This window comes from Petromyzon marinus, unplaced genomic scaffold (genome assembly GCF_048934315.1).
Source record: "Petromyzon marinus isolate PM22_M1 ecotype Great Lakes invasive population unplaced genomic scaffold, UKy_Petmar_22M1.pri1.0 PM_Scaffold_41, whole genome shotgun sequence".
In the NCBI taxonomy this organism is placed as follows: Eukaryota; Metazoa; Chordata; class Hyperoartia; order Petromyzontiformes; family Petromyzontidae; genus Petromyzon; species Petromyzon marinus.
The window spans coordinates 628,588-695,872 of NW_027423402.1; the positions used below are offsets into that span (position 1 = coordinate 628,588).

The 67,285-nt window shown below is 56.1% G+C and overlaps 1 protein-coding gene across 2 annotated transcripts; it reads right to left on the reverse strand.

Annotated features, from left to right (window-relative positions):
* Positions 1–24,364: 24,364 nt before the first annotated feature.
* Positions 24,365–29,837, reverse strand: LOC142923312 (uncharacterized). 2 transcript variants are annotated; one of them, XR_012940679.1, is made up of 3 exons: positions 28,606–28,766; positions 27,966–28,061; positions 24,365–24,649 (listed from the first exon to the last, which is right to left on the reverse strand). XR_012940679.1 is itself a non-coding variant. In XM_076064374.1 (3 exons), the coding sequence occupies exons 1-3, from the start codon at positions 29,742–29,744 to the stop codon at positions 24,470–24,472; spliced, it is 915 nt and encodes a 304-aa protein (XP_075920489.1). In that variant the 5' UTR covers positions 29,745–29,837; the 3' UTR covers positions 24,365–24,469. The 2 variants fall into 2 exon arrangements, 1 of the variants encoding a protein (XP_075920489.1); XM_076064374.1 differs by lacking the exon at positions 28,606–28,766 and adding an exon at positions 29,106–29,837.
* Between the last annotated feature and the right edge of the window lie 37,448 nt (positions 29,838–67,285).

Here is a 67,285-nt window from a genome sequence, read left to right on the forward strand (position 1 = left end):
TGAGGTGAGCGGTGAAGTGAGCGGTGAGCGGTGAGGTGAGCGGTGAGGTGAGCGGTGAGGTGAGCGGTGAGCGGTGAGGTGAGCGGTGAGGTGAGCGGTGAGGTGAGAGGTGAGTGGTGAGGTGAGGTGAGAGGTGAGCGGTGAGGTGAGCAGTGAGGTGAGCGGTGAGGTGAGAGGTGAGCGGTGAGGTGAGCGGTGAGGTGAGCGGTGAGGTGAGGTGAGCGGTGAGGTGAGCGGTGAGGTGATGTGAGCGGTGAGGTGAGCGGTGAGGTGAGGTGAGCGGTGAGGTGAGCGGTGAGGTGAGGTGAGCGGTGAGATGAGGTGAGCGGTGAGGTGAGCGGTGAGGTGAGGTGAGCGGTGAGGTGAGCGGTGAGGAGAGGTGAGCGGTGAGGTGAGCGGTGAGGTGAGGTGGGCGGTGAGGTGAGCGGTGAGGTGAGGTGGGCGGTGAGGTGAGCGGTGAGGTGAGGTGGGCGGTGAGGTGAGCGGTGAGGTGAGGTGGGCGGTGAGGTGAGGTGGGCGGTGAGGTGAGCGGTGAGGTGATGTGGGCGGTGAGGTGAGCGGTGAGGTGAGGTGGGCGGTGAGGTGAGCGGTGAGGTGAGGTGGGCGGTGAGGTGAGCGGTGAGGTGAGGTGGGCGGTGAGGTGAGCGGTGAGGTGAGGTGGGCGGTGAGGTGAGCGGTGAGGTGAGGTGGACGGTGAGGTGAGCGGTGAGGTGAGGTGGGCGGTGAGGTGAGCGGTGAGGTGAGGTGGGCGGTGAGGTGAGCGGTGAGGTGAGGTGGGCGGTGAGGTGAGCGGTGAGGTGAGGTGGGCGGTGAGGTGAGCGGTGAGGTGAGGTGGGCGGTGAGGTGAGCGGTGAGGTGAGGTGGGCGGTGAGGTGAGCGGTGAGGTGAGGTGGGCGGTGAGGTGAGCGGTGAGGTGAGGTGGGCGGTGAGGTGAGCGGTGAGGTGAGGTGGGCGGTGAGGTGAGCGGTGAGGTGAGGTGGGCGGTGAGGTGAGCGGTGAGGTGAGGTGGGCGGTGAGGTGAGCGGTGAGGTGAGGTGGGCGGTGAGATGAGCGGTGAGGTGAGGTGGCGGTGAGGTGAGCGGTGAGGTGAGGTGGGCGGTGAGTTGAGCGGTGAGGTGAGGTGGGCGGTGAGGTGAGCGGTGAGGTGAGGTGGGCGGTGAGGTGAGCGGTGAGGTGAGGTGGGCGGTGAGGTGAGCGGTGAGGTGAGGTGGGCGGTGAGGTGAGCGGTGAGATGAGGTGGGCGGTGAGGTGAGCGGTGAGGTGAGGTGGGCGGTGAGGTGAGCGGTGAGGTGAGGTGGGCGGTGAGGTGAGCGGTGAGGTGAGGTGGGCGGTGAGGTGAGCGGTGAGGTGAGGTGGGCGGTGAGGTGAGCGGTGAGGTGAGGTGGGCGGTGAGGTGAGCGGTGAGGTGAGGTGGGCGGTGAGGTGAGCGGTGAGGTTAGGTGGGCGGTGAGGTGAGCGGTGAGGTCCGGTGAGGTGAGGTGGGGCGGTGAGGTGAGCGGTGAGGTGAGGTGGGCGGTGAGGTGAGCGGTGAGGTGAGGTGAGGGGTGAGGTGAGGTGAGGTGAGCGGTGAGGTGAGGTGAGCGTTGAGGTGAGGTGAGCGGTGAGGTGTCTGTGAGCGGTGAGGTGAGCGGTGAGGTGAGCGGTGAGCGGTGAGGTGAGCGGTAAGGTGAGCGGAGAGGTGAGCGGTGAGGTCAGCGGTGAGCGTTGAGGTGAGCGGTGAGGTGAGGTGGGCGGTGAGGTGAGCGGTGAGGTGAGGTGGGCGGTGAGGTGAGCGGTGAGGTGAGGTGGGCGGTGAGGTGAGCGGTGAGGTGAGGTGGGCGGTGAGGTGAGCGGTGAGGTGAGGTGAGCGGTGAGGTGAGCGGTGAGGTGAGCGGTGAGGTGAGGTGAGCGGTGAGGTGAGCGGGGAGGTGAGGTGAGCGGTGAGGTGAGCGGTGAGCGGTGAGGTGAGCGGTGAGGTGAGCGGTGAGCGGTGAGGTGAGCGGTGAGGTGAGCGGTGAGGTCAGCGGTGAGCGGTGAGGTGAGCGTTGAGGTGAGCGGTGAGCAGTGAGGTGAGCGGTTAGGTGAGCGGTGAGCGGTGAGGTGAGCGGTGAGCGGTGAGGTGAGCGGTGAGGTGAGCGGTGAGGTGAGAGGTGAGCGGTGAGGTGAGGTGAGAGGTGAGCGGTGTGGTGAGCGGTGTGGTGAGCGGTGAGGTGAGCGGTGAGGTGAGCGGTGAGGTGAGGTGAGCGGTGAGGTGAGCGGTGAGGTGATGTGAGCGGTGAGGTGAGCGGTGAGGTGAGGTGAGCGGTGAGGTGAGCGGTGAGATGAGGTGAGCGGTGAGGTGAGCGGTGAGGTGAGGTGAGGTGAGCGGTGAGGTGAGGTGAGCGGTGAGGTGAGCGGTGAGGAGAGGTGAGCGGTGAGGTGAGCGGTGAGGTGAGGTGGGCGGTGAGGTGAGCGGTGAGGTGAGGTGGGCGGTGAGGTGAGCGGTGAGGTGAGGTGGGCGGTGAGGTGAGCGGTGAGGTGAGGTGGGCGGTGAGGTGAGCGGTGAGGTGAGGTGGGCGGTGAGGTGAGCGGTGAGGTGAGGTGGGCGGTGAGGTGAGCGGTGAGGTCAGGTGGGCGGTGAGGTGAGCGGTGAGGTGAGGTGGGCGGTGAGGTGAGCGGTGAGGTGAGGTGGGCGGTGAGGTGAGCGGTGAGGTGAGGTGGGCGGTGAGGTGAGCGGTGAGGTGAGGTGGGCGGTGAGGTGAGCGGTGAGGTGAGGTGGGCGGTGAGGTGAGCGGTGAGGTGAGGTGGGCGGTGAGGCGAGCGGTGAGGTGAGGTGGGCGGTGAGGCGAGCGGTGAGGTGAGGTGGGCGGTGAGGTGAGCGGTGAGGTGAGGTGGGCGGTGAGGTGAGCGGTGAGGTGAGGTGGGCGGTGAGGTGAGCGGTGAGGTGAGGTGGGCGGTGAGGTGAGCGGTGAGGTGAGGTGGGCGGTGAGGTGAGCGGTGAGGTGAGGTGGGCGGTGAGGTGAGCGGTGAGGTGAGGTGGGCGGTGAGGTGAGCGGTGACCGGTGAGGTGAGCGGTGAGGTGAGGTGAGCGGTGAGGTGAGCGGTGAGGTGAGGTGAGCGGTGAGGTGAGCGGTGAGGTGAGCGGTGAGCGGTGAGGTGAGCGGTGAGCGGTGAGGTGAGCGGTGAGGTGAGGTGAGCGGTGAGGTGAGCGGTGAGGTGAGGTGAGCGGTGAGGTGGGCGGTGAGGTGAGGTGAGCGGTGAGGTGAGCGGTGAGGAGAGGTGAGCGGTGAGGTGAGGTGGGCGGTGAGGTGAGCGGTGAGGTGAGGTGGGCGGTGAGGCGTGCGGTGAGGTGAGGTGGGCGGTGAGGCGAGCGGTGAGGTGAGGTGGGCGGTGAGGCGAGCGGTGAGGTGGGCGGTGAGGTGAGCGGTGAGGTGAGGTGGACGGTGAGGTGAGCGGTGAGGTGAGGTGGGCGGTGAGGTGAGCGGTGAGGTGAGGTGGGCGGTGAGGTGAGCGGTGAGGTGAGGTGAGCGGTGAGGTGAGCGGTGAGGTGAGGTGAGCGGTGCGGTGAGGTGAGGTGAGGTGAGTGGTGAGGTGAGCGGTGAGCGGTGAGGTGAGCGGTGAGGTGAGCGGTGAGGTGAGGTGAGGTGAGCGGTGAGGTGAGCGGTGAGGTGAGGTCAGCGGTGAGGTGAGCGGTGAGGTGAGGTGGGCGGTGAGGTGAGCGGTGAGGTGAGGTGGGCGGTGAGGTGAGCGGTGAGGTGAGGTGAGCGGCATGTGGGGCTCATAGCGATAGCGTGGGGAGTGTGGTGAGTTGAGTGTGGTGAGCTTTGGAGTCTGGGGAGCTGTGGAGTGTGGTGAGCTGTGGAGTGTGGTGTGTTGAGTGTGGTGAGTTGTGTGGTGAGCGGTGGGGTGTGGTGAGCTGTGGAGTGTTGAGTTGTGAAGTGTGGTGAGTTGTGTGGTGAGCTGTGAAGTGTGGTGAGTTGTGTGGTGAGCTGTGGAGTGTGGTGAGCTAAGAGTGGTGAGCTGTGGAGTGTGGTGAGTTGTGGAGTGTTGTGAGCTGTGGAGTGTGGTGAGCTGAGTGTGGTAAGTTGTTGTGAACTTTGGAGTGTGGTGAGCTGTGGAGTGTGGTGAGCTGTGGAGTGTGGTGAGCTGTAAAGTGTGGCGAGCTATAGAGTGTGGTATCTGTGCTTCTGTATCGCTGTGTATCTCCGTGTCTGTAACGTGGTAGTATCTCTGTGTCTGCGTGTATCTGCACAGACCAATTGCTCGTGGTTGCCAGGGCTCCTCTTTACTGATAGTCCAACTTCGAGAGCGCTTGATTGAATATTTATGCAGTCGTGTCCAGGTTATAGCGGACCTGAAATTCACAACTCACGTGATGACCGCGGCTTCTGTGACAACCCCATAGCCTTAATTATGAGTTTTATTTTTAAAAACATTGTAAACCATAGGATTTTAACACAGGTGTGTAAATAAAGCAGTGAACCAACCAAGAAGAAATATCACAAGTGATTTTCTTCGGAAATAAATATTTATTGTAGTAGATAATAAATGAACATGTTTTTGTTATTATTATTTTTTTTCCCCCAGTTTTATAACAGTTCTATCCCGATTTCGCTATTGCCGCCGAATCCAGCTTGGCAGGCTGGGAAGACTCCAAGGGCTCGTTGTCTTCGCTGGGCCACCGCCGTCTTGGACACGTCTTCTTCCGGTCATCACGCTGCCAGCGAAGTCTTTCATCTTGCGGGGCCTCCCAGCGTCCTCCTTGCTGACGAGAAGCGTGCGGATAACCATCACCTGGGTTTGCACGCGGGACAAAGTCGCGTTCTATTTCAGCTGCTGCAATCGTACGGAGTTACGCACAGACCTGTGTATATTTATACTACAGAACTGTGATCAGAATCACCGTCAGCTTCACAATGACAACTGTAACAATAGGCTCACGTGAATGCAGAACCATTTATGGATAGGGGAGGAATCCAGGGATGGAATGGACAGATATGTACACAGCTCAATTTCCAATCCAACCCAAAATGTATACGCATGGCATATCGTCAAGAATGTGTGATGTATAATGTATGATGCAGGAATGTACAATGCAATACCCAGTCAAACAATATTTGTTTCAATCTTGATTTGAAGCTTTCGTGACTGCAGGAATCCATTTTCTTTGGTTCTTTCGGTAAAAGTCACGTAGGTAGAAAAACAATAGATCACGAAGTTTCGATCGCAACACAAGCAATCGTCATCAGGTGGTCTTGCTGTGGTTGTCCCACCTGATGACGATTGCTTGTGTTGCGATCGAAACGTCGTGATCTATTATTTTTCTACCTACGTGACTTTACCGAAAGAACCAAAGAGTATAATAAATATTCTTAGCTCTTTCGGTAAAGTCACGTTGAAGGGAAACAAGAAAATAATAAAATATATATAAATATATTGTTCTTCTTTGGTTCTTTCGATAAAGTCACGTAGAATGAGAATAAAATAATAAATTGATAAAATAAAATAACACAATAATATTTTCACGACGTTTCGGCCACAACACAAGCGGCCTTCATCAGGTGAAGGGACGAGACTGTCTGGTAGGACAGCGCTGGAGTGAAAGAGCCACGTTCAGATTACGGCTTTTAAGCTGTGTGAGAGGAACAAAGCGCCTTGACAAAGGAATTAGCATATAATTTAGCATTGAAATGGCTGAATGATTAGCTTGTGACTGGTCACAGAAATAGTTATGTTAAAAGTTAAAGCATACACATCTGCAGAGGCACCCCTTGACAATGGAATTAGCATAGAATTTAGCAATTGAAATAGCTAAGTTAAAGCATACACATCCGCAGAGGCACCCCTTGACAATGGAATTAGCATAGAATTTAGCATTGAAATAGCTGAGTGATTAGCTTGTAACTGCTCACAGAAATAGCTACGTTAAAGTCAGACCATACACATTCACCGAGGCACTTAGTACAAATCAAACAGGAGAATTTAGCATTGAAATAACTAGGCGAATTTAGCATTGAAATAACTGAGTGATTAGCTAGTGACTGGTCACAGAAATGACTATGTTGAAGTCAAGGCCTACACATCTGAGCTATTCACAGTACTATATAGTGAACCAATAAAAACTAAAATATAAATTACCTTAATGTTATCAATAAACTCTATATTCTCCAATCAGCTAAGCTACCAACAATAAGTCGTTATATATCACAATGCTATATGGCGAAAAAATGGGTGGATTCTTACCCTCAACTTTAGCAATTTATTATTGTATTCTCATTCTACGTGACTTTACCGAAAGAACCAAAGAAGATGAATCATTGCAGTCACGAAAGCGTTAAATCGAAAAATATATTGTTGTTTATATATTATATATTTTATTGTTTCCCTTCAACGTGACTTTATAAAATAATAAAATATATATTATTGTTTATATATTATATATTTTATTGTTTCCCTTCAACGTGACTTTATAAAATAATAAAATATATAGAAATATATTATTGTTTATATATAGGTGAGGTGAGGTGGGCGGTGAGGTGAGCGGTGCGGTGAGGTGAGGTGGGCGGTGAGGTGAGCGGTGAGGTGAGGTGGGCGGTGAGGTGAGCGGTGAGGTGAGGTGGGCGGTGAGGTGAGCGGTGAGGTGAGGTGGGCGGTGAGGTGAGCGGTGAGGTGAGGTGGGCGGTGAGGTGAGCGGTGAGGTGAGGTGGGCGGTGAGGTGAGCGGTGAGGTGAGGTGGGCGGTGAGGTGAGCGGTGAGGTGAGGTGGGCGGTGAGGTGAGCGGTGAGGTGAGGTGGGCGGTGAGGTGAGCGGTGAGGTGGGCGGTGAGGTGAGCGGTGAGGTGAGGTGGACGGTGAGGTGAGCGGTGAGCGGTGAGGTGAGCGGTGAGGTGAGGTGAGCGGTGAGGTGAGCGGTGAGGTGAGGTGAGCGGTGAGGTGAGCGGTGAGGTGAGGTGAGCGGTGAGGTGAGCGGTGAGGTGAGGTGAGCGGTGATGTGAGCGGTGAGGAGAGGTGAGCGGTGAGGTGAGGTGGGCGGTGAGGTGAGCGGTGAGGTGAGGTGGGCGGTGAGGCGAGCGGTGAGGTGAGGTGGGCGGTGAGGCGAGCGGTGAGGTGAGGTGGGCGGTGAGGCGAGCGGTGAGGTGAGGTGAGGTGGGCGGTGAGGTGAGCGGTGAGGTGAGGTGGGCGGTGAGGTGAGCGGTGAGGTGAGGTGGGCGGTGAGGTGAGCGGTGAGGTGAGGTGGGCGGTGAGGTGAGCGGTGCGGTGAGGTGAGCGGTGAGGTGAGGTGGGCGGTGAGGTGAGCGGTGAGGTGAGGTGGGCTGTGAGGTGAGCGGTGAGGTGAGATGGGCGGTGAGGTGAGCGGTGAGGTGAGGTGAGGTGAGCGGTGAGGTGAGGTGAGCGTTGAGGTGAGGTGAGTGGTGAGGTGAGCGGTGAGGTGAGCAGTGAGGTGAGGTGAGCGGTGAGGTGAGCGGTGAGGTGAGGTGAGCGGTGAGGTGAGCGGTGAGGTGAGCGGTGAGGTGAGGTGAGCGGTGAGGTGAGCGGTGAGGTGAGGTGAGCGGTGAGGTGAGCGGTGAGGTGAGGTGGGCGGTGAGGTGAGCGGTGAGGTGAGGTGAGCGGTGAGGTGAGCGGTGAGGTGAGGTGTGAGGTGAGTGGTGAGGTGAGCGGTTAGGTGAGGTGAGGTGAGCGGTGAGGTGAGTGGTGAGGTGAGGTGAGCGGTGAGGTGAGGTGAGCGGTGAGGTGAGCGGTGAGGTGAGGTGAGCGGTGAGGTGAGCGGTGAGGTGAGGTGAGCGGTGAGGTGAGCGGTGAGCGGTGAGGTGAGCGGTGAGGTGAGCGGTGAGGTGAGCGGTGAGGTGAGCGGTGAGGTGAGGTGAGGTGAGCGGTGAGGTGAGGTGAGCGGTGAGGTGAGCGGTGAGGTGAGGTGAGCGGTGAGGTGAGGTGAGGTGTGAGGTGAGGTGAGCGGTGAGGTGAGGAGCGGTGAGGTGAGCGGTGAGGTGAGGTGAGCGGTGAGGTGAGGTGAGGTGAGCGGTGAGGTGAGGTGAGGTGAGCGGTGAGGTGAGGTGAGGTGAGCGGTGAGATGAGTTGAGGTGAGCGGTGAGGTGAGGTGAGCGGTGAGGTGAGCGGTGAGGTGAGGTGAGCGGTGAGGTGTGAGGTGAGGTGAGCGGTGAGATGAGGTGAGCGGTGAGGTGGGGTGAGGTGAGCGGTGAGGTGAGGTGAGCGGTGAGGTGAGGTGAGCGGTGAGGTGAGGTGAGCGATGAGGTGAGGTGAGCGGTGAGGTGAGGTGAGCGGTGAGGTGAGATGAGGTGAGCGGTGAGGTGAGGTGAGCGGTGAGGTGAGCGGTGAGGTGAGGTGAGCGGTGAGGTGTGAGGTGAGGTGAGTGGTGAGATGAGGTGAGCGGTGAGGTGGGGTGAGGTAAGCGGTGAGGTGAGGTGAGCGGTGAGGTGAGGTGAGCGGTGAGGTGAGGTGAGCGATGAGGTGAGGTGAGCGGTGAGGTGAGGTGAGGTGAGCGGTGAGGCGAGGTGAGCGGTGAGGCGAGGTGAGGTGAGGTGAGGTGAGCGGTGAGGTGAGGTGAGCGGTGAGGTGAGCGGTGAGGCGAGGTGAGGTGAGGTGAGCGGTGAGGTGAGGTGAGCGGTGAGGTGAGCGGTGAGGTGAGCAGTGAGGCGAGGTGAGCGGTGAGGCGAGGTGAGGTGAGGTGAGGTGGGCGGTGAGGTGAGGTGGGCGGTGAGGTGAGCGGTGAGGTGATGTGGGCGGTGAGGTGAGCGGTGAGGTGAGGTGGGCGGTGAGGTGAGCGGTGAGGTGAGGTGGGCGGTGAGGTGAGCGGTGAGGTGAGGTGGGCGGTGAGGTGAGCGGTGAGGTGAGGTGGGCGGTGAGGTGAGCGGTGAGGTGAGGTGGGCGGTGAGGTGAGCGGTGAGGTGAGGTGGGCGGTGAGGTGAGCGGTGAGGTGAGGTGGGCGGTGAGGTGAGCGGTGAGGTGAGGTGGGCGGTGAGGTGAGCGGTGAGGTGAGGTGGGCGGTGAGGTGAGCGGTGAGCGGTGAGGTGAGCGGTGAGGTGAGGTGAGCGGTGAGGTGAGCGGTGAGGTGAGGTGAGCGGTGAGGTGAGCGGTGAGGTGAGCGGTGAGCGGTGAGGTGAGCGGTGAGCGGTGAGGTGAGCGGTGAGGTGAGGTGAGCGGTGAGGTGAGCGGTGAGGTGAGGTGAGCGGTGAGGTGAGCGGTGAGGTGAGGTGAGCGGTGAGGTGAGCGGTGAGGAGAGGTGAGCGGTGAGGTGAGGTGGGCGGTGAGGTGAGCGGTGAGGTGAGGTGGGCGGTGAGGCGAGCGGTGAGGTGAGGTGGGCGGTGAGGCGAGCGGTGAGGTGAGGTGGGCGGTGAGGCGAGCGGTGAGGTGAGGTGAGGTGGGCGGTGAGGTGAGCGGTGAGGTGAGGTGGGCGGTGAGGTGAGGTGGGCGGTGAGGTGAGCGGTAAGGTGAGGTGGGCGGTGAGGTGAGCGGTGCGGTGAGGTGAGCGGTGAGGTGAGGTGGGCGGTGAGGTGAGCGGTGAGGTGAGGTGGGCGGTGAGGTGAGCGGTGAGGTGAGATGGGCGGTGAGGTGAGCGGTGAGGTGAGGTGAGGTGAGCGGTGAGGTGAGGTGAGCGTTGAGGTGAGGTGAGTGGTGAGGTGAGCGGTGAGGTGAGCAGTGAGGTGAGGTGAGCGGTGAGGTGAGCGGTGAGGTGAGGTGAGCGGTGAGGTGAGCGGTGAGGTGAGCGGTGAGGTGAGGTGAGCGGTGAGGTGAGCGGTGAGGTGAGGTGAGCGGTGAGGTGAGCGGTGAGGTGAGGTGGGCGGTGAGGTGAGAGGTGAGGTGAGCGGTGAGGTGAGCGGTGAGGTGAGGTGTGAGGTGAGTGGTGAGGTGAGCGGTTATGTGAGGTGAGGTGAGCGGTGAGGTGAGTGGTGAGGTGAGGTGAGCGGTGAGGTGAGGTGAGCGGTGAGGTGAGCGGTGAGGTGAGGTGAGCGGTGAGGTGAGCGGTGAGGTGAGGTGAGCGGTGAGGTGAGCGGTGAGCGGTGAGGTGAGCGGTGAGCGGTGAGGTGAGCGGTGAGGTGAGCGGTGAGCGGTGAGGTGAGCGGTGAGGTGAGCGGTGAGGTGAGCGGTGAGGTGAGCGGTGAGCGGTGAGGTGAGCGGTGAGGTGAGCGGTGAGGTCAGCGGTGAGCGGTGAGGTGAGCGTTGAGGTGAGCGGCGAGCGGTGAGGTGAGCGGTGAGGTGAGCGGTGAGGTGAGCGGTGAGGTGAGCGGTGAGGTGAGCGGTGAGCGGTGAGGTGAGCGGTGAGGTGAGCGGTGAGGTGAGCGGTGAGGTGAGCGGTGAGGTGAGAGGTGAGTGGTGAGGTGAGGTGAGAGGTGAGCGGTGAGGTGAGCAGTGAGGTGAGCGGTGAGGTGAGAGGTGAGCGGTGAGGTGAGCGGTGAGGTGAGCGGTGAGGTGAGCGGTGAGGTGAGGTGAGCGGTGAGGTGAGCGGTGAGGTGATGTGAGCGGTGAGGTGAGCGGTGAGGTGAGGTGAGCGGTGAGGTGAGCGGTGAGGTGAGGTGAGCGGTGAGATGAGGTGAGCGGTGAGGTGAGCGGTGAGGTGAGGTGAGCGGTGAGGTGAGCGGTGAGGAGAGGTGAGCGGTGAGGTGAGCAGTGAGGTGAGGTGGGCGGTGAGGTGAGCAGTGAGGTGAGGTGGGCGGTGAGGTGAGCGGTGAGGTGAGGTGGGCGGTGAGGTGAGCGGTGAGGTGAGGTGGGCGGTGAGGTGAGCGGTGAGGTGAGGTGGGCGGTGAGGTGAGCGGTGAGGTGAGGTGGGCGGTGAGGTGAGCGGTGAGGTGAGGTGGGCGGTGAGGTGAGCGGTGAGGTGAGGTGGGCGGTGAGGTGAGCGGTGAGGTGAGGTGGGCGGTGAGGTGAGCGGTGAGGTGAGGTGGGCGGTGAGGTGAGCGGTGAGGTGAGGTGGGCGGTGAGGTGAGCGGTGAGGTGAGGTGGGCGGTGAGGTGAGCGGTGAGGTGAGGTGGGCGGTGAGGTGAGCGGTGAGCGGTGAGGTGAGCGGTGAGGTGAGGTGAGCGGTGAGGTGAGCGGTGAGGTGAGGTGAGCGGTGAGGTGAGCGGTGAGGTGAGCGGTGAGCGGTGAGGTGAGCGGTGAGCGGTGAGGTGAGCGGTGAGGTGAGGTGAGCGGTGAGGTGAGCGGTGAGGTGAGGTGAGCGGTGAGGTGAGCGGTGAGGTGAGGTGAGCGGTGAGGTGAGCGGTGAGGAGAGGTGAGCGGTGAGGTGAGGTGGGCGGTGAGGTGAGCGGTGAGGTGAGGTGGGCGGTGAGGCGAGCGGTGAGGTGAGGTGGGCGGTGAGGCGAGCGGTGAGGTGAGGTGGGCGGTGAGGCGAGCGGTGAGGTGAGGTGAGGTGGGCGGTGAGGTGAGCGGTGAGGTGAGGTGGGCGGTGAGGTGAGCGGTGAGGTGAGGTGGGCGGTGAGGTGAGCGGTGAGGTGAGGTGGGCGGTGAGGTGAGCGGTGCGGTGAGGTGAGCGGTGAGGTGAGGTGGGCGGTGAGGTGAGCGGTGAGGTGAGGTGGGCGGTGAGGTGAGCGGTGAGGTGAGATGGGCGGTGAGGTGAGCGGTGAGGTGAGGTGAGGTGAGCGGTGAGGTGAGGTGAGCGTTGAGGTGAGGTGAGTGGTGAGGTGAGCGGTGAGGTGAGCAGTGAGGTGAGGTGAGCGGTGAGGTGAGCGGTGAGGTGAGGTGAGCGGTGAGGTGAGCGGTGAGGTGAGGTGAGCGGTGAGGTGAGCGGTGAGGTGAGGTGAGCGGTGAGGTGAGCGGTGAGGTGAGGTGGGCGGTGAGGTGAGCGGTGAGGTGAGGTGAGCGGTGAGGTGAGCGGTGAGGTGAGGTGTGAGGTGAGTGGTGAGGTGAGCGGTTAGGTGAGGTGAGGTGAGCGGTGAGGTGAGTGGTGAGGTGAGGTGAGCGGTGAGGTGAGGTGAGCGGTGAGGTGAGCGGTGAGGTGAGGTGAGCGGTGAGGTGAGCGGTGAGGTGAGGTGAGCGGTGAGGTGAGCGGTGAGCGGTGAGGTGAGCGGTGAGCGGTGAGGTGAGCGGTGAGGTGAGCGGTGAGCGGTGAGGTGAGCGGTGAGGTGAGCGGTGAGGTGAGCGGTGAGGTGAGCGGTGAGCGGTGAGGTGAGCGGTGAGGTGAGCGGTGAGGTCAGCGGTGAGCGGTGAGGTGAGCGTTGAGGTGAGCGGCGAGCGGTGAGGTGAGCGGTGAGGTGAGCGGTGAGCGGTGAGGTGAGCGGTGAGGTGAGCGGTGAGGTGAGCGGTGAGCGGTGAGGTGAGCGGTGAGGTGAGCGGTGAGGTGAGAGGTGAGTGGTGAGGTGAGGTGAGAGGTGAGCGGTGAGGTGAGCAGTGAGGTGAGCGGTGAGGTGAGAGGTGAGCGGTGAGGTGAGCGGTGAGGTGAGCGGTGAGGTGAGGTGAGCGGTGAGGTGAGCGGTGAGGTGATGTGAGCGGTGAGGTGAGCGGTGAGGTGAGGTGAGCGGTGAGGTGAGCGGTGAGGTGAGGTGAGCGGTGAGATGAGGTGAGCGGTGAGGTGAGCGGTGAGGTGAGGTGAGCGGTGAGGTGAGCGGTGAGGAGAGGTGAGCGGTGAGGTGAGCAGTGAGGTGAGGTGGGCGGTGAGGTGAGCGGTGAGGTGAGGTGGGCGGTGAGATGAGCGGTGAGGTGAGGTGGGCGGTGAGGTGAGCGGTGAGGTGAGGTGGGCGGTGAGGTGAGGTGGGCGGTGAGGTGAGCGGTGAGGTGATGTGGGCGGTGAGGTGAGCGGTGAGGTGAGGTGGGCGGTGAGGTGAGCGGTGAGGTGAGGTGGGCGGTGAGGTGAGCGGTGAGGTGAGGTGGGCGGTGAGGTGAGCGGTGAGGTGAGGTGGGCGGTGAGGTGAGCGGTGAGGTGAGGTGGACGGTGAGGTGAGCGGTGAGGTGAGGTGGGCGGTGAGGTGAGCGGTGAGGTGAGGTGGGCGGTGAGGTGAGCGGTGAGGTGAGGTGGGCGGTGAGGTGAGCGGTGAGGTGAGGTGGGCGGTGAGGTGAGCGGTGAGGTGAGGTGGGCGGTGAGGTGAGCGGTGAGGTGAGGTGGGCGGTGAGGTGAGCGGTGAGGTGAGGTGGGCGGTGAGGTGAGCGGTGAGGTGAGGTGGGCGGTGAGGTGAGCGGTGAGGTGAGGTGGGCGGTGAGGTGAGCGGTGAGGTGAGGTGGGCGGTGAGGTGAGCGGTGAGGTGAGGTGGGCGGTGAGGTGAGCGGTGAGGTGAGGTGGGCGGTGAGATGAGCGGTGAGGTGAGGTGGCGGTGAGGTGAGCGGTGAGGTGAGGTGGGCGGTGAGGTGAGCGGTGAGGTGAGGTGGGCGGTGAGGTGAGCGGTGAGGTGAGGTGGGCGGTGAGGTGAGCGGTGAGGTGAGGTGGGCGGTGAGGTGAGCGGTGAGGTGAGGTGGGCGGTGAGGTGAGCGGTGAGATGAGGTGGGCGGTGAGGTGAGCGGTGAGGTGAGGTGGGCGGTGAGGTGAGCGGTGAGGTGAGGTGGGCGGTGAGGTGAGCGGTGAGGTGAGGTGGGCGGTGAGGTGAGCGGTGAGGTGAGGTGGGCGGTGAGGTGAGCGGTGAGGTGAGGTGGGCGGTGAGGTGAGCGGTGAGGTGAGGTGGGCGGTGAGGTGAGCGGTGAGGTTAGGTGGGCGGTGAGGTGAGCGGTGAGGTGCGGTGAGGTGAGGTGGGCGGTGAGGTGAGCGGTGAGGTGAGGTGGGCGGTGAGGTGAGCGGTGAGGTGAGGTGAGGGGTGAGGTGAGGTGAGGTGAGCGGTGAGGTGAGGTGAGCGTTGAGGTGAGGTGAGCGGTGAGGTGTCTGTGAGCGGTGAGGTGAGCGGTGAGGTGAGCGGTGAGCGGTGAGGTGAGCGGTAAGGTGAGCGGAGAGGTGAGCGGTGAGCTCAGCGGTGAGCGTTGAGGTGAGCGGTGAGGTGAGGTGGGCGGTGAGGTGAGCGGTGAGGTGAGGTGGGCGGTGAGGTGAGCGGTGAGGTGAGGTGGGCGGTGAGGTGAGCGGTGAGGTGAGGTGGGCGGTGAGGTGAGCGGTGAGGTGAGGTGAGCGGTGAGGTGAGCGGTGAGGTGAGGTGAGCGGTGAGGTGAGCGGTGAGGTGAGGTGAGCGGTGAGGTGAGCGGTGAGCGGTGAGGTGAGCGGTGAGCGGTGAGGTGAGCGGTGAGGTGAGCGGTGAGCGGTGAGGTGAGCGGTGAGGTGAGCGGTGAGGTGAGCGGTGAGGTCAGCGGTGAGCGGTGAGGTGAGCGTTGAGGTGAGCGGTGAGCAGTGAGGTGAGCGGTTAGGTGAGCGGTGAGCGGTGAGGTGAGCGGTGAGCGGTGAGGTGAGCGGTGAGGTGAGCGGTGAGGTGAGAGGTGAGCGGTGAGGTGAGGTGAGAGGTGAGCGGTGTGGTGAGCGGTGAGGTGAGCGGTGAGGTGAGCGGTGAGGTGAGGTGAGCGGTGAGGTGAGCGGTGAGGTGATGTGAGCGGTGAGGTGAGCGGTGAGGTGAGGTGAGCGGTGAGGTGAGCGGTGAGATGAGATGAGCGGTGAGGTGAGCGGTGAGGTGAGGTGAGGTGAGCGGTGAGGTGAGGTGAGCGGTGAGGTGAGCGGTGAGGAGAGGTGAGCGGTGAGGTGAGCGGTGAGGTGAGGTGGGCGGTGAGGTGAGCGGTGAGGTGAGGTGGGCGGTGAGGTGAGCGGTGAGGTGAGGTGGGCGGTGAGGTGAGCGGTGAGGTGAGGTGGGCGGTGAGGTGAGCGGTGAGGTGAGGTGGGCGGTGAGGTGAGCGGTGAGGTGAGGTGGGCGGTGAGGTGAGCGGTGAGGTGAGGTGGGCGGTGAGGTGAGCGGTGAGGTGAGGTGGGCGGTGAGGTGAGCGGTGAGGTGAGGTGGGCGGTGAGGTGAGCGGTGAGGTGAGGTGGGCGGTGAGGTGAGCGGTGAGGTGAGGTGGGCGGTGAGGTGAGCGGTGAGGTGAGGTGGGCGGTGAGGTGAGCGGTGAGGTGAGGTGGGCGGTGAGGTGAGCGGTGAGGTGAGGTGGGCGGTGAGGTGAGCGGTGAGGTGAGGTGGGCGGTGAGGTGAGCGGTGAGGTGAGGTGGGCGGTGAGGTGAGCGGTGAGGTGAGGTGGGCGGTGAGGTGAGCGGTGAGGTGAGGTGGGCGGTGAGGTGAGCGGTGAGGTGAGGTGGGCGGTGAGGTGAGCGGTGAGGTGAGGTGGGCGGTGAGGTGAGCGGTGAGGTGAGGTGGGCGGTGAGGTGAGCGGTGACCGGTGAGGTGAGCGGTGAGGTGAGGTGAGCGGTGAGGTGAGCGGTGAGGTGAGGTGAGCGGTGAGGTGAGCGGTGAGGTGAGGTGGGCGGTGAGGTGAGCGGTGAGGTGAGGTGGGCGGTGAGGTGAGCGGTGAGGTGAGGTGGGCGGTGAGGTGAGCGGTGAGGTGAGGTGGGCGGTGAGGTGAGCGGTGAGGTGAGGTGGGCGGTGAGGTGAGCGGTGAGGTGAGGTGGGCGGTGAGGTGAGCGGTGAGGTGAGGTGGGCGGTGAGGTGAGCGGTGACCGGTGAGGTGAGCGGTGAGGTGAGGTGAGCGGTGAGGTGAGCGGTGAGGTGAGGTGAGCGGTGAGGTGAGCGGTGAGGTGAGCGGTGAGCGGTGAGGTGAGCGGTGAGCGGTGAGGTGAGCGGTGAGGTGAGGTGAGCGGTGAGGTGAGCGGTGAGGTGAGGTGAGCGGTGAGGTGGGCGGTGAGGTGAGGTGAGCGGTGAGGTGAGCGGTGAGGAGAGGTGAGCGGTGAGGTGAGGTGGGCGGTGAGGTGAGCGGTGAGGTGAGGTGGGCGGTGAGGCGAGCGGTGAGGTGAGGTGGGCGGTGAGGCGAGCGGTGAGGTGAGGTGGGCGGTGAGGCGAGCGGTGAGGTGGGCGGTGAGGTGAGCGGTGAGGTGAGGTGGACGGTGAGGTGAGCGGTGAGGTGAGGTGGGCGGTGAGGTGAGCGGTGAGGTGAGGTGGGCGGTGAGGTGAGCGGTGAGGTGAGGTGAGCGGTGAGGTGAGCGGTGAGGTGAGGTGAGCGGTGAGGTGAGCGGTGAGGTGAGGTGAGCGGTGAGGTGAGGTGAGGTGAGTGGTGAGGTGAGCGGTGAGCGGTGAGGTGAGCGGTGAGGTGAGCGGTGAGGTGAGGTGAGGTGAGCGGTGAGGTGAGCGGTGAGGTGAGGTCAGCGGTGAGGTGAGCGGTGAGGTGAGGTGGGCGGTGAGGTGAGCGGTGAGGTGAGGTGGGCGGTGAGGTGAGCGGTGAGGTGAGGTGAGCGGCATGTGGGGCTCATAGCGATAGCGTGGGGAGTGTGGTGAGTTGAGTGTGGTGAGCTTTGGAGTCTGGGGAGCTGTGGAGTGTGGTGAGCTGTGGAGTGTGGTGTGTTGAGTGTGGTGAGTTGTGTGGTGAGCGGTGGGGTGTGGTGAGCTGTGGAGTGTTGAGTTGTGAAGTGTGGTGAGTTGTGTGGTGAGCTGTGAAGTGTGGTGAGTTGTGTGGTGAGCTGTGGAGTGTGGTGAGCTAAGAGTGGTGAGCTGTGGAGTGTGGTGAGTTGTGGAGTGTTGTGAGCTGTGGAGTGTGGTGAGCTGAGTGTGGTAAGTTGTTGTGAACTTTGGAGTGTGGTGAGCTGTGGAGTGTGGTGAGCTGTGGAGTGTGGTGAGCTGTAAAGTGTGGCGAGCTATAGAGTGTGGTATCTGTGCTTCTGTATCGCTGTGTATCTCCGTGTCTGTAACGTGGTAGTATCTCTGTGTCTGCGTGTATCTGCACAGACCAATTGCTCGTGGTTGCCAGGGCTCCTCTTTACTGATAGTCCAACTTCGAGAGCGCTTGATTGAATATTTATGCAGTCGTGTCCAGGTTATAGCGGACCTGAAATTCACAACTCACGTGATGACCGCGGCTTCTGTGACAACCCCATAGCCTTAATTATGAGTTTTATTTTTAAAAACATTGTAAACCATAGGATTTTAACACAGGTGTGTAAATAAAGCAGTGAACCAACCAAGAAGAAATATCACAAGTGATTTTCTTCGGAAATAAATATTTATTGTAGTAGATAATAAATGAACATGTTTTTGTTATTATTATTTTTTTTCCCCCAGTTTTATAACAGTTCTATCCCGATTTCGCTATTGCCGCCGAATCCAGCTTGGCAGGCTGGGAAGACTCCAAGGGCTCGTTGTCTTCGCTGGGCCACCGCCGTCTTGGACACGTCTTCTTCCGGTCATCACGCTGCCAGCGAAGTCTTTCATCTTGCGGGGCCTCCCAGCGTCCTCCTTGCTGACGAGAAGCGTGCGGATAACCATCACCTGGGTTTGCACGCGGGACAAAGTCGCGTTCTATTTCAGCTGCTGCAATCGTACGGAGTTACGCACAGACCTGTGTATATTTATACTACAGAACTGTGATCAGAATCACCGTCAGCTTCACAATGACAACTGTAACAATAGGCTCACGTGAATGCAGAACCATTTATGGATAGGGGAGGAATCCAGGGATGGAATGGACAGATATGTACACAGCTCAATTTCCAATCCAACCCAAAATGTATACGCATGGCATATCGTCAAGAATGTGTGATGTATAATGTATGATGCAGGAATGTACAATGCAATACCCAGTCAAACAATATTTGTTTCAATCTTGATTTGAAGCTTTCGTGACTGCAGGAATCCATTTTCTTTGGTTCTTTCGGTAAAAGTCACGTAGGTAGAAAAACAATAGATCACGAAGTTTCGATCGCAACACAAGCAATCGTCATCAGGTGGTCTTGCTGTGGTTGTCCCACCTGATGACGATTGCTTGTGTTGCGATCGAAACGTCGTGATCTATTATTTTTCTACCTACGTGACTTTACCGAAAGAACCAAAGAGTATAATAAATATTCTTAGCTCTTTCGGTAAAGTCACGTTGAAGGGAAACAAGAAAATAATAAAATATATATAAATATATTGTTCTTCTTTGGTTCTTTCGATAAAGTCACGTAGAATGAGAATAAAATAATAAATTGATAAAATAAAATAACACAATAATATTTTCACGACGTTTCGGCCACAACACAAGCGGCCTTCATCAGGTGAAGGGACGAGACTGTCTGGTAGGACAGCGCTGGAGTGAAAGAGCCACGTTCAGATTACGGCTTTTAAGCTGTGTGAGAGGAACAAAGCGCCTTGACAAAGGAATTAGCATATAATTTAGCATTGAAATGGCTGAATGATTAGCTTGTGACTGGTCACAGAAATAGTTATATTAAAAGTTAAAGCATACACATCTGCAGAGGCACCCCTTGACAATGGAATTAGCATAGAATTTAGCAATTGAAATAGCTAAGTTAAAGCATACACATCCGCAGAGGCACCCCTTGACAATGGAATTAGCATAGAATTTAGCATTGAAATAGCTGAGTGATTAGCTTGTAACTGCTCACAGAAATAGCTACGTTAAAGTCAGACCATACACATTCACCGAGGCACTTAGTACAAATCAAACAGGAGAATTTAGCATTGAAATAACTAGGCGAATTTAGCATTGAAATAACTGAGTGATTAGCTAGTGACTGGTCACAGAAATGACTATGTTGAAGTCAAGGCCTACACATCTGAGCTATTCACAGTACTATATAGTGAACCAATAAAAACTAAAATATAAATTACCTTAATGTTATCAATAAACTCTATATTCTCCAATCAGCTAAGCTACCAACAATAAGTCGTTATATATCACAATGCTATATGGCGAAAAAATGGGTGGATTCTTACCCTCAACTTTAGCAATTTATTATTGTATTCTCATTCTACGTGACTTTACCGAAAGAACCAAAGAAGATGAATCATTGCAGTCACGAAAGCGTTAAATCGAAAAATATATTGTTGTTTATATATTTTATTGTTTCCCTTCAACGTGACTTTATAAAATAATAAAATATATATTATTGTTTATATATTATATATTTTATTGTTTCCCTTCAACGTGACTTTATAAAATAATAAAATATATAGAAATATATTATTGTTTATATATAGGTGAGGTGAGGTGGGCGGTGAGGTGAGCGGTGCGGTGAGGTGAGGTGGGCGGTGAGGTGAGCGGTGAGGTGAGGTGGGCGGTGAGGTGAGCGGTGAGGTGAGGTGGGCGGTGAGGTGAGCGGTGAGGTGAGGTGGGCGGTGAGGTGAGCGGTGAGGTGAGGTGGGCGGTGAGGTGAGCGGTGAGGTGAGGTGGGCGGTGAGGTGAGCGGTGAGGTGAGGTGGGCGGTGAGGTGAGCGGTGAGGTGAGGTGGGCGGTGAGGTGAGCGGTGAGGTGAGGTGGGCGGTGAGGTGAGCGGTGAGGTGGGCGGTGAGGTGAGCGGTGAGGTGAGGTGGACGGTGAGGTGAGCGGTGAGGTGAGGTGGGCGGTGAGGTGAGCGGTGAGGTGAGGTGGGCGGTGAGGTGAGCGGTGAGGTGAGGTGAGCGGTGAGGTGAGCGGTGAGGTGAGGTGAGCGGTGAGGTGAGCGGTGAGGTGAGGTGAGGTGAGTGGTGAGGTGAGCGGTGAGCGGTGAGGTGAGCGGTGAGGTGAGCGGTGAGGTGAGGTGAGGTGAGCGGTGAGGTGAGCGGTGAGGTGAGGACAGCGGTGAGGTGAGCGGTGAGGTGAGGTGGGCGGTGAGGTGAGCGGTGAGGTGAGGTGGGCGGTGAGGTGAGCGGTGAGGTGAGGTGAGCGGCATGTGGGGCTCATAGCGATAGCGTGGGGAGTGTGGTGAGTTGAGTGTGGTGAGCTTTGGAGTCTGGGGAGCTGTGGAGTGTGGTGAGCTGTGGAGTGTGGTGTGTTGAGTGTGGTGAGTTGTGTGGTGAGTGGTGGGGTGTGGTGAGCTGTGGAGTGTTGAGTTGTGAAGTGTGGTGAGTTGTGTGGTGAGCTGTGAAGTGTGGTGAGTTGTGTGGTGAGCTGTGGAGTGTGGTGAGCTAAGAGTGGTGAGCTGTGGAGTGTGGTGAGTTGTGGAGTGTTGTGAGCTGTGGAGTGTGGTGAGCTGAGTGTGGTAAGTTGTTGTGAACTTTGGAGTGTGGTGAGCTGTGGAGTGTGGTGAGCTGTGGAGTGTGGTGAGCTGTAAAGTGTGGCGAGCTATAGAGTGTGGTATCTGTGCTTCTGTATCGCTGTGTATCTCCGTGTCTGTAACGTGGTAGTATCTCTGTGTCTGCGTGTATCTGCACAGACCAATTGCTCGTGGTTGCCAGGGCTCCTCTTTACTGATAGTCCAACTTCGAGAGCGCTTGATTGAATATTTATGCAGTCGTGTCCAGGTTATAGCGGACCTGAAATTCACAACTCACGTGATGACCGCGGCTTCTGTGACAACCCCATAGCCTTAATTATGAGTTTTATTTTTAAAAACATTGTAAACCATAGGATTTTAACACAGGTGTGTAAATAAAGCAGTGAACCAACCAAGAAGAAATATCACAAGTGATTTTCTTCGGAAATAAATATTTATTGTAGTAGATAATAAATGAACATGTTTTTGTTATTATTATTTTTTTTCCCCCAGTTTTATAACAGTTCTATCCCGATTTCGCTATTGCCGCCGAATCCAGCTTGGCAGGCTGGGAAGACTCCAAGGGCTCGTTGTCTTCGCTGGGCCACCGCCGTCTTGGACACGTCTTCTTCCGGTCATCACGCTGCCAGCGAAGTCTTTCATCTTGCGGGGCCTCCCAGCGTCCTCCTTGCTGACGAGAAGCGTGCGGATAACCATCACCTGGGTTTGCACGCGGGACAAAGTCGCGTTCTATTTCAGCTGCTGCAATCGTACGGAGTTACGCACAGACCTGTGTATATTTATACTACAGAACTGTGATCAGAATCACCGTCAGCTTCACAATGACAACTGTAACAATAGGCTCACGTGAATGCAGAACCATTTATGGATAGGGGAGGAATCCAGGGATGGAATGGACAGATATGTACACAGCTCAATTTCCAATCCAACCCAAAATTTATACGCATGGCATATCTTCAAGAATGTGTGATGTATAATGTATGATGCAGGAATGTACAATGCAATACCCAGTCAAACAATATTTGTTTCAATCTTGATTTGAAGCTTTCGTGACTGCAGGAATCCATTTTCTTTGGTTCTTTCGGTAAAAGTCACGTAGGTAGAAAAACAATAGATCACGAAGTTTCGATCGCAACACAAGCAATCGTCATCAGGTGGTCTTGCTGTGGTTGTCCCACCTGATGACGATTGCTTGTGTTGCGATCGAAACGTCGTGATCTATTATTTTTCTACCTACGTGACTTTACCGAAAGAACCAAAGAGTATAATAAATATTCTTAGCTCTTTCGGTAAAGTCACGTTGAAGGGAAACAAGAAAATAATAAAATATATATAAATATATTGTTCTTCTTTGGTTCTTTCGATAAAGTCACGTAGAATGAGAATAAAATAATAAATTGATAAAATAAAATAACACAATAATATTTTCACGACGTTTCGGCCACAACACAAGCGCCCTTCATCAGGTGAAGGGACGAGACTGTCTGGTAGGACAGCGCTGGAGTGAAAGAGCCACGTTCAGATTATGGCTTTTAAGCTGTGTGAGAGGAACAAAGCGCCTTGACAAAGGAATTAGCATATAATTTAGCATTGAAATGGCTGAATGATTAGCTTGTGACTGGTCACAGAAATAGTTATGTTAAAAGTTAAAGCATACACATCTGCAGAGGCACCCCTTGACAATGGAATTAGCATAGAATTTAGCAATTGAAATAGCTAAGTTAAAGCATACACATCCGCAGAGGCACCCCTTGACAATGGAATTAGCATAGAATTTAGCATTGAAATAGCTGAGTGATTAGCTTGTAACTGCTCACAGAAATAGCTACGTTAAAGTCAGACCATACACATTCACCGAGGCACTTAGTACAAATCAAACAGGAGAATTTAGCATTGAAATAACTAGGCGAATTTAGCATTGAAATAACTGAGTGATTAGCTAGTGACTGGTCACAGAAATAACTATGTTGAAGTCAAGGCCTACACATCTGAGCTATTCACAGTACTATATAGTGAACCAATAAAAACTAAAATATAAATTACCTTAATGTTATCAATAAACTCTATATTCTCCAATCAGCTAAGCTACCAACAATAAGTCGTTATATATCACAATGCTATATGGCGAAAAAATGGGTGGATTCTTACCCTCAACTTTAGCAATTTATTATTGTATTCTCATTCTACGTGACTTTACCGAAAGAACCAAAGAAGATGAATCATTGCAGTCACGAAAGCGTTAAATCGAAAAATATATTGTTGTTTATATATTATATATTTTATTGTTTCCCTTCAACGTGACTTTATAAAATAATAAAATATATATTATTGTTCATATATTATATATTTTATTGTTTCCCTTCAACGTGACTTTATAAAATAATAAAATATATAGAAATATATTATTGTTTATATATAGGTGAGGTGAGGTGGGCGGTGAGGTGAGCGGTGCGGTGAGGTGAGGTGGGCGGTGAGGTGAGCGGTGAGGTGAGGTGGGCGGTGAGGTGAGCGGTGAGGTGAGGTGGGCGGTGAGGTGAGCGGTGAGGTGAGGTGGGCGGTGAGGTGAGCGGTGAGGTGAGGTGGGCGGTGAGGTGAGCGGTGAGGTGAGGTGGGCGGTGAGGTGAGCGGTGAGGTGAGGTGGGCGGTGAGGTGAGCGGTGAGGTGAGGTGGGCGGTGAGGTGAGCGGTGAGGTGAGGTGGGCGGTGAGGTGAGCGGTGAGGTTAGGTGGGCGGTGAGGTGAGCGGTGAGGTGCGGTGAGGTGAGGTGGGCGGTGAGGTGAGCGGTGAGGTGAGGTGGGCGGTGAGGTGAGCGGTGAGGTGAGGTGGGCGGTGAGGTGAGCGGTGAGGTGAGGTGGGCGGTGAGGTGAGCGGTGAGGTGAGGTGGGCGGTGAGGTGAGCGGTGAGGTTAGGTGGGCGGTGAGGTGAGCGGTGAGGTGCGGTGAGGTGAGGTGGGCGGTGAGGTGAGCGGTGAGGTGAGGTGGGCGGTGAGGTGAGCGGTGAGGTGAGGGGTGAGGTGAGGTGAGGTGAGCGGTGAGGTGAGGTGAGCGTTGAGGTGAGGTGAGCGGTGAGGTGTCTGTGAGCGGTGAGGTGAGCGGTGAGGTGAGCGGTGAGCGGTGAGGTGAGCGGTAAGGTGAGCGGAGAGGTGAGCGGTGAGGTCAGCGGTGAGCGGTGAGGTGAGCGTTGAGGTGAGCGGTGAGGTGAGGTGGGCGGTGAGGTGAGCGGTGAGGTGAGGTGGGCGGTGAGGTGAGCGGTGAGGTGAGGTGGGCGGTGAGGTGAGCGGTGAGGTGAGGTGGGCGGTGAGGTGAGCGGTGAGGTGAGGTGGGCGGTGAGGTGAGCGGTGAGGTGGGCGGTGAGGTGAGCGGTGAGGTGAGGTGGACGGTGAGGTGAGCGGTGAGGTGAGGTGGGCGGTGAGGTGAGCGGTGAGGTGAGGTGGGCGGTGAGGTGAGCGGTGAGGTGAGGTGAGCGGTGAGGTGAGCGGTGAGGTGAGGTGAGCGGTGAGGTGAGCGGTGAGGTGAGGTGAGGTGAGTGGTGAGGTGAGCGGTGAGCGGTGAGGTGAGCGGTGAGGTGAGCGGTGAGGTGAGGTGAGGTGAGCGGTGAGGTGAGCGGTGAGGTGAGGTCAGCGGTGAGGTGAGCGGTGAGGTGAGGTGGGCGGTGAGGTGAGCGGTGAGGTGAGGTGGGCGGTGAGGTGAGCGGTGAGGTGAGGTGAGCGGCATGTGGGGCTCATAGCGATAGCGTGGGGAGTGTGGTGAGTTGAGTGTGGTGAGCTTTGGAGTCTGGGGAGCTGTGGAGTGTGGTGAGCTGTGGAGTGTGGTGTGTTGAGTGTGGTGAGTTGTGTGGTGAGCGGTGGGGTGTGGTGAGCTGTGGAGTGTTGAGTTGTGAAGTGTGGTGAGTTGTGTGGTGAGCTGTGAAGTGTGGTGAGTTGTGTGGTGAGCTGTGGAGTGTGGTGAGCTAAGAGTGGTGAGCTGTGGAGTGTGGTGAGTTGTGGAGTGTTGTGAGCTGTGGAGTGTGGTGAGCTGAGTGTGGTAAGTTGTTGTGAACTTTGGAGTGTGGTGAGCTGTGGAGTGTGGTGAGCTGTGGAGTGTGGTGAGCTGTAAAGTGTGGCGAGCTATAGAGTGTGGTATCTGTGCTTCTGTATCGCTGTGTATCTCCGTGTCTGTAACGTGGTAGTATCTCTGTGTCTGCGTGTATCTGCACAGACCAATTGCTCGTGGTTGCCAGGGCTCCTCTTTACTGATAGTCCAACTTCGAGAGCGCTTGATTGAATATTTATGCAGTCGTGTCCAGGTTATAGCGGACCTGAAATTCACAACTCACGTGATGACCGCGGCTTCTGTGACAACCCCATAGCCTTAATTATGAGTTTTATTTTTAAAAACATTGTAAACCATAGGATTTTAACACAGGTGTGTAAATAAAGCAGTGAACCAACCAAGAAGAAATATCACAAGTGATTTTCTTCGGAAATAAATATTTATTGTAGTAGATAATAAATGAACATGTTTTTGTTATTATTATTTTTTTTCCCCCAGTTTTATAACAGTTCTATCCCGATTTCGCTATTGCCGCCGAATCCAGCTTGGCAGGCTGGGAAGACTCCAAGGGCTCGTTGTCTTCGCTGGGCCACCGCCGTCTTGGACACGTCTTCTTCCGGTCATCACGCTGCCAGCGAAGTCTTTCATCTTGCGGGGCCTCCCAGCGTCCTCCTTGCTGACGAGAAGCGTGCGGATAACCATCACCTGGGTTTGCACGCGGGACAAAGTCGCGTTCTATTTCAGCTGCTGCAATCGTACGGAGTTACGCACAGACCTGTGTATATTTATACTACAGAACTGTGATCAGAATCACCGTCAGCTTCACAATGACAACTGTAACAATAGGCTCACGTGAATGCAGAACCATTTATGGATAGGGGAGGAATCCAGGGATGGAATGGACAGATATGTACACAGCTCAATTTCCAATCCAACCCAAAATTTATACGCATGGCATATCTTCAAGAATGTGTGATGTATAATGTATGATGCAGGAATGTACAATGCAATACCCAGTCAAACAATATTTGTTTCAATCTTGATTTGAAGCTTTCGTGACTGCAGGAATCCATTTTCTTTGGTTCTTTCGGTAAAAGTCACGTAGGTAGAAAAACAATAGATCACGAAGTTTCGATCGCAACACAAGCAATCGTCATCAGGTGGTCTTGCTGTGGTTGTCCCACCTGATGACGATTGCTTGTGTTGCGATCGAAACGTCGTGATCTATTATTTTTCTACCTACGTGACTTTACCGAAAGAACCAAAGAGTATAATAAATATTCTTAGCTCTTTCGGTAAAGTCACGTTGAAGGGAAACAAGAAAATAATAAAATATATATAAATATATTGTTCTTCTTTGGTTCTTTCGATAAAGTCACGTAGAATGAGAATAAAATAATAAATTGATAAAATAAAATAACACAATAATATTTTCACGACGTTTCGGCCACAACACAAGCGGCCTTCATCAGGTGAAGGGACGAGACTGTCTGGTAGGACAGCGCTGGAGTGAAAGAGCCACGTTCAGATTACGGCTTTTAAGCTGTGTGAGAGGAACAAAGCGCCTTGACAAAGGAATTAGCATATAATTTAGCATTGAAATGGCTGAATGATTAGCTTGTGACTGGTCACAGAAATAGTTATGTTAAAAGTTAAAGCATACACATCTGCAGAGGCACCCCTTGACAATGGAATTAGCATAGAATTTAGCAATTGAAATAGCTAAGTTAAAGCATACACATCCGCAGAGGCACCCCTTGACAATGGAATTAGCATAGAATTTAGCATTGAAATAGCTGAGTGATTAGCTTGTAACTGCTTACAGAAATAGCTACGTTAAAGTCAGACCATACACATTCACCGAGGCACTTAGTACAAATCAAACAGGAGAATTTAGCATTGAAATAACTAGGCGAATTTAGCATTGAAATAACTGAGTGATTAGCTAGTGACTGGTCACAGAAATGACTATGTTGAAGTCAAGGCCTACACATCTGAGCTATTCACAGTACTATATAGTGAACCAATAAAAACTAAAATATAAATTACCTTAATGTTATCAATAAACTCTATATTCTCCAATCAGCTAAGCTACCAACAATAAGTCGTTATATATCACAATGCTATATGGCGAAAAAATGGGTGGATTCTTACCCTCAACTTTAGCAATTTATTATTGTATTCTCATTCTACGTGACTTTACCGAAAGAACCAAAGAAGATGAATCATTGCAGTCACGAAAGCGTTAAATCGAAAAATATATTGTTGTTTATATATTATATATTTTATTGTTTCCCTTCAACGTGACTTTATAAAATAATAAAATATATATTATTGTTTATATATTATATATTTTATTGTTTCCCTTCAACGTGACTTTATAAAATAATAAAATATATAGAAATATATATTATTGTTTATATATTAAACAATAATATATTATATATATTCACGGGGAAACATTTATTATACTTCTTTTGTTCTTTCGGTAAAGTCACATAGAATGAGAATAAAATAATAAATTGATAAAATAAAATAACACAATAATATTCTCACGACGTTTCGGCCATAGCGGGAAACAGAGCCACGGGGCCGAAACGTCGTGAGAATATTATTGTGTTATTTTATTTTATCAATTTATTATTTTATTCTCATTCTACGTGACTTTACCAAAAGAACCAAAGAAGATGAATCATTGCAGTCACGAAAGCTTTAAATCGAAATTTATTATACTTTTGATTTAAAGCTTTCGTGACTGCAGTAATTCATATGCTTAGCTCTTTCGGTAAAGTCACGTTGAAGGGAAACAATAAAATATATAATATATAAACAATAATATATATTTTATTATTTTATAAAGTCACGTTGAAGGGAAACAATAAAATATATAATATATAAATATATAAATATATATTATATATAAATATATATATTTATATATTATATATATTTTATTGTTTCCCTTCAACGTGACTTTATAAAATAATAAAATATATAGAAATATATATTATTGTTTATATATTAAACAATAATATATTACAATAATATATTATATATATTCACGGGGAAACATTTATTATACTTCTTTTGTTCTTTCGGTAAGTCACGTAGAATGAGAATAAAATAATAAATTGATAAAATAAAATAACACAATAATATTCTCACGACGTTTCGGCCATAGCGGGAAATAGAGCCGCGGGACCGAAACGTCGTGAGAATATTATTGTGTTATTTTATTTTATCAATTTATTATTTTATTCTCATTCTACGTGACTTTACCGAAAGAACCAAAGAAGATGAATCATTGCAGTCACGAAAGCTCTAAATCGAAATTTATTATACTTTTGATTTAAAGCTTTCGTGACTGCAGTAATTCATATTCTTAGCTCTTTCGGTAAAGTCACGTTGAAGGAAAACAATAAAATATATAATATATAAACAATAATATATATTTCTATATATTTTATTATTTTATAAAGTCACGTTGAAGGGAAACAATAAAATATATAATATATGAACAAAAATATATTTATATATATTATTTATATATTTATATTATTTATATATATTATATATTTTATTGTTTCCCTTCAACGTGACTTTACTGAAAGAGCTAAGTATATGAATTACTGCAGTCACGAAAGCTTTAAATCAAAAGAATAATAAATTACGATTTAAAGCTTTCGTGACTGCAATGATTCATCTTCTTTGGTTCTTTCGGTAAAATCACGTAGAATGAGAATAAAATAATAAATTGATAAAATAACACAATAATATTCTCACGACGTTTCGGCCCCGCGGCTCTGTTTCCCGCTATGGCCGAAACGTCGTGAGAATATTATTGTGTTATTTTATTTCATCAATTTATTATTTTATTCTCATTCTACGTGACTTTACCGAAAGAACAAAAGAAGTATAATAAATGTTTCCCCGTGATCGTTTCTCACTGGGACTCATCGGTGGATCGCGAGCAACGAGCGTTGTGTTGTCGGCTGTGTGCGCCCCCAGTGTTGCGACTCACCCCACACGGGTTCCTCCTTTGGAAATAGCGGGCCTTGGAATTGTAGACAAACGCCTTCCGCACCAATTGTGGACTCAGGCCGCCATCACGCGGCTTCTGTTCTCAGAGCAACAGCCAAGATGCACAATAAGAGGCACACACACGCACTCCCGTTAACGATGTGGAATCTCTGGCATGCAAAAAAAAACATCTTCACTCTCCGTATTTCCAAATGGAGTTCAGAAACATTACTCGACGTACAGGTACGAACATTATTTATGCTAGCTCGTTGATTCCTAATTTGCTCGTATTATAAAACGTAAGAGGTGTTTCTTGAATAATTACACAACACTGCTCTGAGCAACACTTTACAACGAACTTTCCCTGCACACTTCTGAATCACGCCGTGCTGCGCGTCTGGCCATGATTTTAAACAAACGGAGCTCCGGGCATGCGCTCTGTCCGTCCCTCTCCCTGAACCGGATCTAATGACTAGCCAGGTGAAGTATGGCCAAAACTCCCCACCATCCCAGTCCGCACCCACATCACCCTCCGCGGCCAGAGGGACACAACGACTAAGTCACGATGTGTCACGTCGCCTCATCTGCTCACTAGCTAATGCGCCTGTCCGATGCCGTGCCAGCAACATCCGAATAGAGACCTGTTATAGGCCTCGCACATTCTCCTGCAGGCCCCGCGGCTCTGTTTGCCGCTACAACTTGCTGACCCGCCCATACTGGACGTCTGTGAAAGACTAAAACAGCCTCATAGCTTATCGGACTGCTCCAGTCTCAAGAGAGATTCTGACGCTGTTCAGGTCCCCCGTACCTGCCTCCAAAACGGGGTTGGGTTGGTTCGGGTGGTGGTGGTTGTAGAGGGGGAGTGTGCAGGGGAGGTAGCAGAGGGGGGTAGCGGAGGGGGGTAGCGGTGGGGATAGTGGGGGGGTAGTGAGGGGTAGTGGGGGGGTAGCAGAGGGGGTAGTGGGGGGGGGTAGCGGGGGCGCAGGGGAGTAGCGGGGGATGCGGCCTCAAATCGACCAAAATGCCCTCCGGGATCGATCTACTGTATACAAATTTGATATTAACTTATTTTAAAGTTGACCGCTACCCCCACGCTAAAGTGTTATTTGACTGTTGTAGTGCGGCGGTGCGATGAACGTACCTTGCGTGCCCAAATCCACGCGATCACTTGCACTGCACTGAATCCCGTGCTGATTGCGGAGATGACGGTCGACAAGAGGCTATGTCGGTGCTGCTCTCGCGGCTCCGGCGGTGGTTGAATGTCGCACGGCCTCTGCTCGGCGGGGACGTCTTCTCTCTCGTTGCTGTCCGGTATCGATTGGCTCGGAAAATCGGTCGAAGCAAAGTCGGCATATGCCATGGGGGCATTGCCACCAAGATCATCGGGATTTCCAAGAGGAGCAACATTGCCACCAAGATCATCGGGATTTCCAAGAAGAGCAGCACTGCCACCAAGATCATCGGGATTTCCAAGAGGAGCAACATTGCCACCAAGATCATCGGGATTTCCAAGAAGAGCAGCACTGCCACCAAGATCATCGGGATTTCCAAGAGGAGCAACATTGCCACCAAGATCATCGGGATTTCCAAGACTAGCAGCATTGCCACCCAGGTTATCGAGATATCCAATCAGGGAATTAACCCCCAGGTGATCGCTCACCTTTAGTATGGAGGGTGGCAGCCAGATGGCCGGCTCCATCACCCCTTGCCAAGTGACAAATCCGACTAAAGACGCCATCGTGAGCATCACTTGGTACGGGTTGCATCTGGACACATCCATCTTTGCCGTTCGATCGCGATCACAACAGCAGAGAGCGGCTGCACTGCTCCTCCTCGTAAGACTCGACTGTGGCCCACGTGTTCAACCACGTGGGGTGGTCACGTGGCCCACTGGTTCGTAACGACAGTCCACGGTTGGAACCCAACGGGCCGCCCCGTAGCCATGGCAACGGGAGGTTGTCCACTCCACTGGCGAGTGTCTGTGATCTATTATTATAAAAATAATAATAGATCACAACGTTTCGATCACAACACAAGCGGTCATCCTTAGGAGGAAAAAAATAATCCAGCAGTTGAACTGCTGAACGAGCAGTTCCACTGTTTCAACCTTGTTGTAACAGCTCTTAAAACAAGGTTGTAACAGCTCTCTCGCTGTTACAACAAGGTTATAACCTTTATCACCTTGTTGTAACAGCTCTCTCGCTGTTACAACAAGGTTATAACCTTTATCACCTTGTTGTAACAGCTCTCTCGCTGTTTTTTTCCGCCTGAGAACGGCCGCTTGTGTTGCGATCGAAACGTCGTGATCTATTATTATTTTGTTTCTACCTACGCGACTTTACCGAAAGAACCAGAGAGTAATGCCCCATTGATTTACATATTTTTTTAAATCAAGATCATCCTAGTATTGTGTGTGCACCCATTCCGTTTTCGTTCTCTTTGTCACCAACGACCGTGAATGGAGACTGAACACGCAACAATGGTGCCAAGTGAACAACGTTAATACGCATTCACAAAGAGAATTGATACTTTCTCAATAAAGATGGAATTCCGCACACACATTGGAATGATGTTGCCGTGGTGTTGTTCGTTCCCGCATTCGACTGGCAAATGCGGTGGTTGCCAGTTCGATCTCGCAGCGCAGCAGTTGATCCTCACCCCGCCTCTGTCAGCCCCAAAAGTTTGAATGGTAAACGCCACTGAGTGAACGGGCAGGTCATGTCTGCTGGGGTACAGTGTGGAGGAGACTTCTTCAACACGTCCCGCCAGCGTGAACGGGTAGGGCCACGCAGCTTTACACATCAACAATCGGCTGCGCAAACCACTCACTGATCCAGGGTCGAGGCTCAAGCCTGCTTTGCTTCTGATATTTGATGATATAAAGTTGTGAAAATAATTAAAGGTGATATTCTTTGGGTCTTTCGGGAAAGTCACGTTGATAGGTTCAAAGGAAATAACCAAAAATTTACATTATTAAAACTACGACGTTTCGATCGCAACACAAGCGTGATGACGAACGCTTGTGTTGCGATCGAAACGTGGTAGTTGTTATTTGTTGTTATTTTCTTTTAACCTATCTCCGTGACTTTACCGAAAGACCCAAAGAATATGAATTCCTGCAGTCACGAAAGCATTAAGTGAACAATAAAAGGTAATTGAAACAAACTGAGCTATAAAGGTATTTTTCAGAAGCGACCTGACTATCACGAATGAAAGTTCAAGAAAGTGGCCGATCACGTGGACATGTGTAGCAGCTAAATTCTCTAAACGCACGTTTATAAATTGTGTTAAGAACACTGAAAGACATTAGTCTACCCAATGGTGATGATGGCCATGATCAGGATGGCATTAGGTGCGAAAGTAGTGGTCCCCGCTCGCCTATTTAACCGTGCAGTCATGCATTGTGTTGAGTCTATGATGCCAGTAGTATCCAGGCTTAAACCTGCTGAGCGTGGTGAGCTGTGGAGTGTGGTGAGCAGTGGAGTGTGGTGAGCTAAGAGTGGTGAGCTGTGGAATGTGGTGAGCTGAGTGTGGTGAGCTGTGGAATGTGGTGAGCTGAGTGTGGTGAGTTGTGTTGTGAGCTTTGGAATGTGGTGAGCTGAGTGTGGTGAGTTGTGTTGGGAGCTGTGTAGAGTGTGGTGAGCTGTGGAGTGTGGTGAGCAGTGGAGTGTGGTGAGCAGTGGAGTGTGGTGAGTTGTGGAAAGTGGTGAGCTCTGGAGTGTGGTGAGCTTAGTGTGGTGAGCTGTGGAGTGTGGTGAGCTGAGTGTGGTGAGCTGTGGAATGTGGTGAGCTGAGTGTGGTGAGCTGTGGAATGTGGTGAGCTGAGTGTGGTGAGTTGTGTTGTGAGCTTTGGAATGTGGTGAGCTGAGTGTGGTGAGTTGTGTTGGGAGCTGTGTAGAGTGTGGTGAGCTGTGGAGTGTGGTGAGCAGTGGAGTGTGGTGAGCTGAGTGGTGAGTTGTGGAAAGTGGTGAGCTGTGGAGTGTGGTGAGCTTAGTGTGGTGAGCTGTGGTGAGCTGTGGAGTGTGGTGAGCTGAGTGGTGAGCTGTGGAGTGTGGTGAGCTGAGTGGTGAGCTGTGGAGTGTGGTGAGCTGAGTGATGAGCTGAGTGGTGAGCTGAGTGGTGACCTGTGTGGTGAGCTGTGGTGAGCTGAGCGGTGAGCTGAGTGGTGGGCTGAGTGGTGGGCTGAGTGGTGAGCTGAGTGGTGAGCTGAGGAGTGTGGTAAGCTGAGTGGTGAGCTGAGTGGTGAGCTGAGTGGTGGGCTGAGTGGTGAGCTGAGTGGTGAGCTGAGGAGTGTGGTAAGCTGAGTGGTGAGCTGAGTGGTGAGCTGAGTGGTGAGCTGAGTGGTGAGCTGTGTGGTGAGCTGAGTGGTGAGCTGAGTGGTGAGCTGTGGAGTGTGGTAAGCTGAGTGGTGAGCTGAGTGGTGAGCTGAGTGGTGAGCTGAGTGGTGAGCTGAGTGGTGAGCTGTGTGGTGAGCTGAGTGGTGGTGGGGCTGCTCGAGGCCCCCTGTAAGGGCGGAGAGGGGAGGAGGGTGCCCTGCGTCTCGTCGCCACGGCAACCCGCGCTGTCGCGCTCAGCCAAACAACGCGCCCGCTGCCTCCACTCACTCTCAGCCGGAGACTCAAAAAGTTCACTTCTTGCTGTTTTTAATTAACCATTATTGTTATTATCGTCGTCGTCGTCATCGATCAATCGAAGGAAATCCTCTCACTGAGTGTCAGATGGTGAGAGTCTAGTGAGAGAGATTAAGCACGTTAAAGACGCACTACGACAGAATGGCTACAATAATGCTCAAATTAACAGAGCACTGAACGCCAAATCACGATCGCAAAGCAATACTGCTGAAAGCGACCAGATTGTTAAAACAATAAAAATTCCATATATCTCAGGAATAACTGACAAATTAGCCCGCGTTTTGCAAAAGCAAAACATTACAGTAAGATTTGGTACAGTACACAAAATTCAAAAACTAGTATCTTGCACTAAAGACGCATTACCTAAACTATCAACAGAAGGTGTATATCGGATTAATTGTTCATGTGGCAGCTGCTACATTGGGCAGACGGGACGTAACATCAGTGTAAGACTAAAAGAACATCAGAGAAATATTAAATTATGAATAATATTGGTCGCGAAAGCCTACGTGTTAAACAGGAGGAGGATGGTGATCGAGCGGTCTGAATCCCTTGGTGAGTAAAACGTTTCCCAGATGTGTAACTCTGATGATGATGGTGGTGGTGGGTGACGAGGCGAGGCGACGAAGACGCCGCCACTGTCGTCATCGTCACCCTCTCGACGACTCTTGGTGACTTGCGGGGCGCGTGCTGTGCGAGGAGCGGTGGTGCAGCGGTTAGCGCTACGCTGCGCCACGAACCCAGAGTTCGATTACCGCTCACGGCCTCAAATGAGTACCTGGTGCGGTGCGTAAACATTATCACTGGGGAGACAAAGGCGGCCGGGCGTGGTGCTGGCCACCCACACCCCCCCCCCCCTCGTGTACCATTCCGGCCTTCAATAGGTGCTGCTCGCTAACAGCACTTGCCCCTTCAGTCTGTTACAGGCTACACGGGGGATCTTTGTCGTGTGTGTGTGTGTATCAGCAGCGTTGACAATTCGCACGGATTTACGTTCATCAACGTGCACACCGACTTGACACACCGACTTGCCGTTGACGATTTAAAAGGACCGCGGTGTCGGCAAGCGCGGTGTGGCACACGCAAGGAGGCCCGAAAACGACACCAGAGCGGCCGGCAACAAACATCGCCACTCTCTTCGTATTTTGTAGAATGGATGCGAGCTTGCGTGACACACCTGTACGTGCAGTACGCGTCCCGAGTTGAGAAAGGTTACACCGTGTTTAGGAACTTGGAGGGGAAGGGAGGATGATGGTGATAATGGTTTTCCGGTTTTGGAGAAAATAAACTCGGAATGCGTCTGATCTCGGAAGCTCAGCAGGTTTGAGACTGGATGCAACTGGCATCATAGATGCATCGCCATGCATGACTGCACGGTTAAATGGGCGAGCGGGGACTACTGTATGGTTTGACAGCACGGGACAGCCCTACGTATGAATGTTGAACTTCATTCGCATCTAATGCCAACCGAGGCATGGCCATCATCACTGTTACTATTGTTATTTCTGTGTTCTTGCCACGTGCCTGGGGGGGAGTGGTGATGCAGCCGTGAGTGGACCACTGCCTTGTGGACTACCTGAGTTCCAGTCCCGTCCGGACGTAGCTGATAACAAACAACATCAAGTCTGCACTTACTAACGTGGACAGTACGGTCCCTTCGCCTGATGAAGGCCACTTGTGTTGTGGCCGAAACGTCGTGATTTTTGTTGTTTTATTTTTTACCTACGTGACTTTACGGAATAGAACCAAAGAGTGTGGTGAAGTATGGTCAAATACACCCCCCCCCCTACCACGACCCGCACGGCGTGGAGAGGAGACCATCCAGCAGTGGATTAGCAAAACGTAACCGTACATGTACATTGGGTTTTATATGGACATTTCCAGGGCTTAATCTTTCATGACATTTTCCTGGGACCCCCCCCAAATCCCCAGACAACTGCCCCCTACCTCTGACAGGGGGTGGATATTTTTTTCCGGAGCTTAGCCTGGACAGCTCCATCTGAGGGAGTGTTCTGTGTGTGTGTGGCAGATTTTACTTGGCAACTGGGCGTGTGTCCCAAGACGCCTCACGTGCCCTGTCTTGCCACGACCACACGCGCGTCAACGTTTGGCATGTTCGACATGACGCTTATCGTTCAGACCCCCTGTACTTACACTCCTGGATGGAGGCTTCGTCTCCACGCCATGTAGACCGTGGAGGTTTTTTTGACGATACTTTATCTTGTTGGTCGGTACAGGTCGGTGAAGGTTAGTGAGGATCGGGGTTGCACAGTTATCGAACACCACTGGTTTGCCAAGGCTGGGAATCGAACCGTCATTAAAAAAAACAGTCGAGCTCAGTCCAGGCTTCACAGGATGAATACAATACGTAGTATTGCTCAATTACAATTTCGACTGTCCGTTTAATATCCCACATATGTAATATGTTTGTACGGTTTTAGGGTACAAATTGTTTGGCAATTGTTAGAATACACGTACATTGTTATCGATGGAAGTTTTATTCATGAAAGGTCAGTCTTAAAATACAAAAATGCCCTTTATATTTACTTTTAGAAAACGCATTTAAAGAAAAAAAACCACTATGAGTCACGGCACTGCATAAAGACATTTGCGAGTTATGTCAAACTGCACAGTGTCGTCTCGCCAGACACACTGAAATGGGATTATTTTGGTTCAGGTTAAAGCCTGAAATGCTCGTCTGTGAAAAGCCCTGCTTTTCTTATAATACATTGAATACATGCACGGTCATATGCCCTATGCTCTTAGTTTACAGATGTGAATGGGTCCTGGTGGTTTCAGATTTTCCCTGACACCGGCGGTAACCGGAGATGTGTCCCGTTCACCTGAAATGCACGCTGTTTAGATTTTTTGTTATATTATTTCTTCAGTGCTGCCAGACCTATACAAACAAGACAATATAGTTTTCCACATTTTCAAACTGATATATTTTTTTGGCATAATCGTGTGTTGTACAATTGTGCCTAAAATGTGCAGGTAAATATATTGCAATACAGTAGCATCTATAATATACAGGTAAATATGCCGTATGACATTATATGAGGGATTGGCCAAAACATTTCATTTAGCTCTTCTAATGCATTACTGTATAGCCTTTGATAAAATGGCCCAAAATGCACAGATCTCATCAATGCTGAGTGGGGTTGAACCTGGATAGTGCCTGGATGGGTGGCCATGTGCATGTCAGTTTCTTGTAAGTGGCTTACGTGTAGGGGAAGCAGAGGGCAGTGTAGTGAAATTCATGACATCGCTCTTTACTTCTCGGCTCGACTAACCCACGTTGACTACTAGTGCGTTGAAGTATGGGCAGCTAATCCCAGCAGCTCACGTGGCACGGTGAGGCCCTCATCCTGCACTGGATAACAAAAATGACCAAACATATACAAGGTTTTATATTACTTGATACACTAGTAAAGAATACCGGTTTACCAAAAGATATTCCGAAACTTGCTGGCCATTGTTTAAATAACACTTACTTCTTATGGAGAGGGGATTTCTTTAAACAAAAGGAAGGAGCAGCAATGGGTTCTCCTTTATCCCCTGCTATAGCAAATTTGTACATGGAAAACTTTGAAATAAGAGCACTTGCCTCGAGCACATTAAAACCATCCTTTTGGTTTAGATATGTGGATGACACTTTGGTTGTCTGGCCACATGGTAAAGATACACTTAATGATTTTCTAAATCATCTCAATGCACAAAATCCGGCCATCCAGTTCACCATGGAAATGGAGGTGAATAACACACTCCCATTCCTAGATATTTTGCTTGGACATGGCTTAAACGGTAAAATAACACACAGCGTTTACAGAAAGCAAACGCACACTGATGCCTATCTGAATGCAGAATCACATCATCATCCAGCTCAGAAATCCTCTCTTATCAAGACGCTCATACATCGGGCTAAAACAGTGTCAGATGGTGAGAGTCTAGTGAGAGAGATTAAGCACGTTAAAGACGCACTACGACAGAATGGCTACAATAATGCTCAAATTAACAGAGCACTGAATGCCAAATCACGATCGCAAAGCAATACTGCTGAAAGCGACCAGATTGTTAAAACAATAAAAATTCCATACATCTCAGGAGTAACTGACAAATTAGCCCGTGTTTTGCAAAAGCAAAACATTACAGTAAGATTTGGTACAGTACACAAAATTCAAAAACTAGTATCTTGCACTAAAGAAGCATTACCTAAATTATCAACAGAAGGTGTATATCGGATTAATTGTTTATGTGGCAGCTGCTACATTGGGCAGACGGGACGTAACATCAGTGTAAGACTAAAAGAACATCAGAGAAATATTAAATTATCTCAAACACAACTGTCGGCAGTGGCAGAACATGCTTGTCAACAAGGACACTCAATTGATTTTGACAATGTTGCAGTGGTGTGTAAAACTAATTATTACTGGCAAAGACTAATTAGAGAACTCATTACTAATCATAACCAATGACTGATTACTAATCGATTATATAATTACAATACCCCCCCTCCGCCTCTAATCACTGCACCTGATAGGAGTTAAGTGATGACGTCACCCTGCTGCTCTATATAAAACCGGGAGCAAGCGAGGGCTTTACCATTCTGGAAAATTGCCCGATGATGCTGGATGTATTTACCAGCGAAACGTCGTACTCAAACTGTAAATGTGGATTCACTCTTCAACACACCGGTGGGCTAAAGTAGTGAATTATTTGTCTTTTGTCAACGTGACACTTTTTTTGCTGATTGGCCGTGTCGGGTGGTGGAGGGTTACGACACATTTATAAATAAACGCGATCTAACCCAAAAACCTTTATTATGAATAATATTGGTCGCGAAAGCCTACGTGTTAAAAAGAAATTACATATCCAAGGTAAATAACAACAGTGTTGGTAATGACCATTGGTGGTAGTAAAACAATAAAGACAAGATATTGAAATTGCCAGAGAGGGCCTCCCAAAGCTATGAACTACTATTTATTTTACCAGGTAAGGCCAACTGAGCAATATAGCCATTTGTTTTCAGATGTGACCTGCTATCACAAAATAGCTCAAACGAAGTGTTTCTAATTGTGGAGGGGGAAAAGCCGGAGGGACCAGGAGAAAAATCCACACGACCACAGGGAGAGAGGCATGCAAACTCCAAATATCCAGCAGGCGTCAGGGTCGGGATCCTGTATGCCAGGTGCGAGAGTTAAATCTCGCCTCCGTGGCGCATATTACCAACCCCGGGATCCCATCTAATCTAATCCAGTGCCAGTTGAGCTAATCGGAAGATTACTAGTTAACGTCCATGGATGGTGGTTAACTTAGCCCATTATCCCCTCAGGAAAGCTGAAATAAGTACTGCCTTTGGCTCCGCCACAGGAATGTGGAACTTCCACCACTGGCTTAGGGCTGCAAGCAGACGATGAGCTAAAGGAAATAACTTCACTTAATTTACTCATACCATGAGTGTGGTGAGCGGCATGTGGGGCTCATAGCGATAGCGTGGGGAGTGTGGTGAGTTGAGTGTGGTGAGCTTTGGAGTCTGGGGAGCTGTGGAGTGTGGTGAGCTGTGGAGTGTGGTGTGTTGAGTGTGGTGAGTTGTGTGGTGAGCGGTGGAGTGTGGTGAGCTGTGGAGTGTTGAGTTGTGAAGTGTGGTGAGTTGTGTGGTGAGCTGTGAAGTGTGGTGAGTTGTGTGGTGAGCTGTGGAGTGTGGTGAGCTAAGAGTGGTGAGCTGTGGAGTGTGGTGAGTTGTGGAGTGTTGTGAGCTGTGGAGTGTGGTGAGCTGAGTGGGGTAAGTTGTTGTGAACTTTGGAGTGTGGTGAGCTGTGGAGTGTGGTGAGCTGTAAAGTGTGGCGAGCTATAGAGTGTGGTATCTGTGCTTCTGTATCGCTGTGTATCTCCGTGTCTGTAACGTGGTAGTATCTCTGTGTCTGCGTGTATCTGCACAGACCAATTGCTCGTGGTTGCCAGGGCTCCTCTTTACTGATAGTCCAACTTCGAGAGCGCTTGATTGAATATTTCTGCAGTCGTGTCCAGGTTATAGCGGACCTGAAATTCACAACTCACGTGATGACCGCGGCTTCTGTGACAACCCCATAGCCTTAATTATGAGTTTTATTTTTAAAAACATTGTAAACCATAGGATTTTAACACAGGTGTGTAAATAAAGCAGTGAACCAACCAAGAAGAAATATCACAAGTGATTTTCTTCGGAAATAAATATTTATTGTAGTAGATAATAAATGAACATGTTTTTGTTATTATTATTTTTTTTCCCCCAGTTTTATAACAGTTCTATCCCGATTTCGCTATTGCCGCCGAATCCAGCTTGGCAGGCTGGGAAGACTCCAAGGGCTCGTTGTCTTCGCTGGGCCACCGCCGTCTTGGACACGTCTTCTTCCGGTCATCACGCTGCCAGCGAAGTCTTTCATCTTGCGGGGCCTCCCAGCGTCCTCCTTGCTGACGAGAAGCGTGCGGATAACCATCACCTGGGTTTGCACGCGGGACAAAGTCGCGTTCTATTTCAGCTGCTGCAATCGTACGGAGTTACGCACAGACCTGTGTATATTTATACTACAGAACTGTGATCAGAATCACCGTCAGCTTCACAATGACAACTGTAACAATAGGCTCACGTGAATGCAGAACCATTTATGGATAGGGGAGGAATCCAGGGATGGAATGGACAGATATGTACACAGCTCAATTTCCAATCCAACCCAAAATTTATACGCATGGCATATCTTCAAGAATGTGTGATGTATAATGTATGATGCAGGAATGTACAATGCAATACCCAGTCAAACAATATTTGTTTCAATCTTGATTTGAAGCTTTCGTGACTGCAGGAATCCATTTTCTTTGGTTCTTTCGGTAAAAGTCACGTAGGTAGAAAAACAATAGATCACGAAGTTTCGATCGCAACACAAGCAATCGTCATCAGGTGGTCTTGCTGTGGTTGTCCCACCTGATGACGATTGCTTGTGTTGCGATCGAAACGTCGTGATCTATTATTTTTCTACCTACGTGACTTTACCGAAAGAACCAAAGAGTATAATAAATATTCTTAGCTCTTTCGGTAAAGTCACGTTGAAGGGAAACAAGAAAATAATAAAATATATATAAGTATATATATTATTGTTTATATATTATATATTTTATTGTTTCCCTTCAACGTGACTTTCTAAAATAATAAAATATATAAATATATATTATTGTTTATATATTAAACAATAATATATATTATATATATTCACGGGGAAACATTTATTATACTTCTTTTGTTCTTTCGGTAAAGTCACGTAGAATGAGAATAAAATAATAAATTGATAAAATAAAATAACACAATAATATTCTCACGACGTTTCGGCCATAGCGGGAAACAGAGCCGCGGGGCCGAAACGTCGTGAGAATATTATTGTGTTATTTTATTTTATCAATTGATTATTTTATTCTCATTCTACGTGACTTTACCGAAAGAACCAAAGAAGATGAATCATTGCAGTCACGAAAGCTCTAAATCGAAATTTATTATACTTTTGATTTAAAGCTTTCGTGACTGCAGTAATTCATGTTCTTAGCTCTTTCGGTAAAGTCACGTTGAAGGAAAACAATAAAATATATAATATATAAACAATAATATATATTTCTATATATTTTATTATTTTATAAAGTCACGCTGAAGGGAAACAATAAAATATATAATATATGAAAAAAATATATTTATATATATTATTTATATTTTTATATATTTATATTATTTATATATATTATATATTTTATTGTTTCCCTTCAACGTGACTTTACCGAAAGAGCTAAGTATATGAATTACTGCAGTCACGAAAGCTTTAAATCAAAAGAATAATAAATTACGATTTAAAGCTTTCGTGACTGCAATGATTCATCTTCTTTGGTTCTTTCGGTAAAGTCACGTAGAATGAGAATAAAATAATAAATTGATAAAATAAAATAACACAAATATTCTCACGACGTTTCGGCCCCACGGCTCTGTTTCCCGCTATGGCCGAAACGTCGTGAGAATATTATTGTGTTATTTTATTTCATCAATTTATTATTTTATTCTCATTCTACGTGACTTTACCGAAAGAACAAAAGAAGTATAATAAATGTTTCCCCGTGATCGTTTCTCACTGGGACTCATCGGTGGATCGCGAGCAACGAGCGTTGTGTTGTCGGCTGTGTGCGCCCCCAGTGTTGCGACTCACCCCACGCGGGTTCCTCCTTTGGAAATAGCGGGCCTTGGAATTGTAGACAAACGCCTTCCGCACCAATTGTGGACTCAGGCCGCCATCACGCGGCTTCTGTTCTCAGAGCAACAGCCAAGATGCACAATAAGAGGCACACACACGCACTCCCGTTAACGATGTGGAATCTCTGGCATGCAAAAAAAAACTCTTCACGCTCCGTATTTCCAAATGGAGTTCAGAAACATTACTCGACGTACAGGTACGAACATTATTTATGCTAGCTCGTTGATTCCTAATTTGCTCGTATTATAAAACGTAAGAGGTGTTTCTTGAATAATTACACAACACTGCTCTGAGCAACACTTTACAACGAACTTTCCCTGCACACTTCTGAATCACGCCGTGCTGCGCGTCTGGCCATGATTTTAAACAAACGGAGCTCCGGGCATGCGCTCTGTCCGTCCCTCTCCCTGAACCGGATCTAATGACTAGCCAGGTGAAGTATGGCCAAAACTCCCCACCATCCCAGTCCGCACCCACATCACCCTCCGCGGCCAGAGGGACACAACGACTAAGTCACGATGTGTCACGTCGCCTCATCTGCTCACTAGCTAATGCGCCTGTCCGATGCCGTGCCAGCAACATCCGAATAGAGACCTGTTATAGGCCTCGCACATTCTCCTGCAGGCCCCGCGGCTCTGTTTGCCGCTACAACTTGCTGACCCGCCCATACTGGACGTCTGTGAAAGACTAAAACAGCCTCATAGCTTATCGGACTGCTCCAGTCTCAAGAGAGATTCTGACGCTGTTCAGGTCCCCCGTACCTGCCTCCAAAACGGGGTTGGGTTGGTTCGGGTGGTGGTGGTTGTAGAGGGGGAGTGTGCAGGGGAGGTAGCGGAGGGGGGTAGCGGAGGGGGGTAGCGGTGGGGATAGTGGGGGGGGGGTAGTGAGGGGTAGTGGGGGGGTAGCGGAGGGGGTAGTGGGGGGGTAGCAGAGGGGGTAGTGGGGGGGGGTAGCGGGGGCGCAGGGGAGTAGCGGGGGAGGCGGCCTCAAATCGACCAAAATGCCCTCCGGGATCGATCTACTGTATACAAATTTGATATTAACTTATTTTAAAGTTGACCGCTACCCCCACGCTAAAGTGTTATTTGACTGTTGTAGTGCGGCGGTGCGATGAACGTACCTTGCGTGCCCAAATCCACGCGATCACTTGCACTGCGCTGAATCCCGTGCTGATTACGGAGATGACGGTCGACAAGAGGCTATGTCGGTGCTGCTCTCGCGGCTCCGGCGGTGGTTGAATGTCGCACGGCCTCTGCTCGGCGGGGACGTCTTCTCTCTCGTTGCTGTCCGGTATCGATTGGCTCGGAAAATCGGTCGAAGCAAAGTCGGCATATGCCATGGGGGCATTGCCACCAAGATCATCCGGATTTCCAAGAGGAGCAGCATTGCCACCAAGATCATCGGGATTTCCAAGAAGAGCAGCATTGCCACCAAGATCATCGGGATTTCCAAGAGGAGCAGCACTGCCACCAAGATCATCGGGATTTCCAAGAGGAGCAACATTGCCACCAAGATCATCGGGATTTCCAAGAAGAGCAGCACTGCCACCAAGATCATCGGGATTTCCAAGAAGAGCAGCACTGCCACCAAGATCATCGGGATTTCCAAGAAGAGCAGCATTGCCACCAAGATCATCGGGATTTCCAAGAAGAGCAGCATTGCCACCAAGATCATCGGGATTTCCAAGACTAGCAGCATTGCCACCCAGGTTATCGAGATATCCAATCAGGGAATTAACCCCCAGGTGATCGCTCACCTTTAGTATGGAGGGTGGCAGCCAGATGGCCGGCTCCATCACCCCTTGCCAAGTGACAAATCCGACTAAAGACGCCATCGTGAGCATCACTTGGTACGGGTTGCATCTGGACACATCCATCTTTGCCGTTCGATCGCGATCACAACAGCAGAGAGCGGCTGCACTGCTCCTCCTCGTAAGACTCGACTGTGGCCCACGTGTTCAACCACGTGGGGTGGTCACGTGGCCCACTGGTTCGTAACGACAGTCCACGGTTGGAACCCAACGGGCCGCCCCGTAGCCATGGCAACGGGAGGTTGTCCACTCCACTGGCGAGTGTCTGTGATCTATTATTATAAAAATAATAGATCACAACGTTTCGATCGCAACACAAGCGGTCATCCTTAGGAGTAAAAAATAATCCAGCAGTTGAACTGCTGAACGAGCAGTTCCACTGTTTCAACCTTGTTGTAACAGCTCTTAAAACAAGGTTGTAACAGCTCTCTCGCTGTTACAACAAGGTTATAACCTTTATCACCTTGTTGTAACAGCTCTCTCGCTGTTACAACAAGGTTATAACCTTTATCACCTTGTTGTAACAGCTCTCTCGCTGTTTTTTTCCGCCTGAGAACGGCTGCTTGTGTTGCGATCGAAACGTCGTGATCTATTATTATTATTTTGTTTCTACCTACGCGACTGTACCGAAAGAACCAGAGAGTAATGGCCCATTGATTTACATATTTTTTTAAATCAAGATCATCCTAGTATTGTGTGTGCACCCCTTCCGTTTTCGTTCTCTTTGTCATCAACGACCGTGAATGGAGACTGAACACGCAACAATGGTGCCAAGTGAACAACGTTAATACGCATTCACAAAGAGAATTGATACTTTCTCAATAAAGATGGAATTCCGCACACACATTGGAATGATGTTGCCGTGGTGTTGTTCGTTCCCGCATTCGACTGGCAAATGCGGTGGTTGCCAGTTCGATCTCGCAGCGCAGCAGTTGATCCTCACCCCGCCTCTGTCAGCCCCAAAAGTTTGAATGGTAAACGCCACTGAGTGAACGGGCAGGTCATGTCTGCTGGGGTACAGTGTGGAGGAGACTTCTTCAACACGTCCCGCCAGCGTGAACGGGTAGGGCCACGCAGCTTTACACATCAACAATCGGCTGCGCAAACCACTCACTGATCCAGGGTCGAGGCTCAAGCCTGCTTTGCTTCTGATATTTGATGATATAAAGTTGTGAAAATAATTAAAGGTGATATTCTTTGGGTCTTTCGGGAAAGTCACGTTGATAGGTTCAAAGGAAATAACCAAAAATTTACATTATTAAAACTACGACGTTTCGATCGCAACACAAGCGTGATGACGAACGCTTGTGTTGCGATCGAAACGTGGTAGTTGTTATTTGTTGTTATTTTCTTTTAACCTATCTCCGTGACTTTACCGAAAGACCCAAAGAATATGAATTCCTGCAGTCACGAAAGCATTAAGTGAACAATAAAAGGTAATTGAAACAAACTGAGCTATAAAGGTATTTTTCAGAAGCGACCTGACTATCACGAATGAAAGTTCAAGAAAGTGGCCGATCACGTGGACATGTGTAGCAGCTAAATTCTCTAAACGCACGTTTATAAATTGTGTTAAGAACACTGAAAGACATTAGTCTACCCAATGGTGATGATGGCCATGATCAGGATGGCATTAGGTGCGAAAGTAGTGGTCCCCGCTCGCCTATTTAACCGTGCAGTCATGCATTGTGTTGAGTCTATGATGCCAGTAGTATCCAGGCTTAAACCTGCTGAGCGTGGTGAGCTGTGGAGTGTGGTGAGCAGTGGAATGTGGTGAGCTGTGGAATGTGGTGAGCTGAGTGTGGTGAGTTGTGTTGTGAGCTTTGGAATGTGGTGAGCTGATGTGATGAGTTGTGTTGGGAGCTGTGTAGAGTGTGGTGAGCTGTGGAGTGTGGTGAGCAGTGGAGTGTGGTGAGCAGTGGAGTGTGGTGAGCTGAGTGGTGAGTTGTGGAAAGTGGTGAGCTGTGGAGTGTGGTGAGCTTAGTGTGGTGAGCTGTGGTGAGCTGTGGAGTGTGGTGAGCTGAGTGGTGAGCTGTGAAGTGTGGTGAGCTTAGTGTGGTGAGCTGTGGAGTGTGGTGAGCTGAGTGGTGAGCTGAGTGTGGTGAGCTGAGTGGTGAGCTGTGGAGTGTGGTGAGCTGAGTGGTGAGCTGAGTGGTGAGCTGTGTGGTGAGTTGTGGAGTGTGGTGAGCTGTGGAGTGTGGTGAGCTGAGTGATGAGCTGTGGAGTGTGGTGAGCTGAGTGGTGAGCTGAGTGGTGAGCTGAGTGGCGAGCTGAGTGGCGAGCTGAGTGGTGAGCTGAGTGGTGAGCTGGGTAGTGAGCTGGGTGGTGAGCTGGGTGGTGAGCTGAGCGGTGAGCTGAGCTGAGCGGTGAGCTGAGCTGAGCGGTGAGCTGAGCTGAGCGGTGAGGTGAGCTGAGCGGTGAGGTGAGGTGAGCGGTGAGGTGAGCGGTGAGGTGAGGTGAGCGGTGAGGTGAGGTGAGCGGTGAGGTGAGGTGAGCGGTGAGGTGAGGTGAGGTGAGCGGTGAGGTGAGCGGTGCGGTGAGGTGAGGTGAGCGGTGAGGTGAGGTGAGCGGTGAGGTGAGGTGAGGTGAGCGGTGAGGTGAGGTGAGGTGAGCGGTGAGGTGAGGTGAGGTGAGCGGTGAGGTGAGGTGAGGTGAGCGGTGAGGTGAGGTGAGCGGTGAGGTGAGGTGAGGTGAGCGGTGAGGTGAGGTGAGCGGTGAGGTGAGGTGAGCGGTGAGGTGAGGTGAGGTGAGCGGTGAGGTGAGGTGAGCGGTGAGGTGAGGTGAGCGGTGAGGTGAGGTGAGCGGTGAGGTGAGGTGAGCGGTGAGGTGAGGTGAGAGGTGAGGTGAGGTGAGCTGTGAGGTGAGGTGAGGTGAGCGGTGAGGTGAGGTGAGGTGAGCGGTGAGGTGAGGTGAGGTGAGCGGTGAGGTGAGATGAGGTGAGCGGTGAGGTGAGGTGAGCGGTGAGGTGAGCGGTGAGGTGAGGTGAGCGGTGAGGTGTGAGGTGAGGTGAGCGGTGAGATGAGGTGAGCGGTGAGGTGGGGTGAGGTGAGCGGTGAGGTGAGGTGAGCGGTGAGGTGAGGTGAGCGGTGAGGTGAGGTGAGCGATGAGGTGAGGTGAGCGGTGAGGTGAGGTGAGGTGAGCGGTGAGGCGAGGTGAGCCGTGAGGCGAGGTGAGGTGAGGTGAGGTGAGCGGTGAGGTGAGGTGAGCGGTGAGGTGAGCGGTGAGGCGAGGTGAGGTGAGGTGAGCGGTGAGGTGAGCGGTGAGGTGAGGTGAGCGGTGAGGTGAGGTGAGCGGTGAGGCGAGGTGAGCGGTGAGGCGAGGTGAGGTGAGGTGAGCGGTGAGGTGAGGTGAGCGGTGAGGTGAGCGGTGAGGCGAGGTGAGTTGAGGTGAGCGGTGAGGTAAGGTGAGGTGTGAGGTGAGGTGAGCGGTGAGGTGAGGAGCGGTGAGCTGAGCGGTGAGGTGAGCGGTGAGGTGAGGTGAGCGGTGAGGTGAGCGGTGAGGTGAGGTGAGGTGAGCGGTGAGATGAGTTGAGGTGAGCGGTGAGGTGAGGTGAGCGGTGAGGTGAGCGGTGAGGTGAGCGGTGAGGTGAGCGGTGAGGTGAGGTGAGAGGTGAGCGGTGAGGTGAGCGGTGAGGTGAGAGGTGAGCGGTGAGGTGAGCGGTGAGGTGAGAGGTGAGCGGTGAGGTGAGAGGTGAGGTGAGAGGTGAGCGGTGAGGTGAGCGGTGAGGTGAGGTGAGCGGTGAGGTGAGCGGTGAGGTGAGCGGTGAGGGGAGTTGAGCGGTGAGGTGAGGTGAGCGGTGAAGTGAGCGGTGAGGCGAGAGGTGAGCGGTGAGGTGAGCGGTGAGGTGAGGTGAGGGGTAAGGTGAGGTGAGGGGTGAGGTGAGGTGAGCGGTGAGGTGAGCGGTGAGCGGTGAGGTGAGCGGTGAGGTGAGCGGTGAGGTGAGCGGTGAGGTGAGGTGAGCGGTGAGGTGAGCGGTGAGGTGAGCGGTGAGGTGAGCGGTGAGGTGAGCGGTGAGGTGAGGTGAGCGGTGAGGTGAGGTGAGCGGTGAGGTGAGCGGTGAGGTGAGGTGAGCGGTGAGGTGAGCGGTGAGGTGAGGTGGGCGGTGAGGTGAGCGGTGAGGTGGGCGGTGAGGTGAGCGGTGAGGTGAGGTGGGCGGTGAGGTGAGCGGTGAGGTGAGGTGGGCGGTGAGGTGGGCGGTGAGGTGAGCGGTGAGGTGAGGTGGGCGGTGAGGTGAGCGGTGAGGTGAGGTGGGCGGTGAGGTGAGCGGTGAGGTGAGGTGGGCGGTGAGGTGAGCGGTGAGGTGAGGTGGGCGGTGAGGTGAGCGGTGAGGTGAGGTGGGCGGTGAGGTGAGCGGTGAGGTGAGGTGGGCGGTGAGGTGAGCGGTGAGGTGAGGTGGGCGGTGAGGTGAGCGGTGAGGTGAGGTGGGCGGTGAGGTGAGCGGTGAGGTGAGGTGGGCGGTGAGGTGAGCGGTGAGGTGAGTGGTGAGCTGTGGAGTGTGGTGAGCTGAGTGGTGAGCTGAGTGGTGAGCTGAGTGGCGAGCTGAGTGGCGAGCTGAGTGGTGAGCTGAGTGGTGAGCTGGGTGGTGAGCTGGGTGGTGAGCTGGGTGGTGAGCTGAGCGGTGAGCTGAGCTGAGCGGTGAGCTGAGCTGAGCGGTGAGCTGAGCTGAGCGGTGAGGTGACCTGAGCGCTGAGGTGAGCGGAGCGGTGAGGTGAGCTGAGCGGTGAGGTGAGCTGAGCGGTGAGGTGAGGTGAGCGGTGAGGTGAGCGGTGAGGTGAGGTGAGGTGAGCGGTGAGGTGAGGTGAGCGGTGAGGTGAGGTGAGCGGTGAGGTGAGCTGAGCGGTGAGGTGAGCTGAGCGGTGAGGTGAGGTGAGCGGTGAGGTGAGCGGTGAGGTGAGGTGAGCGGTGAGGTGAGGTGAGCGGTGAGGTGAGGTGAGCGGTGAGGTGAGGTGAGCTGAGCGGTGAGGTGAGGTGAGCGGTGAGGTGAGCGGTGAGGTGAGCGGTGAGGTGAGGTGAGCGGTGAGGTGAGGTGAGCGGTGAGGTGAGGTGAGCGGTGAGGTGAGGTGAGCGGTGAGGTGAGGTGAGAGGTGAGGTGAGGTGAGCTGTGAGGTGAGGTGAGGTGAGCGGTGAGGTGAGGTGAGGTGAGCGGTGAGGTGAGATGAGGTGAGCGGTGAGGTGAGGTGAGCGGTGAGGTGAGCGGTGAGGTGAGCTGAGTGGTGAGGTGTGAGGTGAGGTGAGCGGTGTGATGAGGTGAGCGGTGAGGTGGGGTGAGGTGAGCGGTGAGGTGAGGTGAGCGGTGAGGTGAGGTGAGCGGTGAGGTGAGGTGAGCGATGAGGTGAGGTGAGCGGTGAGGTGAGGTGAGGTGAGCGGTGAGGCGAGGTGAGCGGTGAGGCGAGGTGAGGTGAGGTGAGGTGAGCGGTGAGGTGAGGTGAGCGGTGAGGTGAGCGGTGAGGCGAGGTGAGGTGAGGTGAGCGGTGAGGTGAGGTGAGCGGTGAGGTGAGCGGTGAGGTGAGGTGAGCGGTGAGGTGAGGTGAGCGGTGAGGCGAGGTGAGCGGTGAGGCGAGGTGAGGTGAGGTGAGGTGAGCGGTGAGGTGAGGTGAGCGGTGAGGTGAGCGGTGAGGCGAGGTGAGTTGAGGTGAGCGGTGAGGTGAGGTGAGGTGTGAGGTGAGGTGAGCGGTGAGGTGAGGAGCGGTGAGGTGAGCGGTGAGGTGAGCGGTGAGGTGAGGTGAGCGGTGAGGTGAGCGGTGAGGTGAGTTGAGGTGAGCGGTGAGATGAGTTGAGGTGAGCGGTGAGGAGAGGTGAGCGGTGAGGTGAGCGGTGAGATGAGGTGAGCGGTGAGGTGAGCGGTGAGGTGAGCGGTGAGGTGAGGTGAGAGGTGAGCGGTGAGGTGAGCGGTGAGGTGAGCGGTGAGGTGAGAGGTGAGCGGTGAGGTGAGAGGTGAGGTGAGAGGTGAGCGGTGAGGTGAGAGGTGAGGTGAGAGGTGAGCGGTGAGGTGAGCGGTGAGGTGAGCGGTGAGGTGAGGTGAGCGGTGAGCGGTGAGGTGAGCGGTGAGGGGAGTTGAGCGGTGAGGTGAGGTGAGCGGTGAAGTGAGCGGTGAGGCGAGAGGTGAGCGGTGAGGTGAGGTGAGCGGTGAGGTGAGGTGAGGTGAGCGGTGAGGTGAGGTGAGGTGAGCGGTGAGGTGAGGTGAGGTGAGCGGTGAGATGAGTTGAGGTGAGCGGTGAGGTGAGGTGAGCGGTGAGGTGAGGTGGGCGGTGAGGTGAGCGGTGAGGTGAGGTGGGCGGTGAGGTGAGGTGGGCGGTGAGGTGAGCGGTGAGGTGATGTGGGCGGTGAGGTGAGCGGTGAGGTGAGGTGGGCGGTGAGGTGAGCGGTGAGGTGAGGTGGGCGGTGAGGTGAGCGGTGAGGTGAGGTGGGCGGTGAGGTGAGCGGTGAGGTGAGGTGGGCGGTGAGATGAGCGGTGAGGTGAGGTGGGCGGTGAGGTGAGCGGTGAGGTGAGGTGGGCGGTGAGGTGAGCGGTGAGGTGGGCGGTGAGGTGAGCGGTGAGGTGAGGTGGGCGGTGAGGTGAGCGGTGAGGTGAGGTGGGCGGTGAGATGAGCGGTGAGGTGAGGTGGGCGGTGAGGTGAGCGGTGAGGTGAGGTGGTCGGTGAGGTGAGCGGTGAGGTGAGGTGGGCGGTGAGGTGAGCGGTGAGGTGAGGTGGGCGGTGAGGTGAGCGGTGAGGTGAGGTGGGCGGTGAGGTGAGCGGTGAGGTGAGGTGGGCGGTGAGGTGAGCGGTGAGGTGAGGTAGGCGGTGAGGTGAGCGGTGAGGTGAGTGGTGAGCTGTGGAGTGTGGTGAGCTGAGTGGTGAGCTGAGTGGTGAGCTGAGTGGCGAGCTGAGTGGCGAGCTGAGTGGTGAGCTGGGTGGTGAGCTGGGTGGTGAGCTGAGCGGTGAGCTGAGCTGAGCGGTGAGCTGAGCTGAGCGGTGAGCTGAGCGGTGAGGTGACCTGTGCGCTGAGGTGAGCGGAGCGGTGAGGTGAGCTGAGCGGTGAGGTGAGCTGAGCGGTGAGGTGAGGTGAGCGGTGAGGTGAGCGGTGAGGTGAGGTGAGGTGAGCGGTGAGGTGAGGTGAGCGGTGAGGTGAGGTGAGCGGTGAGGTGAGGTGAGGTGAGCGGTGAGGTGAGGTGAGCGGTGAGGTGAGTGGTGAGGTGAGGTGAGGTGAGCGGTGAGGTGAGGTGAGCGGTGAGGTGAGGTGAGCGGTGAGGTGAGGTGAGCGGTGAGGTGAGGTGAGAGGTGAGGTGAGGTGAGCTGTGAGGTGAGGTGAGGTGAGCGGTGAGGTGAGGTGAGGTGAGCGGTGAGGTGAGGTGAGGTGAGCGGTGAGGTGAGGTGAGGTGAGCGGTGAGGTGAGATGAGGTGAGCGGTGAGGTGAGGTGAGCGGTGAGGTGAGCGGTGAGGTGAGGTGAGCGGTGAGGTGTGAGGTGAGGTGAGCGGTGAGATGAGGTGAGCGGTGAGGTGGGGTGAGGTGAGCGGTGAGGTGAGGTGAGCGGTGAGGTGAGGTGAGCGGTGAGGTGAGGTGAGCGATGAGGTGAGGTGAGTGGTGAGGTGAGGTGAGGTGAGCGGTGAGGCGAGGTGAGCGGTGAGGCGAGGTAAGGTGAGGTGAGGTGAGCGGTGAGGTGAGGTGAGCGGTGAGGTGAGCGGTGAGGCGAGGTGAGGTGAGGTGAGCGGTGAGGTGAGGTGAGCGGTGAGGTGAGCGGTGAGGTGAGGTGAGCGGTGAGGTGAGGTGAGCGGTGAGGCGAGGTGAGCGGTGAGGCGAGGTGAGGTGAGGTGAGGTGAGCGGTGAGGTGAGGTGAGCGGTGAGGTGAGCGGTGAGGCGAGGTGAGTTGAGGTGAGCGGTGAGGTGAGGTGTGAGGTGAGGTGAGCGGTGAGGTGAGGAGCGGTGAGGTGAGCGGTGAGGTGAGCGGTGAGGTGAGGTGAGCGGTGAGGTGAGCGGTGAGGTGAGGTGAGGTGAGCGGTGAGATGAGTTGAGGTGAGCGGTGAGGTGAGGTGAGCGGTGAGGTGAGCGGTGAGGTGAGGTGAGCGGTGAGGTGAGCGGTGAGGTGAGCGGTGAGGTGAGGTGAGAGGTGAGCGGTGAGGTGAGCGGTGAGGTGAGCGGTGAGGTGAGAGGTGAGCGGTGAGGTGAGAGGTGAGGTGAGAGGTGAGCGGTGAGGTGAGAGGTGAGGTGAGAGGTGAGCGGTGAGGTGAGCGGTGAGGTGAGCGGTGAGGTGAGGTGAGCGGTGAGGTGAGCGGTGAGGTGAGCGGTGAGGGGAGTTGAGCGGTGAGGTGAGGTGAGCGGTGAAGTGAGCGGTGAGGCGAGAGGTGAGCGGTGAGGTGAGGTGAGCGGTGAGGTGAGGTGAGGTGAGCGGTGAGGTGAGGTGAGGTGAGCGGTGAGGTGAGGTGAGGTGAGCGGTGAGGTGAGGTGAGGTGAGCGGTGAGATGAGTTGAGGTGAGCGGTGAGGTGAGGTGAGCGGTGAGGTGAGGTGAGCGGTGAGGTGAGCGGTGAGGTGAGCGGTGAGGTGAGGTGAGAGGTGAGCGGTGAGGTGAGGTGAGAGGTGAGCGGTGAGGTGAGGTGAGAGGTGAGCGGTGAGGTGAGGTGAGAGGTGAGCGGTGAGGTGAGAGGTGAGCGGTGAGGTGAGCGGTGAGGTGAGCGGTGAGGTGAGCGGTGAGGTGAGCGGTGAGGTGAGGTGAGCGGTGAGGTGAGCGGTGAGGGGAGTTGAGCGGTGAGGTGAGGTGAGCGGTGAGCGGTGAGGCGAGAGGTGAGCGGTGAGGTGAGCGGTGCGGTGAGGTGAGCGGTGAGGTGAGGTGAGGGGTGAGGTGAGGTGAGCGGTGAGGTGAGGTGAGCGGTGAGGTGAGCGGTGAGGTGAGCGGTGAGGTGAGGTGAGCGGTGAGGTGAGGTGAGCGGTGAGGTGAGCGGTGAGGTGAGGTGAGCGGTGAGGTGAGGTGAGCGGTGAGGTGAGCGGTGAGGTGAGGTGAGCGGTGAGGTGAGCGATGAGGTGAGCGGTGAGGAGAGGTGAGCGGTGAGGTGAGCGGTGAGGTGAGGTGGGCGGTGAGGTGAGCGGTGAGGTGAGGTGGGCGGTGACGTGAGCGGTGAGGTGAGGTGGGCGGTGAGGTGAGCGGTGAGGTGAGGTGGGCGGTGAGGTGAGGTGGGCGGTGAGGTGAGCGGTGAGGTGATGTGGGCGGTGAGGTGAGCGGTGAGGTGAGGTGGGCGGTGAGGTGAGCGGTGAGGTGAGGTGGGCGGTGAGGTGAGCGGTGAGGTGATGTGGGCGGTGAGGTGAGCGGTGAGGTGAGGTGGGCGGTGAGGTGAGCGGTGAGGTGAGGTGGGCGGTGAGGTGAGCGGTGAGGTGAGGTGGGCGGTGAGGTGAGCGGTGAGGTGGGCGGTGAGGTGAGCGGTGAGGTGGGCGGTGAGGTGAGCGGTGAGGTGAGGTGGGCGGTGAGGTGGGCGGTGAGGTGAGCGGTGAGGTGAGGTGGGCGGTGAGGTGAGCGGTGAGGTGAGGTGGGCGGTGAGGTGAGCGGTGAGGTGAGGTGGGCGGTGAGGTGAGCGGTGAGGTGAGGTGGGCGGTGAGGTGAGCGGTGAGGTGAGCGGTGAGGTGAGGTGGGCGGTGAGGTGAGCGGTGAGGTGAGGTGGGCGGTGAGGTGAGCGGTGAGGTGAGGTGGGCGGTGAGGTGAGCGGTGAGGTGAGGTGGGCGGTGAGGTGAGCGGTGAGGTGAGGTGGGCGGTGAGGTGAGCGGTGAGGTGAGGTGGGCGGTGAGGTGAGCGGTGAGGTGAGTGGTGAGCTGTGGAGTGTGGTGAGCTGAGTGGTGAGCTGAGTGGTGAGCTGAGTGGCGAGCTGAGTGGCGAGCTAAGTGGTGAGCTGAGTGGTGAGCTGGGTGGTGAGCTGGGTGGTGAGCTGGGTGGTGAGCTGAGCGGTGAGCTGAGCTGAGCGGTGAGCTGAGCAGAGTGGTGACCTGAGCTGAGCGGTGAGCTGAGCTGAGCGGTGAGGTGACCTGAGCGCTGAGGTGAGCGGAGCGGTGAGGTGAGCTGAGCGGTGAGGTGAGCTGAGCGGTGAGGTGAGGTGAGCGGTGAGGTGAGCGGTGAGGTGAGCGGTGAGGTGTGAGGTGAGGTGAGGTGAGCGGTGAGGTGAGGTGAGCGGTGAGGTGAGGTGAGCGGTGAGGTGAGGTGAGCGGTGAGGTGAGCGGTGAGGTGAGGTGAGCGGTGAGGTGAGGTGAGGTGAGCGGTGAGGTGAGGTGAGCGGTGAGGTGAGCGGTGAGGTGAGGTGAGGTGAGCGGTGAGGTGAGGTGAGCGGTGAGGTGAGGTGAGCGGTGAGGTGAGGTGAGGTGAGAGGTGAGGTGAGGTGAGCGGTGAGGTGAGGTGAGGTGAGCGGTGAGGTGAGGTGAGGTGAGCGGTGAGGTGAGGTGAGCGGTGAGGTTAGGTGAGGTGAGGTGAGCGGTGAGGTGAGGTGAGCGGTGAGGTGAGCGGTGAGGTGAGAGGTGAGCGGTGAGGTGAGGTGAGGTGAGCGGTGAGGTGAGGTGAGGTGAGCGGTGAGATGAGTTGAGGTGAGCGGTGAGGTGAGGTGAGCGGTGAGGTGAGGTGAGCGGTGAGGTGAGGTGAGAGGTGAGCGGTGAGGTGAGGTGAGAGGTGAGCGGTGAGGTGAGGTGAGAGGTGAGCGGTGAGGTGAGGTGAGAGGTGAGCGGTGAGGTGAGGTGAGAGGTGAGCGGTGAGGTGAGAGGTGAGCGGTGAGGTGAGCGGTGAGGTGAGCGGTGAGGTGAGCGGTGAGGTGAGGTGAGCGGTGAGGTGAGCGGTGAGGGGAGTTGAGCGGTGAGTTGAGGTGAGCGGTGAGCGGTGAGGCGAGAGGTGAGCGGTGAGGTGAGCGGTGCGGTGAGGTGAGCGGTGAGGTGAGGTGAGGGGTGAGGTGAGGTGAGCGGTGAGGTGAGGTGAGCGGTGAGGTGAGCGGTGAGGTGAGCGGTGAGGTGAGCGGTGAGGTGAGGTGAGCGGTGAGGTGAGGTGAGCGGTGAGGTGAGCGGTGAGGTGAGGTGAGCGGTGAGGTGAGGTGAGCGGTGAGGTGAGCGGTGAGGTGAGGTGAGCGGTGAGGTGAGCGATGAGGTGAGCGGTGAGGAGAGGTGAGCGGTGAGGTGAGCGGTGAGGTGAGGTGGGCGGTGAGGTGAGCGGTGAGGTGAGGTGGGCGGTGAGGTGAGCGGTGAGGTGAGGTGGGCGGTGAGGTGAGCGGTGAGGTGAGGTGGGCGGTGAGGTGAGGTGGGCGGTGAGGTGAGCGGTGAGGTGATGTGGGCGGTGAGGTGAGCGGTGAGGTGAGGTGGGCGGTGAGGTGAGCGGTGAGGTGAGGTGGGCGGTGAGGTGAGCGGTGAGGTGAGGTGAGCGGTGAGGTGAGGTGAGCGGTGAGGTGAGGTGAGGTGAGCGGTGAGGTGAGGTGAGCGGTGAGGTGAGTGGTGAGGTGAGGTGAGGTGAGCGGTGAGCGGTGAGGTGAGCGGTGAGGGGAGTTGAGCGGTGAGGTGAGGTGAGCGGTGAAGTGAGCGGTGAGGCGAGAGGTGAGCGGTGAGGTGAGGTGAGCGGTGAGGTGAGGTGAGGTGAGCGGTGAGGTGAGGTGAGGTGAGCGGTGAGGTGAGGTGAGGTGAGCGGTGAGATGAGTTGAGGTGAGCGGTGAGGTGAGGTGAGCGGTGAGGTGAGGTGGGCGGTGAGGTGAGCGGTGAGGTGAGGTGGGCGGTGAGGTGAGGTGGGCGGTGAGGTGAGCGGTGAGGTGATGTGGGCGGTGAGGTGAGCGGTGAGGTGAGGTGGGCGGTGAGGTGAGCGGTGAGGTGAGGTGGGCGGTGAGGTGAGCGGTGAGGTGAGGTGGGCGGTGAGGTGAGCGGTGAGGTGAGGTGGGCGGTGAGATGAGCGGTGAGGTGAGGTGGGCGGTGAGGTGAGCGGTGAGGTGAGGTGGGCGGTGAGGTGAGCGGTGAGGTGGGCGGTGAGGTGAGCGGTGAGGTGAGGTGGGCGGTGAGGTGAGCGGTGAGGTGAGGTGGGCGGTGAGATGAGCGGTGAGGTGAGGTGGGCGGTGAGGTGAGCGGTGAGGTGAGGTGGTCGGTGAGGTGAGCGGTGAGGTGAGGTGGGCGGTGAGGTGAGCGGTGAGGTGAGGTGGGCGGTGAGGTGAGCGGTGAGGTGAGGTGGGCGGTGAGGTGAGCGGTGAGGTGAGGTGGGCGGTGAGGTGAGCGGTGAGGTGAGGTAGGCGGTGAGGTGAGCGGTGAGGTGAGTGGTGAGCTGTGGAGTGTGGTGAGCTGAGTGGTGAGCTGAGTGGTGAGCTGAGTGGCGAGCTGAGTGGCGAGCTGAGTGGTGAGCTGGGTGGTGAGCTGGGTGGTGAGCTGAGCGGTGAGCTGAGCTGAGCGGTGAGCTGAGCTGAGCGGTGAGCTGAGCGGTGAGGTGACCTGTGCGCTGAGGTGAGCGGAGCGGTGAGGTGAGCTGAGCGGTGAGGTGAGCTGAGCGGTGAGGTGAGGTGAGCGGTGAGGTGAGCGGTGAGGTGAGGTGAGGTGAGCGGTGAGGTGAGGTGAGCGGTGAGGTGAGGTGAGCGGTGAGGTGAGGTGAGGTGAGCGGTGAGGTGAGGTGAGCGGTGAGGTGAGTGGTGAGGTGAGGTGAGGTGAGCGGTGAGGTGAGGTGAGCGGTGAGGTGAGGTGAGCGGTGAGGTGAGGTGAGCGGTGAGGTGAGGTGAGAGGTGAGGTGAGGTGAGCTGTGAGGTGAGGTGAGGTGAGCGGTGAGGTGAGGTGAGGTGAGCGGTGAGGTGAGGTGAGGTGAGCGGTGAGGTGAGGTGAGGTGAGCGGTGAGGTGAGATGAGGTGAGCGGTGAGGTGAGGTGAGCGGTGAGGTGAGCGGTGAGGTGAGGTGAGCGGTGAGGTGTGAGGTGAGGTGAGCGGTGAGATGAGGTGAGCGGTGAGGTGGGGTGAGGTGAGCGGTGAGGTGAGGTGAGCGGTGAGGTGAGGTGAGCGGTGAGGTGAGGTGAGCGATGAGGTGAGGTGAGTGGTGAGGTGAGGTGAGGTGAGCGGTGAGGCGAGGTGAGCGGTGAGGCGAGGTAAGGTGAGGTGAGGTGAGCGGTGAGGTGAGGTGAGCGGTGAGGTGAGCGGTGAGGCGAGGTGAGGTGAGGTGAGCGGTGAGGTGAGGTGAGCGGTGAGGTGAGCGGTGAGGTGAGGTGAGCGGTGAGGTGAGGTGAGCGGTGAGGCGAGGTGAGCGGTGAGGCGAGGTGAGGTGAGGTGAGGTGAGCGGTGAGGTGAGGTGAGCGGTGAGGTGAGCGGTGAGGCGAGGTGAGTTGAGGTGAGCGGTGAGGTGAGGTGTGAGGTGAGGTGAGCGGTGAGGTGAGGAGCGGTGAGGTGAGCGGTGAGGTGAGCGGTGAGGTGAGGTGAGCGGTGAGGTGAGCGGTGAGGTGAGGTGAGGTGAGCGGTGAGATGAGTTGAGGTGAGCGGTGAGGTGAGGTGAGCGGTGAGGTGAGCGGTGAGGTGAGGTGAGCGGTGAGGTGAGCGGTGAGGTGAGCGGTGAGGTGAGGTGAGAGGTGAGCGGTGAGGTGAGCGGTGAGGTGAGCGGTGAGGTGAGAGGTGAGCGGTGAGGTGAGAGGTGAGGTGAGAGGTGAGCGGTGAGGTGAGAGGTGAGGTGAGAGGTGAGCGGTGAGGTGAGCGGTGAGGTGAGCGGTGAGGTGAGGTGAGCGGTGAGGTGAGCGGTGAGGTGAGCGGTGAGGGGAGTTGAGCGGTGAGGTGAGGTGAGCGGTGAAGTGAGCGGTGAGGCGAGAGGTGAGCGGTGAGGTGAGGTGAGCGGTGAGGTGAGGTGAGGTGAGCGGTGAGGTGAGGTGAGGTGAGCGGTGAGGTGAGGTGAGGTGAGCGGTGAGGTGAGGTGAGGTGAGCGGTGAGATGAGTTGAGGTGAGCGGTGAGGTGAGGTGAGCGGTGAGGTGAGGTGAGCGGTGAGGTGAGCGGTGAGGTGAGCGGTGAGGTGAGGTGAGAGGTGAGCGGTGAGGTGAGGTGAGAGGTGAGCGGTGAGGTGAGGTGAGAGGTGAGCGGTGAGGTGAGGTGAGAGGTGAGCGGTGAGGTGAGAGGTGAGCGGTGAGGTGAGCGGTGAGGTGAGCGGTGAGGTGAGCGGTGAGGTGAGCGGTGAGGTGAGGTGAGCGGTGAGGTGAGCGGTGAGGGGAGTTGAGCGGTGAGGTGAGGTGAGCGGTGAGCGGTGAGGCGAGAGGTGAGCGGTGAGGTGAGCGGTGCGGTGAGGTGAGCGGTGAGGTGAGGTGAGGGGTGAGGTGAGGTGAGCGGTGAGGTGAGGTGAGCGGTGAGGTGAGCGGTGAGGTGAGCGGTGAGGTGAGGTGAGCGGTGAGGTGAGGTGAGCGGTGAGGTGAGCGGTGAGGTGAGGTGAGCGGTGAGGTGAGGTGAGCGGTGAGGTGAGCGGTGAGGTGAGGTGAGCGGTGAGGTGAGCGATGAGGTGAGCGGTGAGGAGAGGTGAGCGGTGAGGTGAGCGGTGAGGTGAGGTGGGCGGTGAGGTGAGCGGTGAGGTGAGGTGGGCGGTGACGTGAGCGGTGAGGTGAGGTGGGCGGTGAGGTGAGCGGTGAGGTGAGGTGGGCGGTGAGGTGAGGTGGGCGGTGAGGTGAGCGGTGAGGTGATGTGGGCGGTGAGGTGAGCGGTGAGGTGAGGTGGGCGGTGAGGTGAGCGGTGAGGTGAGGTGGGCGGTGAGGTGAGCGGTGAGGTGATGTGGGCGGTGAGGTGAGCGGTGAGGTGAGGTGGGCGGTGAGGTGAGCGGTGAGGTGAGGTGGGCGGTGAGGTGAGCGGTGAGGTGAGGTGGGCGGTGAGGTGAGCGGTGAGGTGGGCGGTGAGGTGAGCGGTGAGGTGGGCGGTGAGGTGAGCGGTGAGGTGAGGTGGGCGGTGAGGTGGGCGGTGAGGTGAGCGGTGAGGTGAGGTGGGCGGTGAGGTGAGCGGTGAGGTGAGGTGGGCGGTGAGGTGAGCGGTGAGGTGAGGTGGGCGGTGAGGTGAGCGGTGAGGTGAGGTGGGCGGTGAGGTGAGCGGTGAGGTGAGCGGTGAGGTGAGGTGGGCGGTGAGGTGAGCGGTGAGGTGAGGTGGGCGGTGAGGTGAGCGGTGAGGTGAGGTGGGCGGTGAGGTGAGCGGTGAGGTGAGGTGGGCGGTGAGGTGAGCGGTGAGGTGAGGTGGGCGGTGAGGTGAGCGGTGAGGTGAGGTGGGCGGTGAGGTGAGCGGTGAGGTGAGTGGTGAGCTGTGGAGTGTGGTGAGCTGAGTGGTGAGCTGAGTGGTGAGCTGAGTGGCGAGCTGAGTGGCGAGCTAAGTGGTGAGCTGAGTGGTGAGCTGGGTGGTGAGCTGGGTGGTGAGCTGGGTGGTGAGCTGAGCGGTGAGCTGAGCTGAGCGGTGAGCTGAGCAGAGTGGTGACCTGAGCTGAGCGGTGAGCTGAGCTGAGCGGTGAGGTGACCTGAGCGCTGAGGTGAGCGGAGCGGTGAGGTGAGCTGAGCGGTGAGGTGAGCTGAGCGGTGAGGTGAGGTGAGCGGTGAGGTGAGCGGTGAGGTGAGCGGTGAGGTGTGAGGTGAGGTGAGGTGAGCGGTGAGGTGAGGTGAGCGGTGAGGTGAGGTGAGCGGTGAGGTGAGGTGAGCGGTGAGGTGAGCGGTGAGGTGAGGTGAGCGGTGAGGTGAGGTGAGGTGAGCGGTGAGGTGAGGTGAGCGGTGAGGTGAGCGGTGAGGTGAGGTGAGGTGAGCGGTGAGGTGAGGTGAGCGGTGAGGTGAGGTGAGCGGTGAGGTGAGGTGAGGTGAGAGGTGAGGTGAGGTGAGCGGTGAGGTGAGGTGAGGTGAGCGGTGAGGTGAGGTGAGGTGAGCGGTGAGGTGAGGTGAGCGGTGAGGTTAGGTGAGGTGAGGTGAGCGGTGAGGTGAGGTGAGCGGTGAGGTGAGCGGTGAGGTGAGAGGTGAGCGGTGAGGTGAGGTGAGGTGAGCGGTGAGGTGAGGTGAGGTGAGCGGTGAGATGAGTTGAGGTGAGCGGTGAGGTGAGGTGAGCGGTGAGGTGAGGTGAGCGGTGAGGTGAGGTGAGAGGTGAGCGGTGAGGTGAGGTGAGAGGTGAGCGGTGAGGTGAGGTGAGAGGTGAGCGGTGAGGTGAGGTGAGAGGTGAGCGGTGAGGTGAGGTGAGAGGTGAGCGGTGAGGTGAGAGGTGAGCGGTGAGGTGAGCGGTGAGGTGAGCGGTGAGGTGAGCGGTGAGGTGAGGTGAGCGGTGAGGTGAGCGGTGAGGGGAGTTGAGCGGTGAGTTGAGGTGAGCGGTGAGCGGTGAGGCGAGAGGTGAGCGGTGAGGTGAGCGGTGCGGTGAGGTGAGCGGTGAGGTGAGGTGAGGGGTGAGGTGAGGTGAGCGGTGAGGTGAGGTGAGCGGTGAGGTGAGCGGTGAGGTGAGCGGTGAGGTGAGCGGTGAGGTGAGGTGAGCGGTGAGGTGAGGTGAGCGGTGAGGTGAGCGGTGAGGTGAGGTGAGCGGTGAGGTGAGGTGAGCGGTGAGGTGAGCGGTGAGGTGAGGTGAGCGGTGAGGTGAGCGATGAGGTGAGCGGTGAGGAGAGGTGAGCGGTGAGGTGAGCGGTGAGGTGAGGTGGGCGGTGAGGTGAGCGGTGAGGTGAGGTGGGCGGTGAGGTGAGCGGTGAGGTGAGGTGGGCGGTGAGGTGAGCGGTGAGGTGAGGTGGGCGGTGAGGTGAGGTGGGCGGTGAGGTGAGCGGTGAGGTGATGTGGGCGGTGAGGTGAGCGGTGAGGTGAGGTGGGCGGTGAGGTGAGCGGTGAGGTGAGGTGGGCGGTGAGGTGAGCGGTGAGGTGAGGTGAGCGGTGAGGTGAGGTGAGCGGTGAGGTGAGGTGAGGTGAGCGGTGAGGTGAGGTGAGCGGTGAGGTGAGTGGTGAGGTGAGGTGAGGTGAGCGGTGAGGTGAGGTGAGCGGTGAGGTGAGCGGTGAGGTGAGCGGTGAGGTGAGGTGAGCGGTGAGGTGAGGTGAGCGGTGAGGTGAGGTGAGGTGAGCGGTGAGGTGAGGTGAGCGGTGAGGTGAGTGGTGAGGTGAGGTGAGGTGAGCGGTGAGGTGAGGTGAGCGGTGAGGTGAGGTGAGCGGTGAGGTGAGGTGAGCGGTGAGGTGAGGTGAGAGGTGAGGTGAGGTGAGCTGTGAGGTGAGGTGAGGTGAGCGGTGAGGTGAGGTGAGGTGAGCGGTGAGGTGAGGTGAGGTGAGCGGTGAGGTGAGGTGAGGTGAGCGGTGAGGTGAGATGAGGTGAGCGGTGAGGTGAGGTGAGCGGTGAGGTGAGCGGTGAAGTGAGGTGAGCGGTGAGGTGTGAGGTGAGGTGAGCGGTGAGATGAGGTGAGCGGTGAGGTGGGGTGAGGTGAGCGGTGAGGTGAGGTGAGCGGTGAGGTGAGGTGAGCGGTGAGGTGAGGTGAGCGATGAGGTGAGGTGAGTGGTGAGGTGAGGTGAGGTGAGCGGTGAGGCGAGGTGAGCGGTGAGGCGAGGTAAGGTGAGGTGAGGTGAGCGGTGAGGTGAGGTGAGCGGTGAGGTGAGCGGTGAGGCGAGGTGAGGTGAGGTGAGCGGTGAGGTGAGGTGAGCGGTGAGGTGAGCGGTGAGGTGAGGTGAGCGGTGAGGTGAGGTGAGCGGTGAGGCGAGGTGAGCGGTGAGGCGAGGTGAGGTGAGGTGAGGTGAGCGGTGAGGTGAGGTGAGCGGTGAGGTGAGCGGTGAGGCGAGGTGAGTTGAGGTGAGCGGTGAGGTGAGGTGTGAGGTGAGGTGAGCGGTGAGGTGAGGAGCGGTGAGGTGAGCGGTGAGGTGAGCGGTGAGGTGAGGTGAGCGGTGAGGTGAGCGGTGAGGTGAGGTGAGGTGAGCGGTGAGATGAGTTGAGGTGAGCGGTGAGGTGAGGTGAGCGGTGAGGTGAGCGGTGAGGTGAGGTGAGCGGTGAGGTGAGCGGTGAGGTGAGCGGTGAGGTGAGGTGAGAGGTGAGCGGTGAGGTGAGCAGTGAGGTGAGCGGTGAGGTGAGAGGTGAGCGGTGAGGTGAGAGGTGAGGTGAGAGGTGAGCGGTGAGGTGAGAGGTGAGGTGAGAGGTGAGCGGTGAGGTGAGCGGTGAGGTGAGCGGTGAGGTGAGGTGAGCGGTGAGGTGAGCGGTGAGGTGAGCGGTGAGGGGAGTTGAGCGGTGAGGTGAGGTGAGCGGTGAAGTGAGCGGTGAGGCGAGAGGTGAGCGGTGAGGTGAGGTGAGCGGTGAGGTGAGGTGAGGTGAGCGGTGAGGTGAGGTGAGGTGAGCGGTGAGGTGAGGTGAGGTGAGCGGTGAGGTGAGGTGAGGTGAGCGGTGAGATGAGTTGAGGTGAGCGGTGAGGTGAGGTGAGCGGTGAGGTGAGGTGAGCGGTGAGGTGAGCGGTGAGGTGAGCGGTGAGGTGAGGTGAGAGGTGAGCGGTGAGGTGAGGTGAGAGGTGAGCGGTGAGGTGAGGTGAGAGGTGAGCGGTGAGGTGAGGTGAGAGGTGAGCGGTGAGGTGAGAGGTGAGCGGTGAGGTGAGCGGTGAGGTGAGCGGTGAGGTGAGCGGTGAGGTGAGCGGTGAGGTGAGGTGAGCGGTGAGGTGAGCGGTGAGGGGAGTTGAGCGGTGAGGTGAGGTGAGCGGTGAGCGGTGAGGCGAGAGGTGAGCGGTGAGGTGAGCTGTGCGGTGAGGTGAGCGGTGAGGTGAGGTGAGGGGTGAGGTGAGGTGAGCGGTGAGGTGAGGTGAGCGGTGAGGTGAGCGGTAAGGTGAGCGGTGAGGTGAGGTGAGCGGTGAGGTGAGGTGAGCGGTGAGGTGAGCGGTGAGGTGAGGTGAGCGGTGAGGTGAGGTGAGCGGTGAGGTGAGCGGTGAGGTGAGGTGAGCGGTGAGGTGAGCGATGAGGTGAGCGGTGAGGAGAGGTGAGCGGTGAGGTGAGCGGTGAGGTGAGGTGGGCGGTGAGGTGAGCGGTGAGGTGAGGTGGGCGGTGAGGTGAGCGGTGAGGTGAGGTGGGCGGTGAGGTGAGCGGTGAGGTGAGGTGGGCGGTGAGGTGAGGTGGGCGGTGAGGTGAGCGGTGAGGTGATGTGGGCGGTGAGGTGAGCGGTGAGGTGAGGTGGGCGGTGAGGTGAGCGGTGAGGTGAGGTGGGCGGTGAGGTGAGCGGTGAGGTGATGTGGGCGGTGAGGTGAGCGGTGAGGTGAGGTGGGCGGTGAGGTGAGCGGTGAGGTGAGGTGGGCGGTGAGGTGAGCGGTGAGGTGAGGTGGGCGGTGAGGTGAGCGGTGAGGTGGGCGGTGAGGTGAGCGGTGAGGTGGGCGGTGAGGTGAGCGGTGAGGTGAGGTGGGCGGTGAGGTGGGCGGTGAGGTGAGCGGTGAGGTGAGGTGGGCGGTGAGGTGAGCGGTGAGGTGAGGTGGGCGGTGAGGTGAGCGGTGAGGTGAGGTGGGCGGTGAGGTGAGCGGTGAGGTGAGGTGGGCGGTGAGGTGAGCGGTGAGGTGAGCGGTGAGGTGAGGTGGGCGGTGAGGTGAGCGGTGAGGTGAGGTGGGCGGTGAGGTGAGCGGTGAGGTGAGGTGGGCGGTGAGGTGAGCGGTGAGGTGAGGTGGGCGGTGAGGTGAGCGGTGAGGTGAGGTGGGCGGTGAGGTGAGCGGTGAGGTGAGGTGGGCGGTGAGGTGAGCGGTGAGGTGAGTGGTGAGCTGTGGAGTGTGGTGAGCTGAGTGGTGAGCTGAGTGGTGAGCTGAGTGGCGAGCTGAGTGGCGAGCTAAGTGGTGAGCTGAGTGGTGAGCTGGGTGGTGAGCTGGGTGGTGAGCTGGGTGGTGAGCTGAGCGGTGAGCTGAGCTGAGCGGTGAGCTGAGCAGAGTGGTGACCTGAGCTGAGCGGTGAGCTGAGCTGAGCGGTGAGGTGACCTGAGCGCTGAGGTGAGCGGAGCGGTGAGGTGAGCTGAGCGGTGAGGTGAGCTGAGCGGTGAGGTGAGGTGAGCGGTGAGGTGAGCGGTGAGGTGAGCGGTGAGGTGTGAGGTGAGGTGAGGTGAGCGGTGAGGTGAGGTGAGCGGTGAGGTGAGGTGAGCGGTGAGGTGAGGTGAGCGGTGAGGTGAGCGGTGAGGTGAGGTGAGCGGTGAGGTGAGGTGAGGTGAGCGGTGAGGTGAGGTGAGCGGTGAGGTGAGCGGTGAGGTGAGGTGAGGTGAGCGGTGAGGTGAGGTGAGCGGTGAGGTGAGGTGAGCGGTGAGGTGAGGTGAGGTGAGAGGTGAGGTGAGGTGAGCGGTGAGGTGAGGTGAGGTGAGCGGTGAGGTGAGGTGAGGTGAGCGGTGAGGTGAGGTGAGCGGTGAGGTTAGGTGAGGTGAGGTGAGCGGTGAGGTGAGGTGAGCGGTGAGGTGAGCGGTGAGGTGAGAGGTGAGCGGTGAGGTGAGGTGAGGTGAGCGGTGAGGTGAGGTGAGGTGAGCGGTGAGATGAGTTGAGGTGAGCGGTGAGGTGAGGTGAGCGGTGAGGTGAGGTGAGCGGTGAGGTGAGGTGAGAGGTGAGCGGTGAGGTGAGGTGAGAGGTGAGCGGTGAGGTGAGGTGAGAGGTGAGCGGTGAGGTGAGGTGAGAGGTGAGCGGTGAGGTGAGGTGAGAGGTGAGCGGTGAGGTGAGAGGTGAGCGGTGAGGTGAGCGGTGAGGTGAGCGGTGAGGTGAGCGGTGAGGTGAGCGGTGAGGTGAGGTGAGCGGTGAGGTGAGCGGTGAGGGGAGTTGAGCGGTGAGTTGAGGTGAGCGGTGAGCGGTGAGGCGAGAGGTGAGCGGTGAGGTGAGCGGTGCGGTGAGGTGAGCGGTGAGGTGAGGTGAGGGGTGAGGTGAGGTGAGCGGTGAGGTGAGGTGAGCGGTGAGGTGAGCGGTGAGGTGAGCGGTGAGGTGAGCGGTGAGGTGAGGTGAGCGGTGAGGTGAGGTGAGCGGTGAGGTGAGCGGTGAGGTGAGGTGAGCGGTGAGGTGAGGTGAGCGGTGAGGTGAGCGGTGAGGTGAGGTGAGCGGTGAGGTGAGCGATGAGGTGAGCGGTGAGGAGAGGTGAGCGGTGAGGTGACCGGTGAGGTGAGGTGGGCGGTGAGGTGAGCGGTGAGGTGAGGTGGGCGGTGAGGTGAGCGGTGAGGTGAGGTGGGCGGTGAGGTGAGCGGTGAGGTGAGGTGGGCGGTGAGGTGAGGTGGGCGGTGAGGTGAGCGGTGAGGTGATGTGGGCGGTGAGGTGAGCGGTGAGGTGAGGTGGGCGGTGAGGTGAGCGGTGAGGTGAGGTGGGCGGTGAGGTGAGCGGTGAGGTGAGGTGGGCGGTGAGGTGAGCGGTGAGGTGAGGTGGGCGGTGAGGTGAGCGGTGAGGTGAGGTGGGCGGTGAGGTGAGCGGTGAGGTGAGGTGGGCGGTGAGGTGAGCGGTGAGGTGGGCGGTGAGGTGAGCGGTGAGGTGAGCGGTGAGGTGGGCGGTGAGGTGAGCGGTGAGGTGAGGTGGGCGGTGAGGTGGGCGGTGAGGTGAGCGGTGAGGTGAGGTGGGCGGTGAGGTGAGCGGTGAGGTGAGGTGGGCGGTGAGGTGAGCGGTGAGGTGAGGTGGGCGGTGAGGTGAGCGGTGAGGTGAGGTGGGCGGTGAGGTGAGCGGTGAGGTGAGCGGTGAGGTGAGGTGGGCGGTGAGGTGAGCGGTGAGGTGAGGTGGGCGGTGAGGTGAGCGGTGAGGTGAGGTGGGCGGTGAGGTGAGCGGTGAGGTGAGGTGGGCGGTGAGGTGAGCGGTGAGGTGAGGTGGGCGGTGAGGTGAGCGGTGAGGTGAGGTGGGCGGTGAGGTGAGCGGTGAGGTGAGTGGTGAGCTGTGGAGTGTGGTGAGCTGAGTGGTGAGCTGAGTGGTGAGCTGAGTGGCGAGCTGAGTGGCGAGCTAAGTGGTGAGCTGAGTGGTGAGCTGGGTGGTGAGCTGGGTGGTGAGCTGGGTGGTGAGCTGAGCGGTGAGCTGAGCTGAGCGGTGAGCTGAGCAGAGTGGTGACCTGAGCTGAGCGGTGAGCTGAGCTGAGCGGTGAGGTGACCTGAGCGCTGAGGTGAGCGGAGCGGTGAGGTGAGCTGAGCGGTGAGGTGAGCTGAGCGGTGAGGTGAGCGGTGAGGTGAGCGGTGAGGTGTGAGGTGAGGTGAGGTGAGCGGTGAGGTGAGGTGAGCGGTGAGGTGAGGTGAGCGGTGAGGTGAGGTGAGCGGTGAGGTGAGCGGTGAGGTGAGGTGAGCGGTGAGGTGAGGTGAGGTGAGCGGTGAGGTGAGGTGAGCGGTGAGGTGAGCGGTGAGGTGAGGTGAGGTGAGCGGTGAGGTGAGGTGAGCGGTGAGGTGAGGTGAGCGGTGAGGTGAGGTGAGGTGAGAGGTGAGGTGAGGTGAGCGGTGAGGTGAGGTGAGGTGAGCGGTGAGGTGAGGTGAGGTGAGCGGTGAGGTGAGGTGAGCGGTGAGGTTAGGTGAGGTGAGGTGAGCGGTGAGGTGAGGTGAGCGGTGAGGTGAGGTGAGCGATGAGCGGTGAGGTGAGGTGAGCGGTGAGGTGAGGTGAGCGGTGAGATGAGGTGAGCGGTGAGGTGGGGTGAGGTGAGCGGTGAGGTGAGCGGTGAGGTGAGGTGAGCGGTGAGGTGAGGTGAGCGATGAGGTGAGGTGAGCGGTGAGGTGAGGTGAGGTGAGCGGTGATGCGAGGTGAGCGGTGAGGCGAGGTGAGGTGAGGTGAGGTGAGCGGTGAGGTGAGGTGAGCGGTGAGGTGAGCGGTGAGGCGAGGTGAGGTGAGGTGAGCGGTCAGGTGAGCGGTGAGGTGAGGTGAGCGGTGAGGTGAGGTGAGCGGTGAGGCGAGGTGAGCGGTGAGGCGAGGTGAGGTGAGGTGAGGTGAGCGGTGAGGTGAGGTGAGCGGTGAGGTGAGCGGTGAGGCGAGGTGAGGTGAGGTGAGCGGTGAGGTGAGGTGAGGTGAGCGGTGAGGTGAGCGGTGAGGTGAGGTGAGGTGAGCGGTGAGGTGAGCGGTGAGGTGAGGTGTGAGGTGAGGTGAGGTGAGCGGTGAGGTGAGGTGAGGTGAGCGGTGAGGTGAGGTGAGGTGAGCGGTGAGGTGAGGTGAGGTGAGCGGTGAGGTGAGCGGTGAGATGAGTTGAGGTGAGCGGTGAGGTGAGGTGAGCGGTGAGGTGAGCGGTGAGGTGAGGTGAGCGGTGAGGTGAGCGGTGAGGTGAGGTGAGCGGTGAGGTGAGCGGTGAGGTGAGGTGAGCGATGAGCGGTGAGGTGAGGGGTGAGGTGAGCGTTGAGCGGTGAGGTGAGGGGTGAGGTGAGCGGTGAGGTGAGCGGTGAGGTGAGGGGTGAGGTGAGCGTTGAGCGGTGAGGTGAGGGGTGAGGTGAGCGGTGAGGTGAGCGGTGAGGTGAGCGGTGAGGTGAACGGTGAGGTGAGCGGTGAGGTGAGCGGTGAGGTGAGGTGAGCGGTGAGGTGAGCGGTGAGGTGAGGTGAGCGGTGAGGTGAGGTGAGCGGTGAGGTGAGCGGTGAGGTGAGGTGAGCGGTGAGGTGAGCGGTGAGGTGAGGTGAGCGGTGAGGTGAGCGGTGAGGTGAGGTGAGCGGTGAGGTGAGCGTTGAGGTGAGGTGAGCGGTGAGGTGAGCGGTGAGGTGAGGTGAGCAGTGAGGTGAGGTGAGCGGTGAGGTGAGCGGTGAGGTGAGGTGAGCGGTGAGGTGAGCGGTGAGGTGAGGTGAGCGGTGAGGTGAGGTGAGCGGTGAGGTGAGCGGTGAGGTGAGCGGTGAGGTGAGGTGGGCGGTGAGGTGAGCGGTGAGGTGAGGTGAGCGGTGAGGTGAGCGGTGAGGTGAGGTGAGCGGTGAGGTGAGCGGTGAGGTGAGGTGAGCGGTGAGGTGAGCGGTTAGGTGAGGTGAGCGGTGAGGTGAGCGGTGAGGTGAGGTGAGCGGTGAGGTGAGCGGTGAGGTGAGGTGAGCGGTGCGGTGAGCGGTGAGGTGAGCGGTGAGGTGAGCGGTGAGCGGTGAGGTGAGCGGTGAGGTGAGCGGTGAGCGGTGAGGTGAGCGGTGAGGTGAGCGGTGAGGTGAGCGGTGAGCGGTGAGGTGAGCGGTGAGGTGAGCGGTGAGCGGTGAGGTGAGCGGTGAGGTGAGCGGTGAGGTGAGCGGTGAGGTGAGCGGTGAGGTGAGGTGAGAGGTGAGCGGTGAGCGGTGAGGTGAGGTGAGGTGAGCGGTGAGGTGAGGTGAGGTGAGCGGTGAGATGAGTTGAGGTGAGCGGTGAGGTGAGGTGAGCGGTGAGGTGAGGTGGGCGGTGAGGTGAGCGGTGAGGTGAGGTGGGCGGTGAGGTGAGGTGGGCGGTGAGGTGAGCGGTGAGGTGATGTGGGCGGTGAGGTGAGCGGTGAGGTGAGGTGGGCGGTGAGGTGAGCGGTGAGGTGAGGTGGGCGGTGAGGTGAGCGGTGAGGTGAGGTGGGCGGTGAGGTGAGCGGTGAGGTGAGGTGGGCGGTGAGATGAGCGGTGAGGTGAGGTGGGCGGTGAGGTGAGCGGTGAGGTGAGGTGGGCGGTGAGGTGAGCGGTGAGGTGGGCGGTGAGGTGAGCGGTGAGGTGAGGTGGGCGGTGAGGTGAGCGGTGAGGTGAGGTGGGCGGTGAGGTGAGCGGTGAGGTGAGGTGGGCGGTGAGGTGAGCGGTGAGGTGAGGTGGTCGGTGAGGTGAGCGGTGAGGTGAGGTGGGCGGTGAGGTGAGCGGTGAGGTGAGGTGGGCGGTGAGGTGAGCGGTGAGGTGAGGTGGGCGGTGAGGTGAGC

Coding starts and splice junctions, on each gene's coding strand:
- LOC142923312 (XM_076064374.1), bottom strand. CDS start 29,744: ATGGATGTGTCCAGATGCAACCCGTACCAAGTGATGCTCACGATGGCG. Junction 28,062..29,105: donor CGTGGATTTGGGCACGCAAG/GTACGTTCATCG, acceptor CTCTGAGAACAG/AAGCCGCGTGATGGCGGCCT. Junction 24,650..27,965: donor AAAGGAGGAACCCGTGTGGG/GTGAGTCGCAAC, acceptor GTGCAAACCCAG/GTGATGGTTATCCGCACGCT.